The sequence below is a fragment of the Protopterus annectens genome, chromosome 10.part0 (genome assembly GCF_019279795.1).
Source record: "Protopterus annectens isolate FY-2018-M chromosome 10.part0, PAN1.0, whole genome shotgun sequence".
Lineage (NCBI taxonomy): Eukaryota > Metazoa > Chordata > Ceratodontiformes > Protopteridae > Protopterus > Protopterus annectens.
The window spans coordinates 1,840,872,476-1,840,944,564 of NC_056744.1; positions in this window are offsets into that span (position 1 = coordinate 1,840,872,476).

Sequence of the window (72,089 nt, forward strand, 5' to 3'; positions counted from 1 at the left end):
TTATGTACACTCAACTATGGGTCTGTGTCCTCCAAAGATTTCATACTCACAGGCTGCTATAACCAAATATAGCATCTAATGTATACAGCTAAAATACAGGTGAGAAACCCATTAGTTTACCTGTGTAGCTGTTCATACAATATGTTTATGATTTCACAAAGGGAGGGCCCATCACTGTAATTTAATCACTCTGCAGCTGTATTTGACAGAAAATGTAATGCATAGTTTGGTGGATGTAGTAACTTAGGACACTGTCTGAAGAGCCATGGCTGCCAGTTATCATTAGCTTAGCAGTAGCTGCAAATTTTAGCAGAATGGACATGTGGATTGAGTTGAACCCCCTTTTTCCCTTTCACATTCTACAATACGTTTGTAAATATCCTTCTGACATTTACACATGAAATGCATACATATACTATTTTTGTTTATTTGTGATGCGCAGTGCTGTATCGTTGAATCACAGCCTAAGATGAATACACAGTTACGTTGTTTTCACATAGTCTAATTGTTTATTTAGTTCTGTCTTGAGTAGTTAAATGGTATCACTGATTTCATCATTGATTATATAAAAATGATTTATTGCAACTCAGTTCAAGTGTCACAAAGGAGTAACAAAGATTTATAAGTTGGAATGTATAAGGTATTATTGTCCATAATCTTAACCCACTGACCCATTCTCAATAAGGTACTGTTGTCCATAATCTTGTCCCATTGACCCATTCTCAGTAAGGTACTATTATCCATAATCTTAACCCATGGACCCATTCTCAGTAAGGTACTATTGTCCATAATCTTAACCATTGATCCATTCTCAATAAGGTACTGTTGTCCATAATCTTGACCCATTAACCCATTCTCAGTAAGGTACTATTGTCCATAATCTTGACCCTTTGATTCATTCTAAATAAGGTACTGTTGTCCATAATCTTGACCCATTTACCCATTCTTAGTAAAGTACTATTGTCCATAATCTTGACCCTTTGACCCATTATCAGTAATGTACTAGTGTCCATAATCTTAACCATTGACCCATTCTCAATAAGGTACTATTGTCCATAATCTTAACCCATTGACCCATTCTCAGTAAGGTACTATTGTCCATAATCTTGACCCTTTGACCCATTCTGAATAAGGTACTATTGTCCATAATCTTGACCCTTTGACCCATTTTGAATAAGGTACTATTTCTATAATCTTAACCCACTGACCCATTCTCAATAAGGTTCTATTGCCATAATCTTAACCCATTAACCCATTGTCAGTCATACAAAGTGTAAGGAAGGAACTCCTGAATGTCCCTGTGTAGAAGTGCGAGAGAAGCTGGTTCTCTGCAGCCACCAAGCTGGAGCTCTGCATTCCCAAGTATCTGCAGTAGCCATGACTATTCACTTTAGTCTGCTTGGGGAGGAAAATGGTATCCCCGTCTATCTAATCACATATTCATGGAATGCTTGTCATACTCTATACTGTTTCACTGTAGTACTACTGTATCTAGGTCTAGTGCTGCACCATGGAGCTAAGAATAGCTACAACTCTGCACTATAGTGCTATAAATGTGCACATGTTATGTACCACATTATGCATTGCATGTCTGGTGGTCATCTTGATGTGCCAGGATTCCACCAGCATGTCAGGAATGATATTTTAGCATGCAATCTTAATCAGGGTTATTACAAAGTAAGACAAAGATAGCTATGCACATGTAAGAATTGGGCAATGTGTAGGCCACTTAATGTCACTGAGTGACAGGAAAGGAAACAGTGCGTACTTGTTTAATAAGGAGAGTACGGGATCACACTTCATCAAAGAGTAAGACAGTTATCGGCCAGGCCATAATGTTCCAAGTGCATAGTGCTGATGATGTTGTGACATTTCAAAACAAAGAAGTTTACAATTGCACATCATCAGATGTTAATAACATGATGGCTGTGTGACCTTCACCATCACCTTCCCCTAATATCTTTCTTCACTTAGGGATAGAAAATTGGGTTAAAACGGGATAATAATAGCTAGGCTTGTAAGGGCTCTTGAGCTGTTAGCCTAGTGATCTCCTATGAACCTCTGCACCAGCAGACCTCTTGATTCGGTTGAATGACAACAGTGGTAAGAAGAAGCTGCAAGAAAAAACAAACAGAAACACCACTTAATACTTTTGATAAGCAGCACATATAAGTCTTTCAGTAAGCATATGATACTGAATCAAAAATAGTACACAATGTCTTTGGAAGAATTTGTAACTATTGTATCCATTGTGCTGAAATGAAATTGTAAAACTGTTGCAAGTCCAAAGGTAAAGTATTTGCAACAATATATCACAATAGGCACTCAGTAGAAATCAAAGCTAAGAAACCACTACATAAAGTGACGGAATTAGCAGCATCTTTCAAAGTATGTAAACACCTGACTGTATTTTATGAGCAAAACTGAAGGAATCTGCTCTTAAACATGCCCCAACATGTATAAGTATTATTTATTTATTTATTTGCAGTTGGTTTACCAGGATAGTCCACTGGGCCAAAAGAACCCGTTTTCAATGGAGTCCTGGGGAGAAAAGCTCCAAAAACAATTAGCAAGGTTTCAATAAGGTATTTTGTTTCAATTATACAATTCCTATGGACTTGGAAATATAGTAGACTAGTGTACAAACATATACAAATATTACAATCTTGTATCACTGAAAACAATTTACAATATAGAAACTGAGAGGCTTTTACAACTTAGGGTGGGTTACACTGGAGATATCTTTCATACATTCAGGATGAGTAGCTTAATACAATCAAGAGAAAGGTATATGAGCTGACATAGAACCTTTCAATATAGAAACAGAGAACCTTTTCCAGCAGAGGGTATATTTACACTAAGGTACCTTTAAGTATTCAGAAAAAGTTAATACAAGCAAGAACAAGATCTATGAGTTTAGGAGAGTAAGTAGAAATTATCATTATGAATAGGGGAGGAGAAGTGAAAATTCTCAGTATGAGGAGATTATGTTGGGTGGGAGCAGGAGCATTCCCACTGGGAAATTAGGTGTGAGTGATGGGATTTTTTGAATGAGAAGTGATTTGTGATGGTACGAATGGATGGGGATAAGGAGTTCCAGAGACGAGCAAGACTGTAGGATAAGAGATTTTTTTCCAGGGGGACGAATTGGTTTATACAGTTCAATTAAGTTTTGGTTGTTAGATCTTAGAATTCTATCAGGGAGGTGCATTTTGAAGGTAGAGGAAAGGGATGGGCAGAGGAAGGGATAAAAGATGAGTTTGTGTGCAAGAGTCAGTTGGACGTAGTTGAGGTGATTGGGTAGTTCTAACCATTTTAGTTTGTGGAGAGCTGAACAGTGGTGTGAGGAGGACTTATGGGAGGTAGCAAACTTGCCAATTTTGTTATAGCAAGAGGAGAGTTGTGTTTTGAGAGAAGATTGTAAGTTAGTTAGAAGTGGGGCTCCATAGAGGAGGGATGGGATGAGAAATGTGGTAGATAGGGTGAGTTTGGTGGAGGGTGTAAGATAATGATTCTGTCTGTAGAGCATGCTGAGTTTTTGGTGGGGTTTTTTTATATTTAGTTAAAGATGGGAATTGAATTTATGCTGACTATCAATTTGGATCCCAAGTAATTTGGTCTCCGATACCAGTTCTAAGGGTGTATTGTTGTGACTAGTAATAGTGAAATTACTTGGATTGAAAAAGGTAGCTTTAGAAGGGGTGAATACCATTACTTTGGTTTTGGAGGCATTGAGTACAAGGTGATTTGTTTTTATCATTGTTTTGTGGTTGAGAATGCATCTTGAGTAAGGTTTAGCAGTGTGGGGATGGAGGTAGCAGAACAGATAATAGTTGAATCATCTGCGTATTGGATAATTTTAGTTGAAGGGATAGAGTTGTGGAAATCGTTTATGAATATATTGAAAAGCAGGGGACCCAGTATAGATCCTTGGGGAACACCGGTTGGGGTGTTGATGAAAGGGGAGGTGGCTTTTTTCCATCTCACTGCCTGATATCTATTGGATAATTAGCTAGTGAACCAGTTCAGAGATGAGGGTGACAAGTTAAGCTTGGAGAGTTTAGTTAGTAGTAAATTGTGGGAGATAGTATCAAAGGCTTTAGAGAGGTCTAGTAGGAGGGTAGAGTCAATGTGTCCTGTGTCCCGGGCTTTGTTCACAGCTTCCAGGAAGGAGAGTAGGGTGGTCATAGTACTGTGTCTTGGTCTGAAACCATGTTGTGTTGGAGTTAATAGGTTATTGTCTAAGAGGTATTGTATGAGTTGTAGGTGAATACACTTTTCTAAAAGTTTAGAGATAGGAGATAGAATAGCGATGGGACGGAAATTAGTAATATTGTTATTGATGCCTCCTTTGTGCAATGGAACAACAAAAGCCTTTTTCCAGATTTGGGGCACCGAGCTTTCTTGAATGGAACGGTTGATTAAAATGCTGATGGGGTAGGCAATGGCTTCAGCAGCTATACTGAGAAAGTAGGAAGGAATGCTATCAGGGGTATTAGAGCATGGTTTTAGTTTTTGCAGTAGTTTTTTTATGGTGGATGTGGGTATAGGTTTTAGTGAGAATGGTGGGGGGAGGGGGGAGAATTTGAGAATGTTGATGATGGAGTGGAGATAGGGGGATGAGCAGTGGTGAGGGGTGAAAAGTTGGTAGGGGTGGATTGGGGTGTAGTGGGGGGTATGGTGGGGTTTGAAGATGAAAAGGATGAGGTTAGTTTGGAGATAGAATCAATGAAGAAGGTGTTGAATTGAGTGGCCAAGTCTATGTCAGGAGTGTTAGGGTCTGGGCTCGGGTTATCTGGTTTGTTGGGATTGAGGAGGGTAGACATGCATTTCCAATATTTTTGAGGGTTTGTTTTGTTGTTGTTTTGGATTATGGCGAAGTAATTTTGTCTATCGGAGATGATAAGTTTTTTTACTTTGTTTCTTTGTGTTTTGTATTCGTTATGGGCTACGGGAGTCCTATGTTTGTGATATGATGACCATGCCTTATCTCTAAGGTGCATAGTTACTAGTGTGTTTTTTGTTAGCCAAGGGGCAGTTTTGTTTTTTATTCATTTTGTTTTTATGGGGGCTTATTGCTCTAAGAGGTTTAGAAAAGTTGAGTTAAAATGGGTGACAGCCTGTTCTAGGGGTAGAGTTTTTAGGGTGTACCAGTTGATTGCTTTTAGAGAGTTGGAAAAGATAGTGGGGTTAAAGTTTTTTGGCAGCGAGTAGTAATAAAATTGTGAGTAAGCTGTAGGGGTGAAGTTAGTTGGTGTGTGAATGTGGGCAAGTGGTCACTAAGGGAATCAGGCAGGCTGCCACTATGTGAGAAGTAATGAGGGTGGGAGACTAATATCCAGTCTAGGATACTATCACTGGTGAGGTTTTTTGAGGGCTGAGTTATGGAGTTGATCAGTTGAGAAAAGTTGTAAAGATTAATGTTAAGTGGATTTGTGGGAGACTGTATTGCAGACCAATTAATATTCATGTCACCCATAAGTATAGTTTCATTGCTAATGTTATTGGAAAGCCAGGAGATGATATCTTCTAGTGTAGAAATATTGTTGCCAAAGGGGATGTAGAGGGAAGCTATGCATATGTGTTTGTGTTTATTTACTTGAAGCAGAGCCAGAAGTAGTTCTGCATTATTGAATTGGGGAGTTGGTTTGTTGTAAGGGGTAACTGTTAAGGAGGATAGGTATAGAAGGGCTACTCCACCTCCTTTTTTGTTTGTTCTATCTTTTCTGATTATAGAGTAGTTGGGTGGAATTATTTCTGAATCTTTTATATGAAGTTTTAACCAAGTTTCAGAGATGGACAAAATGTCTGGTTTGTTATATGTAAGCCAGGCATGCAGATTAGGGATTTTGTTAACTATACTTTGGGCATTTAAGGAGGTGAGTAGTATGGATTTATCCACTGGTGGGGATGAGGATGGGCCTGGGTTGGGGTGTATGTCTCCTAATAATAGAATAGAAGTCAGATATAGCATTAGGTTGGGGAGGTACTTTGTTTGCTTAGAGACAGGGTTGAGTTTAGCTAGATTTAAGGTAGTTGTTGTAGGGTTCGGATAGTTGTGAGGAGTAATAAGTTTATAAGAAAAGAAACGATGGTGTTTTATGGGGTATAAGCATGGAGAGATTGGGAAGTGTGAATGTAAAACAGGTAGGTTAAGATGGTTAGTAGTATGAAAGGATGGAGTGTGGTTATAGTTAGTTGGCAGGGTCAGGTAGTAGATATAGGATATGTTGAGGAACAGTACTAGATGAGTACAGAAGGATATGGCTTTTGTGAGCATAGTGGGATAGGATATTGAGGGAAGGTATGCTGTGGGTGGCTAGGTTACTAGGTATGTGAGTTATAAATTTTGGGAGGAGACAGAGAGGGGAGGTATGGAAGAGTATTGGTGAAAAGAGGGGAGGAGTAAGAAGTGGGTGTGGAAGGGAGGACATTAATAGTTGATTGGGGTGGGGTGATGGGTGTGGCTAAAGGGTATAAATGTAGAGGTGCTGGGGTGGGTGGGAATTGGGGACAGGGTAGAGGAGCAGAGTGAGCCCACAGGGCGAACAGAGTGGGTAGACCCAAGGGAAGGCTAAGGGTGAAGAAGAACCAATCTGTGGAGCACTAGTAGCTGAAGGTAAGTCTGTTAGTAGGCAGTAAAACTACTACACATAACTGTGAACAGCAGATACTTAATATCTACAGAGAAGCACAAATGACAAAAGGAAACAAGACAAGCATACTTGTTCTATTTTAAGTTGCATTTATTTTTTTTTTTATGTTGAGCTATGTTAAGGTGGTTAGTAGTAGTAGAGAGACAACAGTGCGAATGATTTCTATTAAATTTAAAGATAATAATTTCTATTAAAGATATGGTATTAAACTTACCATGCAATTCAGAGTAATAGTATACACAGGATAGTGACATCTAGGGTAGTACTGACTGATGAAATGAGTGCGAGAATTGACAATGCAAAGTGGTCACTTCATCCAGAAAAATAAAACAAATATGCTACAGAAATGTGTTTGAGTGAAATTGTCCTGCTATGTAATGTGTCTTTTCAGAATTATACAAGTGTTTCTGTTAACAGTCACCTTTAGGAAAGTTCATGGCATGGACACCACAGTGTATGTTAAGATTCATTGTCACCACAGACCACTAACAGGTTTTATGTTTGCATAATATTGCTTTGCCAGCAGTGTAGATCAGTATGTCCTCATACAGTCGAAGGGCATGACCTGTATTACTGGAATAAATGAGAATGAGTTCTGGGGTTTGAGGTGTAGCTGAGTAAATCCTCATACAGTTGAAGGGCATGACCTGTATTATTGAAATAAATTAGAATGAGTTCTGGGGTTTGAGGTGTAGCTCAGTAAGTCCTCATACAGTCGAAGGGCATGACCTGTATTACTGGAATAAATGAGAATGCGTTCTGGGATTTGAAGTGTAGCTCAGTAAATCCTCATACAGTCGAACGGTATGACCTGTATTATTGAAATAAATTAGAATGAGTTCTGGGGTTTGAGTTTACACTGTTAATGCTAACATGGGATTTTATAAGGATTTTTACTGTGTCAAACATTTCAGAAGCAAAAAAGTGAAATCTGTGCTACCAATAATTGTTTGTTAAATACAGTGTAATATCAGTGTTTTGGCCTAGAAATTCAGCTAGTATTTGTGCACGGGAGAGCCACAGTGGACAGTATTAGACAGGAAAAGTAGCAATGATACATATTTACATATATATATATACACACACACACACACACACACACACACACACACACACACACACGCGCGCACACACACACACACACACACACACACACACACACACACACACACACGCACACACACACACACACACACACACACACACACACACACACACACACACACGCGCACGCACACACACACACACACACACACACACACACACACACACACACACACACACAGTCACACACAAACTTAACACATGCAAAACAGTGACCAACTTGCAGGAAGGCCTGCTGAGGAGAGCACTATTATCATGCAACGCTAAGCATGGCATCATTAAAATCTTCTTAGTGAGGAATTTGTTTTGAAATGTGATGAGTCCAGAACCAGAGCTAGGTTATCTAACACCCTGTGCAGTTCGCTTATTTAGTTCCCCTTCATTAATAAGTTGAGAACCAGAAAAAAGTCCTGTCAAAGTTGAAGAGAAAAACGTACTCTGAAGCTATGAAACTATAGCATACTGCTTGTTACAAATATAACAAGTGAATTATTACAGCTAAGTTCCAGACAGAAAGCACTTAAGAGTTTCATCCACAACAGTACATATAATATTGGCATTCATTTTCAATACAAGTGATGTACTACCATACACCTGGCATTTACTGATTATTTCCCACCCTTGACATCAGCTGATTGTTTCCCCTAAGACTTTGTGCCTAGCACAGCCATTCACTCTGCCCTACCTATACCTCTGGATGATTGAAAAATTACTTGTGTAAGATGCATTTGCATCATATAATTGATAAAAAATACCAATTTCCAATCTTCAATTTTAAATAAGTAGTCTACAAATACTTTGATTTTATTTATTCATTTATTACTTAGCAGAATGCAGTATGATATGTGGTGAGCTTTGTGAAGGCTGCCAGCCCAGCTAGCTGGAATTTTGTAAATAACTCTATGTCATTTGTAAATAGTAATATGATTTGTATGCTTGCCTTACACATGTAAGAAAACTATGTGCTGAGCTTCAAGAATGTAACCACAGTGCATCCTGCTGGAAAAGAGCAGAAATGTGTATAAACTATATGCCTATGCAAATGTATGTTTTGATAGTAATTTGGAACATACAGGGTTAACTTGCAAAGCACTAAGAAAATAAGTTGATAAAGAATTTTATGATGAGTTATAAAGTCAGTTTATCTCAGTTAAGAGACAGGATGCTAGTGCTAGGGGGTTCTTTCTATTGTCTTGAGACAGAGATAATTACTGGGTTTCACATGTAACATGTTTTTTTATTGCTTTGTGACTTCCTAGCAGCTGTACATCTGAGAGATAAGTATTTTTCACAGATTCACGTTAAATTTTAAGTTATTGTTAGCCTGGAAACTAAGGACATAGGTGACAAGAATGATGTAATCTGAGATGACCCAGCAGAAATGTTTGATAGTAACTTAAGAACTAGCTCTCAGAGAAAGTCAGTGCATTTTGTATCTTGTCTTGGGCCAGGAAACATTCACCCAGCATGTCTGCCTGTGTGTTGCTCTGTAAGTAAGACTTAGATCATAGTATCTCTCTTAGAGATAGATAGGAATTTAGTAAGATTACTTTAGATGTTTTCTGTATTTATGTGAGACTGTCCTGTAATGTTGTTTTAAAATATTTCCTGTGATTCTGAACTATGTTGTCACTGTGTTGAGTTATTGAGTATTGTCTTGTTCTTGTATTATTTATCATTAAATATATTTAAACCTTTTAATTATGGCTGGTTTGTATAGAGATGTTTCAGCTCTTAGAGTACTTGCATATGTATTCAGTGACACTGCATAGGCCACTCTAACAGCCTTGCTGTTGATTAAACTTACCATTTTGATAATAGTACATTACACAGTACAACTGGTCACCCTTTGGTAAGGCCTTTGTAGTAGCTGATAAGTAAGGGTAGTTGGTGGCAGTGATTACTGCCTTATAGTCTGGGCAGAAGGGGGCATAGCTAGTAAACCTGTGCCAGCCTTCCCCAGGACTGTCTGTGTGTTTGTATATAATAAAATCAAAATGTGTCAGCAAGAAGAATTTCAAGTTTGAATTTAATCCAAGCCAGTAATACAATCCAAGCCAGTAGTAAGCGCTTTCATCTCTCATGCTAGAGACTTCTTCAGACTAATGACTTTACCATAAAAAACACAAACTTTAAATACTTCATTAATCATCACTTTAGAACATCAATTAGCATTTAAAAACACACAGACATAAAATATAAAACTATGCTTATAAAAACTTTTCTAGTGGTTCATCCCCTTCCTTTTCAAATACATTTTGAATTCTTCCCTATTATTCAACCCTGGAGGGAAACAGGCATTTAGTCTGACCTGCCAACAATATTCCAACCAACCTAATTCTTCTTCAACATTTACTATCTTAACATTAGGGTGCATTGTGTCCAGAACTATACATTTGAAATTAATTTTACATTTGTTATCAGCATAATGTTTGCTCATAGCATTTTTTGTGTCTCCATTAATAATAGCATAATTATGCTCATAAATACTTTTGTATAGTTCTCTTTTTGTTCTCCCCACATAAAATGATCTGCATTCTAAACACATTAATAAATAAATAACATTTTTTGATTTACATGTAAGCCTCCCTGGGACCTGAACTACTGTTTTCCCTACCAATATTTCACCACTCTCAGTAAATAAATATTGGCAGTAATTACAGTTATAACACTTAACCATACCTCTTCTTACCTCAACTTCTTTACCCTTATTAAGTTTACTTTGAAAAAAGTCTTTAACATTTTTGGCCCTTTTTTGTACAGACCTTGGTTCATTTTCCTATTTTCTCTGCAATTTCTCTATTTCCCTTAAGAATTCCCCAGTTTCTTCTGACTATATTTCTTATAGTATTGGAATCAGTGCTGTTTTGTATAGCTAGAGCTGTTGTATAGTTTTTATGCGTCTTATCACTTACATGGCCCTTTTCTACATTATTTCTTTTTCTCAATTCATCAGAGAACACCCTTTCTACTTCTTCTTGTGGAGATTCTGTAATGTTCATTCTTTTACAAAAATTAGAAGCTTCAAGCTCAAACACTTCATCTTCTTTAGTTAGGTTACTAATGCTTTTTAGTTTTCCCTTAACTATATTTGTCTTAGTTCTTTTAGGATGTAAACTAGAATAATGCAGATGCATATTATTCTGAAAATCTTTCTTAAAAATCTTACAAATAAGTTTATTTTCTTTTTTATATATTGTCAAATCTAAAAAATTAAATTTATCTGCATTATAGTTATGTGTAAATTTTATATAAGAACAAACATTATTAATATAGTTCAAAAAATCAATTAATTCATTAACAGTACCATCCCATATTAAAAGGACATCATCAATAAACCTTAACAACTAGAGTGTTTGTATATAAATCAAATCTCAAAGTGTATGCGTGTGTGTGTGTGTGTGTGTGTGTGTGTGTGTGTGTGTGTGTGTGTGTGTGTGTGTGTGTGTGTGTTTGTGTGTAAGCTACTTGGGCAGGGATACAAAGCACTGGTTGGACAGAGAGGGTGCTGGAGGTTTTGGCTTGACCACTCGGCTGAGATATTAAACCTATAGCTGTGTCAGTGGGGACTCTTATTGGGGATCTGGAGAGAGAGAGGGAGAAAACAGCCCCAGACTGACTGTGATCTCTGTGTGCTCTTAAGGGAAATTGTACTTTACTGTGTATGTACTTGTCATCCTCCCAATGTGCATGTCCCTCACTGGTGTTAATGGTGAGGATTGAGGCTCCTTGATTACTGGGCCAGTGCAGGGTGTCACATATTAATTGCTTGGTGGTGGTGGGATAGCCATACCACATATTAATTGTTTGATAGTGGTGAGATAACCCCATCACATATTGATGTGGACATTGAATTGTAGCTTGTGTGCAGTAGCTACTGAAGGTATTTTTGTATTCTAAATCAGCCACTCAGTGAACATTCAGAGTTCATATCACAATTGTTTTATTTTTTTGTTAGCTTAGTTAGTCAGGGATAACAGACAAGCATGTCAGCAAAGGAGTATGGCAAGTTGGCAAGGAGCCAGTTGTCTGAGATGTACCAGGCTAAAGGACTGGTGCATGCCAACCTGACTAAAGGACTGGTGCATACCAACCTGACTAAAGGACTGGTGCATGCCAACCTAACTAAAGGACTGGTGCATGCCAACCTGACTAAAGGACTGGTGCATACCAACCTGACTAAAGGACTGGTGCATACCAACCCGACTAAAGGACTGGTGCATACCAACCTGACTAAAGGACTGGTGCATGCCAACCTGACTAAAGGACTGGTGCATCCCACCCTGACTAAAGGACTGGTGCATACCAACCTGACTAAAGGACTGGTGCATACCAACCTGACTAAAGGACTGGTGCATCCCACCCTGACTAAAGCAGGCATGATTGCAGCTTTGGCACAGCTGCATTACAGAATAGCAACCAGGAGGACAATCAGACTGGCCATCGGGATGTACAACTCTCAGAAAATGGACAGCTCAGCCTTTCCACAGAGGACTTAAAAATCCATCTGGAGTCAAAGAGACTTGAGTTGGAGACCAAGCATTTGGAAATGGAAGCAGCTGAGAGACTGAGACATTTGGAGGCTGAGGAGAATGAGAGGCAGATAGCAACATGAAAAAGAGATGCTGACTCTTCGCCAGAGTCATGGAGGTAATGGGGAATGGAGTAACTGAACCCCAGAAGCAACAAGGATCAGTAAATTTCTTCCACAATTTACAGAGGGAGATAATTCTGATATGTTTGAGTAGGTATGTAAACAGTATAATGTTTACCAAGGGCTCTGGTACGGTTCCTGACCCCCTCACTCCATGGTAAAGCTGTAACTTTCGAACTGTCTGATGATGACTTTTTAAATTATAATGTTGTAAAGAACCGTTTGTTAGAATTTTTTAAGTTACTTGAAGCTTATAGGAAAAGGTTTTGTGAACATAGAAGAAAGTGTGTGTGAATATGTTGCTGAACTGATCACTTATTTTCATAGCTGGGTGAGTGGATGTTAGGTCACCACTTTTGAAGGGCTGGCAGACCTTTTGGTGAGGGAACAAGCCCTTAGCACTTTGCCTGAGGACATGAGAATCTGGTTAACTGATAGACAATGCTTTACTGTAGATGAGTTGGGGAAGACAGGAGACCTATACCTAGCAAGCAGGGCATCACTGCACAGGAAAGGGACACCCAGTGCTGCTCATGGGTCTAAGGGAACCCATGGTGGGCAGCCCAGACTGCCCCAACAGAATCTGCCAGTAGCAGGAGAAGCCACTAGTCCATGTACACCTCCAGGACCAAGGGTTAAATGTTTTAAATGGAACCAGTCGGGCCATGTAGCATATAGATGTCCACAGAAGCAAGGTGCGGAACAAAAGGTGGGGAGAGCCAGTAAGTGGGAATGACAAAAATGTCAATGGTAGGTTGTCTCAAGATAACAAGGGTACCAAACTATCACCCTGCAGATGTCCTGATAGGGAATGATTTTGATTATATAGTATTGTGTATTCATGCATTTACACACAGTCTGGCTTGGAGACAAGCATGTGGGTCTGGTAGCCTGGGGGAGACTCAGACAGACCACACACTTGCAGCCAGGACTGGTGAGGTGGTTACTTCAGGGAGGAAGCTACCTTGTAGCAGTGATAATGAAGGTGAGCCACAGCTGCTTGTGGGTACAGATGTTCCCTTGGAGAGAGTGACTGCAAAGGGCAGAGGTGAGTAGTAGTACCCAGGCTGACAGTAAGGCACCACTGTCAGAGGATACCAGACTTCCTGTGGAAGGGGAAATGGGAAGGGTTACTAAGAGAGAGTTGAGACAGGCTCAGCTGTCAGACCCTGCATTCCATGGCCTGAGGGAGGTAGCTAGTGAGGCACCTGATTTTCAAGGGAAGGAGGAATCTGTATACTGGGACAAAGGGTTACTGTATAGAGAGTAGTCCCCTGGGGGAGGGCTAGAGGGTGAGAGAATTCAGCAACTGGTAGTGCCTAGAGCCTACTGTCTGGCACTTCTGGCCATAGCCCATGATATTCCATTTGCAGGTCATATGGGCATAAAACATACAAAGTGATGCATTATGCAGAACTTTTATTGGCCTGGGATATCCAGAGATGTAACAGGGTACTGCAGGACCTATGAGCAGTGACAATAGGTAAGCAAGACAGGAGACAAAGTGAAAGCTCCTTTGATGCTTTTGCCTGTGATTGAGGAGCCATTTCAGAGCATAGCTATGGATATTGTGGGGCCTCTGAGTACCCCAAGTTCCACAGGAAAAAGGTATATCCTGGTGATAGTAGATTATGCTACAAGATACCCTGAGGCAATGGCTTTGTCCTCCATTGAGGCAGAAAAGGTGGCAAATGCTTTGTTAGAAATTTTTAACAGGGTAGGTTTCCCAAAATAAATTCTGACTGACAGAAGTGCCAATTTCAGATCAGACCTGCTGGCTTGTCTGTGGAAGTGCTGTGGGGTGAAGCACTTAAAGACCACCCCCTACCACCCCCAGACTAATGGTCTTGTTGAGAGTTTAAACTCTACACTCAAAACCATGCTATATGTATTTGCAGACCAGTTTAAGAGGGAGTGGGACAAATATTTGCCCCATCTGTTTGCTTACAGAGAGGTTCTCCAGAATCTTCAGGCTTTTTGCCCTTTGTGTTGCTATATGGGCATAGGGTGAGGGAACCTTTAGATTTAATTTGAGATGAGTGGGAGGGTGCGTGTGAGTCCCACAAGGAGTCTGTTGTGGCACATGCCCTAAACCTCAGGACAAGACTCAGGAAACTCATGGACTTGGCCCAGAAGATCCTGGCAGAAGCCCAATAGAGGAAAATGGTCTGATATCACAGGAATGCTTAAGCTAGACAGTATGCTGTAGGGCAGCAGGTAATGGTTCTCATTCCTGTCAGACACAACAAGCTGCAGCCAGCTTGGGATGTACCCTACAAGGTGGTAAGGAATGTCAGTGATGTTAACTACATGGTAGAACTGCTAGACAGGAGATAGGGGCACAAATTGTACCATGTTAACATGATGAAACCTTACCATTATAGGGAGGCCCTTGTGACGAGTATTTGCAGTGGATTGCAGGATGAGTCTGAAAGAGATCTGGTGACTGATATCTTCAGTGAGGCCCGGACTGACACCTCAGTGGAAGAGGTAGCAGTGTCCCAGCAGCAATCCCCTACCCAGGTTTGAGAAATCCAAGCAGTGTTACAGGAGTTTGGGGACATGTTCACTGGAAACCAGGGTGCACCCACTTGGTACAACACCATGTGGATACAGGACCTCAAAGACCTATTAAGCAGGCCCCTTATAGCATGCATGAGAGAGTCAAACAGACTCTGAGGGAGGAGATACTGGAAATGTTGGAACTATGGGTAATTCAGGAGTCCAGCAGTCCCTGGGCCTCACCAGTGGTGCTGGTACCAAAGAAGGATGGTAGCACCAGGTTCTGTGTGGACTACAGGAAATTAAATAGTCACACAGAGTCAAATGCTTACCCCATGCCTAGGACAGGTGTGGCCCTAGAGCAGCTGGATGGGGCTAAGTATCTTACAACCATTGATCTTACCAAGGGTTACTGGCAGGTGCCCTTGACTCCCAGTGCTAGAGAGAGGTCAGCCTTTGTGACTCCTTTTGGCTTGTATGAGTTCACAAAGATGTCCTTTGTGATGAAAAATGCCCCAGTGACTTTCCAGAGGCTGGTAGAGCATATTCTAGCAGGAGCAGGAGATTTTACACTTGCTTACTTAGATGATATTGACATCTACAGCTATTCCTGGCAAAAGCACTATCAGCATGTCAGGAAGGTGCTGGGCAAACTACAGAGGGCAGGGTTGACTATTAAGCTCAGCAAATGCCAGGTGGGTATGGCAGAGGTCTCCTACCTGGGACATAGAGTGGGAGAGTGGTAAGATCAGGTCAGAACTGGCCAAAGTGGAAGCCATTCAGGCATGGCCTGCACCTGTCACCAAAAAGCAGGTGAGGGCATTTTTAGAGACAGCAGGGCATTACAGAAAGTGTTTCCCCAATTATAGTACTATAGCTGCTCCCCTCATAGACCTGACAAGGAAACACAGGCCAGATAAGATAGCATGGACCCCAGCATGTGAGCAGGCATTCCAGAAGCTTAACGGAGCTTTGAGAAGACCCCTGTGTTAGCCAGTCCAGATTACAGCAAATAATTTATTGTGCAGGTGGATGCTTCAAACCATGGGGTGGGGGCACTACTTAGCCAGATTTCTTCAGAGGGAGAAGAGCACCCAGTGGTTTATCTCAGTCATAGGCTCCAACCCAGGGAGGAATGCTATGCAGCTTTGGAAAATGAATGTCTAGCCAAAGTGTGGGCACTGCAGAAACTTCAGCCTTATCTGTATGGAAGACAATTCACTTTAATTACAGACTACAATCCCCTAACATGGTTACATTGAGCCAGCCAGCAAATTGCCAAGTTACTAAGGTGGAGCCTAGGGTTGCAAGCATATGATATGACAGTGCAGCACTTCAATGGGGTTAGCAATGCCACTGCAGAGTTCCTGTTCCTATCCTGCAATGTTGTTTTAAAATATTTCCTGTGATTCTGAACTATGTTGTCACTGTGTTGAGTTAATTAGTATTGTCTTTTTTTATTATTATTTATCATTAAATAAATTTAAACATTTTAATTGTGGCTGGTTGGTTTAGAGATATTTAAGCACTTAGAGTACTTGCATATGTATTCAGTGATACTGTATAGGCCACTCTAATAGCCTTGCTGTTGGTCACACTTACCATTTGGATACTAGTACATTACACAGTAGAACTGGTCACCCTTTGGAAAGGGCCTTATAGTAGCTGATAAGTAAGGGTGGTTGGTGGCAGTGATTACTACCTTTTAGTCTGGGCAGAAGGGGGCACAGCTAGTAACCTGTGCCAGCCTTCCCTAGGAGTGGCTGTATGTTTGTACATAAATCAAATCTCAAAGTGTGGTGTGTGTGTGTGTGTGTGTGTGTGTGTGTGTGTGTGTGTGTGTGTGTGTGTGTGTGTGTGTGTGTGTGTGTGTGTGTATGTGTGTATATATGTGTGTGTGTGTGTGTGTGTGTGTGTGTGTGTGTGTGTGTGTGTGTGTGTGTGTGTGTGTGTGTGTGTGTGTGCTACTTGGGCAGGGACATGAAGCAGAAAGGGTGCTGGAGGTTTTGGCTTGACCACTTGGCTAAGATCTTAACCCTATAGCTATGCCAGTGGGGAGTTTATTGGAGATCTGGAGAGAGAGGGAGAAACCATCCTCAGAATGATTGTGATCTCTGTGTGCTCTTAAGGGAAATTGTACTTTACTGTGTGTGTGTACTTGTCATCCTCCCAATGTGTGCATCACTCAATAGTGTTAGTGGTGATGACTGATGCTCATTGATTAATGGACCAGTGCAGGGGTATCACAAGCTTGGGGAAAGAACACTGCAGAAGTGTGAAAAGCACTTCTGTAAGGACTGCCCAGACTGATGGATTTTGTACAGAAACAGAAGGTAGTAGAACTAACCTGCACTTCCTATTCCTACGGACTACACAGACTGCTGGGTTTTGTACAGAACCAGAAGATAGTAGAACTAACCTGTGCTTCCTTTTCCTAAGGTCTACCCAGACTTCTGGGTTTTGCACAGAACCAGAAGGTAGTAGAACTAACCCATGCTTCCTATTCCTAAGGACTACCCAAACTGCTGGGATTTGTACAGAACCAGAAGGTGGTAGAACTAACTCATGCTTCCTATTCCTAGGCAGTGTTATTTAACCAGATTGGCAATGTAAAAAGTAAATGTTAATTTATACTAAAATGGAAAGCAGGTGCTTACTTAATGACTTGAAAAGGAATGGAAAAACAGCTGAGGGGGTCTGTGCTCCTCCATAAGCAGTGGGTCTTAGTGACCGTTGCTGAGTGTTTAAAAGGTGCACCTTACAGTACAGAGTTCAGTCATGACATCTGCTTACTATGTGTGTGAAGTATGGATTTGTCCCACAGCTTGGCAGCAGTGTACTCCATCTATATGCCACCTTATTTTTCTTAAGGAAGGAAATTCATGTTGATGGTGCTCTCTAAACTGCTGTTGTAGACAGATTATATATTTGCAGTATCTGGCTAGCTACATACAACACTTGGTACAGTTCGGAGAAAGATGATCAATGTTACCAAGCATGGAAACATTATGTCATACCAGGGCACCAAAAATGCATGTAGCACATGCAGTGTGACTTACTTGCACAACTAATTATGTCGGCAGAAATTTAAAGGGGCAACAGTGGCAGGCTTAATTCTTAATTTCCTAGACACAGTATGACTCTACTAAGTTTAATGTTGTTGGCTGCCAAAAAGCAATTTATATGAAAAGGAAATCAAGAACAAAAACAACTGCAACATAATTAGTGAATATTATAAAGCAGATAAAAGAGGTGGAGGTGGGATCTTTAGAAAAGGGAAGCAGTAGACTGCATAGAAATATATGGAATTTGTGAGAACAATCCATACAAACTAATATTTAGGAGTGATATTTCAGGGAAGGCAGGACTTGAGCAATCTGTGTAATGATAAATTAAATATTGTTAAGACAAAAACCTTACTGCACAATATATAGAAATTAAAATAAATATATATTTTTTAATTTGAATATGTACTCATGTCACTATGCTATGTGTGGTGTTACTAAATATGTTTTAAAAAAGAAAGTCATAATATCTTACCTGAAGAAAAATGGACATTGTTAATAATCAGGGATATTATCCCAAATCAGGATCATGATTTTAAGTACTAACTCCTCTGGCTAAAAAAGCTAGGGAATATGGGGGTGTTATGTAGCACACATTTTCTGAGGAGAATGAAGTGTACAACATTAGGGAGCGTTGTTATTTGTTTACTGTAATTCATCTGCTTTTTGAAAACAAACAGCAAATGTAAAACGAAAATCATGGCTAGCCAGCTGGTGAGAGTGTGAAGGTGGGCAGCTGTTCCATAATACACCACCAGTGAAAAAAGGTTTGTTTTAAAGACTTAACTGTTAGCTCTATGTTTTTCCATAAGTTATGTATGTGCTCCGTACCTAAGGAAAACTGGTAGAACATACTGGAAATCTGTAACTGCATCATTTCACAACAAAAGCACATAGGTACAAAATCTGTTTCAGGATAGATAACAAAGTACGTGGATGTTAAAATGTCTGGAAAAACAGTGGAGACATGAGAGACTAGCATTCACTAAATACTTCATTACTACTAATTTGTTCAAAGCACAAATGCAATGATTTGGCTACACAAGTAAAACATTTGTAAATAAACAGGAGCACTAAAGTATTTTAAGAGATAAAAGTTCTGTTTGTTGACCTGAAATAATCCACCTCCCATTATTTCCCAGTTATTACTTTATTTTTATAATGCTGTATTCATTCTGAAGGTATTAACATTATTAAACTAATTTCAGAATGTTCCAGACATAAATACTGGAAACTGGCACAGTGAAAAGTATTTAACGTAAGGAGAAGTTAGTTATGTTGAAGTCTTGCTTGAAACACTAGGGTACTTTAACTTTCTATTTTAATAGCTGCAGTTCGTGTTCTGTATATTGTTAGTTTTTTTTTTTTTTGCATTAACACAATTAACTCAAAACAGTTATTAAGTGTTCCAAAGGGGAATGAAAATCTGAATGTAATGAGATGTTTAAGTTATGAAGTACTCCTGTATGGAATGTCTGGTCATATAACTTTTATATTTTTAGTTATGTTTCATTGTTCTACATTTTTTGTCAGCACCATGAACAACATTAAAACTCTATAGGAGGTTTTCAAGTGTAAAGAGATGTTAAAGAACTCTTTCCTGAAGTGTTAGGGTATATTAATTTTCTATTTTTACAGTTCAGTACTATATAGTTCTAGAAATTGTCTTTCCTATTAAATGTCAGATCAGCACCCTTATAAATAATGGTCATAATTCACCAGGTATGCATAGGATTTATTTTGTTTCTTAGCTGGTTAACCTTGTACTTGTTAAGAAACAGTTTGGAACAATAAGCTGGTTAACCTTGTACTCATTAAAAAACAGTTTGGAACAATAAGCTGGTTAACCTTGTACTCGTTAAGAAACAGTTTGGAACAATAAGCTGGCTAACCTTGTACTTGATGAAAACACCAAAAGGAACAAAAACATCAATTCTTCAAAACACACCATGAAATAAGTAGTCAGATAGTGGAGCAAAGAGAAGCAGCTTTAATCCATATGTCCTGTCCTGGTACCTCGGCAATTCGCCTTCAATGGAACAAACTTACAGACTTACACATTCTCTTTTTATATATTCATCAATTAAGATAATTAATCAATCAACTCATCAAATGTTTTAACCCTATCAACACTGTGACAAAATACAGCATATATAACATTTAAATTCTATCTTTTTTATCAAAATTAGTAAATACTAACTACAAATTTTAATATTACATAACTTAATTAAAATGATTCACGTCATTATAAATTACCAAAAAAACTTTTGAACATATAACATTACTACTAATGTGCACACATGGAAATGTAAATACACCCAACTTTCAATGATTCAACATTGTTACACTAATTTACCCACTATCTAAGTTCATCCCAGCCGGAAATGCTGTATGATACCCTATAATCATCCTCTGCTCTAACTTATTCAGTGCAGTTTTAAAATTTCCTATACAGAAATGAGGTCTGGCAAGCACACTAAATACAAACCCTCACAATTACCATTATGTATATTACCTTGTACTTGTTAAGAAACAGTTTGGAACAATAGGCTGGTTAACCTTGTACTTGTTAAAAAACAGTTTGGAACAATAAGCTGGTTAACCTTGTACTCGTTAAGAAACAGTTTGGAACAATAAGCTGGTTAACCTTGTACTCGTTAAGAAACAGTTTGGAACAATAAGCTGGTTAACCTTGTACTCGTTAAGAAACAGTTTGGAACAATAAGCTGGTTAACCTTGTACTCGTTAAGAAACAGTTTGGAACAATAAGCTGGTTAACCTTGTACTCGTTAAGAAACAGTTTGGAACAATAAGCTGGTTAACTTTGTACTTGTTAAGAAACAGTTTGGAACAATAAGCTGGCTAACCTTGTACTTGTTAAGAAACAGTTTGGAACAATAAGCTGGTTAACCTTGTACTCATTAAGAAACAGTTTGGAACAATAAACTGGTTAACCTTGTACTCGTTAAGAAACAGTTTGGAACAATAAGCTGGCTAACCATGTACTCGTTAAGAAACAGTTTGGAACAATAAGCTGGTTAACCTTGTACTCGTTAAGAAACAGTTTGGAAAAATAAGCTGGTAAACCTTGTACTTGTTAAGAAACAGTTTGGAACAATAAGCTGGTTAACCTTGTACTCGTTAAGAAACAGTTTGGAACAATAAGCTGGTTAATCTTGTACTCGTTAAGAAACAGTTTGCAACAATAAGCTGGCTAACCTTGTACTTGTTAAGAAATAGTTTGGAACAATAAGCTGGCTAACCTTGTACTCGTTAAGAAACAGTTTGGAACAATAAGCTGGTTAACCTTGTACTCATTAAGAAACAGTTTGGAACAATAAGCTGGTTAACCTTGTACTCGTTAAGAAACAGTTTGGAACAATAAGCTGGTTAACCTTGTACTCATTAAGAAACAGTTTGGAACAATAAGCTGGTTAACCTTGTACTCGTTAAGAAACAGTTTGGAACAATAAGCTGGTTAACCTTGTACTCGTTAAGAAACAGTTTGGAAGAATAAGCTGGTTAACCTTGTACTTGTTAAGAAACAGTTTGGAACAATAAGCTGGTTAACCTTGTACTTGTTAAGAAACAGTTTGGAACAATATGCTGGCTAACCTTGTACTTGTTAAGAAACAGTTTGGAACAATAAGCTGGTTAACCTTGTACTCGTTAAGAAACAGTTTGGAACAATAAGCTGGTTAACCTTGTACTCGTTAAGAAACAGTTTGGAACAATAAGCTGGTTAACCTTGTACTCGTTAAGAAACAGTTTGGAACAATACGCTGGCTAACCTTGTACTTGTTAAGAAACAGTTTGGAACAATAAGCTGGTTAACCTTGTACTCATTAAGAAACAGTTTGGAACAATAAGCTGGTTAACCTTGTACTTGTTAAGAAACAATTTGGAACAATAAGCTGGTTAACCTTGTACTTGTTAAACAGTTTGGAACAATAAGCTGGTTAACCTTGTACTTGTTAAACCATTTGGAACAATAAGCTGGTTAACCTTGTACTTGTTAAACAGTTTGGAACAATAAGCTGGCTAACCTTGTACTCATTAAGAAACAGTTTGGAACAATAAGCTGGCTAACCTTGTACTTGTTAAACAGTTTGGAACAATAAGCTGGCTGTCCTTGTACTCGTTAAGAAACAGTTTGGAACAATAATACAAGTATTGGTGCTTCTAATGGAAATGTAAGCAAAGCATAGGTAGCAGTGAAGATTTGGGCAGCATTGCAGTTGTTGTAATGGCGTGTTAGGGAGATGTCTTTAAACCTCTTAGAGCAAGAAATCTGGACAAAACCAGAAATAATGGGGAGGGCAAAAGCCTAAAAATGGGGACAATTTTAAAATATTGCTCTTACAAGCTTAGAAAGTTGGGGTTTGCATTAGCATGAATTTACTGAAGGGTACGAAGTGCAAAACTCATGTGTCTGTCATTGTTTTCTGACTTTGAACATCAATGATTTGCCAGAAAGACAGTATTTTATGAGGAAAAGACTGAAAATATGAGGGGAAATCTGGACACATGAGGGTTTGGTTAGGGAAAGCTGCAGCTCAGTGCTAGCAGTAAAACCTGAACCCCTGTGACTAGCACTTGTTCTAGAACCTGCTGGAAAGCACTAGGAAGTCTGAAACTGATACAAGCACTCAACTCTCCTTATCAATAAGGAGAAATTAATCGTAGGCACTAAACAGCCTATAACTGCAAAGTACCTTGCAAAGGTAAGGGAAAACAGCTCTTATACTTTACAAATAAAGCACCTAAACAGGCATGTCCAAGGGTCAGCTTCTGGTAATTTCTCTTGTCCTCCTGATGAATCTCAGCACACTGGGGCAATGCAGCAACTGCCTCATGTACACAGACAACCCTCTCCTCCCACCAACCAACACTACAATCTGTGAGAGATGCACTTACATAGCCAAAATGGAAGCAAAGATCTCTCCAGCCAAGATTGTGCTAGACAGTCAAGAGGAGAAAGTTAATACCCACACTACACCTCAAGCAAACACATAGCCCTTCCAAACCCACACCATCAACACCCACACACAGCAACACTAAACGCACATATGTGGAGGCCCTTAACATTAACCTGTCCAAGCAACAAGGACCTCTTAAGCTTAAATGCAAACAAATACCAGTCACAACCAAAGTGACACATAGCTCACAACACCAGTGTGCCACCCAACAACAGCCCCTAAGGCAAGACAACGTACCCAACACTTTTGTCATAGGTGACTCTATAGTCAAGCACACTGATGCCCCACTCACCAGGCTGAGCAAGGAGAAAATTACAGTCAGCTGCCTGTCTCGTACCAGGAGCTGCCACATAACGCATGCACTCAGGTCACTCCACAACAAGTACAAATACGACTCTGTAATTGTCCGTGTTGGAGTGAATGACTTGAGACATACCTCCCTGGACTACATGAAAAGACACATGGAAAACCTCTCAGATAATGTGGCCCAGGCAGGTATGACCCTAGCCCTGAGTAGCATCCTGCCTTCCCCCAGAATGATACCACATTATAAGGACAAAATGATTGACTTCAACAACTGGCTAAGCTTCTGGTGTCATTCAAAGGGGATCCAGTATCTGTCTGCCTGGGATGACATGATGAACAAACCGCAATGCTTTGCCAGAGATGGTCTGCACCTGACACCCCTGGGATTCCGGTTACTGGCTAAAGCTCTTGCCACCCCTATAGTGCCTTTTTTAGGCAAGGTTCAAAGGACAAAATCACCACCGTAACAGATACAAGCATGCAAAATATGAAGGTAATGCTACTCAATGCTAGAAGTCTAAATCTCAAAATGCACTCTATCGAGGCACTCCTAAAAATGAAGAGCATCAATATCTGTGCAGTAACTGAGACCTGGTTCAAGATTCCAGAGAGCACCCCTGCAATACCAGGCTACAACTCTTACCACACTTTTCAGCCACCAAACCAAGACCAAAACACTAAAGGTGGAGGAGTGCCCATATTCACCAAGGATATTCACACCTCCAAGCTAGTTGTCCAACACAATGCATCTGAAAATTTTCAGGTGCAACTAACACTAGGTAAGACTGCAATCCAAATTGCAGCTTGCTACAATTCCCCCACCATGCCCCAAGATTCTCACTACACCTTTCTAAACATACTGGAAAATATTAAGATACAACCAAACACCCTAATACTGGGTGATTTCAACTACTCTGCCATTAACTGGGAAAACTACTCAGGTACCAACACCTTTTCCCAATGGTTCTTGGAATTCATAAATTCCATCACCCTGGATCAACTAATCCATTGTCCCACCAGGGGCTCCAATATCCTAGACCTGGTCATTACCAACATAGGAGATAGATGCTCCGCACCAGTGGTCACCCCCTCATTGGTCAGGTCTGACCATAAGCAAATCACCCTTGTCATCCACATCCCACCCTCACCCCTCAGTAAGGAAACCTCCATAAAAAACTTCTCCAAAGCTAACTTCATGTTAATTAAGTCAGAAGTGACAAACTTTATGGCACCCATGCAGACGGGAGCTGAAAGTTTGACTGCTGAATCCTACACTAAGGGACTGTATGAGCACATCCACTCGTACATGAATCGTGCCATCCCAAATAGAACCAAGGCGCTCTCCTCCAAAAAAGGAAGCCAATCTGGTGGTCCCCTGCCATAAACAAACTATACAACAGAAGGAAGAAACTGCTGCAGAAAACTGGAAAATCCTAGGATGCAAAAAACTCTCTTATCAGCCTCAGTAAGAAGCTGAGATCCCTCATAAAATCCTCCAAAGCTAGTTACGAAAATAAAATTGCCAAAGATTCCAAAGACAACCACAAGGCATTCTATAGTTATGTCAAGAATCTAAATGACAATGCTGAGATTTTGTCTGAGCTACAACAGAATGGCATTAAATATACTGATCCCAAGGATATTGCCAAGTTCCTGACAGATCAATTTATTGCCAACTTCACCCCCCTCTCACCCCCTAAAGGGCCCATCTCAATACCAAAAGATTGCCAAATTCTAGTAATCATGGCCACACAGGTAGAAACCGCACTTTCCAAAGCTAAGAATACAGCATCCATGGGACCAGATGACATCCCAGGCTGTGTACTACATGAACTACAAAATGAACTCGCACCTCATATAAGTGTCATGTTTATTCATAGCCTCACCTCAGGCTTAGTGCCCCCTGAGTGGTGCACAGCTGCAGTTATCCCACTCCACAAGGGGGGGTCCACCTTGGATCCCGGGAACTACTGTCCCATCAGTCTGATGAGCCTGACCTGCAAGGGCATGGAATGCATTATCATGGAACTTATAAATAAAGACAGTGGCAACCTTCAAATGCTGGACCCCACCCAGTTTGGGTTCGTGAAGGGCCGATCTTGTCTCCTGAACCTGATTGACTTCTTCGAATCAAGTCTCCAGAGCTGTCGACGAGGGTAAGGTGGTCCACACAGCTTATCTGGACCTTGCCAAGGCCTTCAACACCATCCCTACTCATGAATCATAGATAAACATACTAAGTTGGGCATAAATCCCTATGTCACTCGATGGGCTGCTAACTGGCTTACTGACAGAACCCAGACTGTAAAAGTAGCCAACTCCATATCCAGTTCCAGACAAGTAACAAGTGAAGTACCTCAGGGTTCAGTCCTGGGACCACTCTTGTTTGGCATCTACTTCTCTGAATTACAGGCCAACACTAAGGGACTCTGGCTAAAACAGTTCGCAGATGACTGCAAACTGGGAGCCATTATTAAATCCCCAAATGATGTGGATAGTCTACAAAAGGGCCTTACAGAAACAGATGCTTGGTGCCAGAGCCATGGGCTTAAGCTTAATGCCAAAAAATGAATAATTATCCCCATTGGGAAAAACCATGCACTCATGAATTACCACATAGGTGGCACTACACTAAACACTGAAAATGTGGTGAGAGACTTAGGGACACAGTTGGACAGTTGTCTCACCTTCGATAACTACATCGCCACGACAGTCAGAAAATCCTTCTATGTGGCACACCTCATCACTAAGGGCTTTTCATCCAGAAAAAAGGAGGTAATTGTTCCACTGTATTCATCCCTCATTAGAACCATTATAGAGTACCATGCCCAGTTTGGTATGTACCTCACAGGACATCTGCAACAGCTAGAAAGGCTGCAGAAATACCTCACTAAAAGAATCACAGGCCTAAAGCAGATGCCTATGCTGACCATCTAAAAAAACTCCAGCTATACTCTGTGGCATATCGTCTACTCAGAGGTGATCTCTGCTTAACATACAAGGCCATGTCAAACCCTGAGCTGTTGGACATGCTCCATTTAAAGAAATCCCAATCCCTCAGAGCTACACGCTCCAGGGATCTAAACCGTGTCATCACAATAAACAAAACATGCTGGAGGGACAGGTTCCTGACCCAGAGACTCCCCATATTCTGGAATAGACTGCCCGTACATGTCAAGGTGAGCAGCTCTTTGGCCCTCTTCAAAACGAACCTTGATGATTGAATGGGAGATAGGAAATTCACCCCAGGGATCACGTCAGTTGCCCTACTAGACAAGGATCCATGGAAGTAAATACTGTGGCGGGAAGAAATAGCCATGGAATTGTTATGGCTAGGCTTGTATAGGCCCTAGGGCTGATAGCCTATAGCACCGTAATTACACTCCTATATTCGTAAAAAGAGACATCAATTAAAAGACCACTATGGGCAAATGAAAAAAAAAAACGTGTATTTTTTATCTTGTCATGAATTTCTGCACCTCCCAAAACTGCTTACAGGACAATGGCATGTTACCTTAATAAATGTGAAGCACCCCCCCCCCCCCCCCCCTGCTAATGTGTGTAGTGTTCAGCAATTAAATCTGCCGTTACTGACTGGCAAATGACGGCGGATGAAGAAAACATTTGTTTCTGCCCGCTGTCCATGCCAGTAGTTGTCCCCACCTTCCTCAAATAAATTAGCTGCTACAGTAACAGGTTTTATATCAGCATGCATTTCCTGAAGGATGCCATCCCTGAGACTCTAATGCATTATTTGGTGTCTTAAGTTCTTAATGATTTGTCCAAAAACCACATATTTTATGATTAACAAACAAAAAATAATAAACAGTAATCAGGACATTCTGTGAAAATCTAGACAGTTGAGAAACATGAGAGGTAAGTGTACAGGGTCATGACGCTTCACATTACCTTTCTAAGGGCATCCCCTAAGTGGTTTACAGCTTAGAAAGTCTGCAAAGCCCTTAGAATGTTAACTAGTAGTGCAATGACCAAATACATCTCCATATATGACAAAGAATTATGATCGGATCTCAGACTGTAGCATATTATTATGTTTTCTTGACATGGATGCCACGATTCATCTCTCCAGCTTCGCTCTGCAGGTGAATTTCTTGGCATCCAGGTCTCCAACACATCGCAAGCAGGTTATTTGTGATCAGCGACCTGCTCATAATCCTCTATGTTGTTATTATTATTGCCCCTCCCCAAAAAAACTTACAGTGGGTGAAGATAACAGTGTAAAACAGAAAAGTATAATGTTACCCTCAAAGCTGAAAACAGTTAACATCAAACAAAGTGCGTAACCGAACTGAATTGCCCTAACCAAGTAACAAATAGGTAAAGTATGACCGCGAAAACCTTAAATATGCATTTTTTTAACTTCTGTTAAGTTGTTCCAACTTTATTTTGCATTTAACAATCCTTAGTAGTGCTAGAGTTCATTGACCTCTTTCATAATAGGAAACAATTAGAAAGTGGACAGAGTAATGCACATACAGTTAACAACAATGACACTGCACTTTCTGCGGGGAAGTAAAGTTCAGTGAAAAACCAAAACCAAACTTCTGATGCACAGAAAACTGGAAATGAAGCAGAGCAGTGTCTGTATTCCTGAGGGAATTAAATCAATCCTGGCAAGGTGAAAAAAGACCATATTTAAAATAGCGAGGCTGGGAAGGTATGTATAGTATCTTATCAGCCTGTAGGGGTAACATTTGCCCAAACTGAGTGCATAGTTTTTTTTTATATACAGAATAATTTACATGAATGTGCTTCGTGAAGGTTAAACTATGCAAAAATAATTAAAAGCAAAAAATGTTCCACATCTTTGACACTTTCTCAATCAATTGAGAGTTAATTGAAATGTTCATTATTATTCATTCTGACAGGTACTTTCGCCTAGGTGGTAATCACCACCCTAAAGCAAGGATTTCTGTTAAAATGTAATGTTCTCAGTCTGTCTTCCACTTGGACATTTTTAGTTGTGCATATACCTACCGGTCTCATTGCTTTTCTGCTCCCACTTCTAAGAACTGAAGATTACCATTCCTGTACTGGCTGGAAGTGAACATTTGCAGTGCCACTTTTGACAAAGTCAGCTGAGTCAGGAAACCCCTTTTGGCTTGCTATCCCCATAGCAGGCATGTAAGTTAGCAAGAAAATGTAATTTTGTAGTAACAGTGTCAGCCTAGTGCCAGCATGGAATCTGACATTTAATGCATAAGCTCTTACCAACTACTGCCTCATTAACATCACATATGCATTAATTTTCAGCTGCTGGTCCACAGACTCATGACGCACAGCACTTCAGTTTCCATGATTTCACTCAGAGCAAATTGTAGGCATGTATAACAATATGCTAATTATGCACATTACATTTAGAATGGTAAAAATGCAGGAATCGTTAGGAACAAATAGTATTGCCTGCCACACAGGCACTACAGCATTGTCTTACAAGTGTGGCAGTGCAGGTTCAGGCAGTGATAAGACAGACCTTGTATAGTACTAGTCATGAACTAGAATTGCAGCTTTAGTGCAGCTAATATCATATAAACTAAATCAAGGTGACTTCTTATTCTATCGCTGCATAACTTCACTGCCAATATTCTTTTTATATAGAGCAACCATGTAAAATAATATTACAGTGCTCCCATTTAAGTGCTTATTTTTCATTGTTAAGTGTATTGTGCCATGAGATGAGTTTTCTTTTGTAAATTATACTTTTAATTGAAAGACGGGATACAACAGTGGTGTTCTACTGGGAACGTTACAATTACTACATAGGTAAGCAAAAACTGAAAACATAAGTGAAGTAAATCAGTAATCCATTTCAGATGTCATATAATTTGATAAATTAAAGTTAAAAAGTTTCAGAACGAAATAGATTTAGTTTTGTATATGTAACCAATATCCAAAGACAAACATGGTTCTTGTCATTAGGGTTACCACCTGTCCCAACTTTGCGAGGGACAGTCCCTCTTTGGGCAGTTGTGTCCTGACAAAAAATATTAAAAATGGCAAATGTCCTGAGATTGTAGGATATAATTATTTCCTATATTTTATGTAATAGTTGCATAAAACAGTTATTCTGTGTCTAAAATACCTAAAATGTTATAAGAAACAAAATAAGCAACTAAAATGCTACAAGAGTAAGCTTTTATTTAGGCAAAAAAAGTTACGTTGTATCCTTTGTACTGACCGTGGGTATGTGTCGGCCTGTAAAATCTGATGTTTGTACTGAAAATGTCCCACTTTGGCCGTTTGAAAAGGTGGCAACCCTACTTGTCATAGCTCTCAACCAATCAGGGGCAAATCTCAACAAAATCAGGGACAAATCCTGAAATAATCAGGAACACTTTTAAAATATTAGCACTATTAACTTGAGACATTGACAGAATAAGAGAATGTGGATTAATATACATTTTCTGAACTAGAAGTCGTCTATAACTCTAATTGCCATCATTATTTAAGTGCAAGTCACCATATGTTCTCCAACAATCACCAGTTTTAAGAGGGACGGACTAAGTAAAAATCAGGGACATATACTGAAAAAATTCCCAGTGTGAGAGATTTCCGAGTAAGGAATTTTCTGTTCGTTTGTACGTTATGCCACTCAATGACTTTTGCAGAGTGTCAGATTTTTGGGTCAGGTATTTATGTTGTTCGTTGCGCATTTTACGGTTCTTTAGTAAATCGTTGAGGATTGACATCACTAAATGGCATGAATTTCAGTTTCACACGTTATTATTATTCGGAAAATACATGTCAATTTTAACAACTTTCAGTGCCCCCCCCCCCCCCTTTTCTTGGATTGTGCAAAATTGTTGCTCTCCTAGAGGGAGAGGTGACTTTCTAACAAACTGGCCACAGCTATGGTACGTGTCAGTCACTGGTTTCTTTACCACAGCTGGCCGGGGACGTATTTTGGCCAGTGTGATTTCCTACGGTGCTGCGTCCTCTAGGACAACTCCGTGTCTCCTAACGGAACTTGAACTGGAATGGTACGTGGTGCGTTTCTTTCGTCCAGGTGCGTCACCGAGCTCGGAAAGTTGGTTTGCTTGCTCTTGGGATGCGCTGGTAGGACGCTTCAAACTCAGGGAGCAGTCACTTATTGAAACCTGAGTGTCTGTATGTGGTGGTGGCACATGGATTAAAGGGGGTGCTTTGGAGCACTTGGAAACATCAGATGGTAACTCCGCTTTGGAGGAGAAATGGTACATGCTAACGGGTCTGGTTGTGGCATGAGGGGGCAGAAGCAGCATCTCTTCACTTCGTACCAGACGATTCCTGAGACTTTTAGTGCTGAAAGACGTCCTCAAAACAGAGTTTAATACCGGTGCCATTTCCGGAGGGGGGTCCATGCTCCCAAGAGAACAAGCGGACCCGAAGGCGCTATCCTTCTCGGTGCTCGCTCCCGTCCGCCAGGATTTGATCCATTCTTCGTTGTCAGGAGCAATTAAGGGAGACTGAGCCACGGTACCCATAAAACACGAGGATTTCACAGTGCTGTCCTTAGCCTTGCACGTTTCCATGAGTCCATTTTGCAGCTTTTCTGCCGTCAGAGCCGCATCGTGAAGTGTGTAGTTAATTAGGTAGTTTACTGGCCTTGCAGGCTTTCCACATTTCCCACAGCTGCGCCTTAGCTCATGCAGCTCCATAATCCCCTTGGCGCACTCCCCGCACACACTGTGACCGCAGCTCAGAGTCACAGGTAACGCCAACAGGTTCCCACACCAGAGACAGGTTAAACGACCCAAGAGCTCGGTGAATGCAGACTTAAAACGCTCCATCCTCCGTTTGAATGAGTTTCTGCTTTATACAGTTACTGAGAAAGGCAGAAGTGTTGCTTCCTTCTTTTGAAGTGAAACTTCTTTAGGGGGGTAGTGACAGTTCAGATGAAAAGGAAGTGAGCGCAGGAAACATACCCTGCAAACATGAGCCACAAAGCATCATAGAAAACTATGAGGTTTATATCACATCCATTATCAACCGTTGAAAAGACAGATGCTAGAAAACCAGATATAGTGGTCCATGAAAAGAAGACAAAGTAGCCTTGATCATTGAAATTGCCACACCCAGTGACTACAGTGTCTTAAGTAGAGAGAGAGAGACACAAAGTTATAAAACACAAGGATTTGCAGGCAGAATGAGGCCAATGTGGTACAAAGATACCCATAGAGTTCCAGTAGTAGTAGGATGGACAGATCTTATAAAAAAGAATTTACAGTTGTATTTAGATATGTTACCGAAATATGTAACTCCATGCCACGGTGGTACGGTGGTAGCGTTGTTACTTCACAGCAAGAAGTTCTTCCGTTCATTTCTCGGCTTGGCTTGAGAGTGCCCTCTGTGTGGAGTCTGCATGTCCTCCCCGTGGTTGGGTCGCATTCGAAAGACATGCGTGCGTAAATGGGTATGCCTTCGTTGAAGGTTGAGCATCAAGCTGACACCTCAGCATTTCGTAAAAAAAATCTACTGCCAATCATTAGTGGACTGGAGATCTGCTGTGGTGACCCCTTACCGGGAAAAAGCCGAAAGACAAACAACAACAACCGAAATATATAACTCCATACGAATGACAGAATGAGTCATTACTGGGCACATTGCAGGTGCTGCAAAGAGAACTTCTGGGTGATATCTAAGATTGAAGCAATACTAATTTCATGAACTTTAATCATACTTTGACTTAGGAATGGGGTCTATTCCTTACTTTTTTGGCTGTTCCAGCTGTTGCATGTGTCTAGTGAGGTGCATGCCAAATGGGCATTATACTCAAGGATTGGCCTAATGAGGGAATAATAGAGAGAGATGATAACATTTTTCTTCCTGGATGCAAAATGCTTCATAATGAAATGCCACATAGAAGGATTTTCTGACCACAGTGGCAATGTGATGGTCGAAGGAGAAGTTGCTGTCAACCTGTGACCCCGGATCTCTTATAATGCCTTCATTAGGCTCCCATTGATGTGGCAATTAGTGGGAACTGAGTTTTTCCCAAAGGGGTTGATGACACATTTTTTGGCATTAAGCTTAAGGCCATGGTTTTGACACCAGTCATTGGTCTCAGTGAGGCCTTTCTGTAGGATGTCTGCATCACTTGGGGAGTTAATAATGGCTCCCAACTTGCAGTCATCTGTGAACTTGATCAGACAGAGTCCCTCTGTGTTGGCCTGGACTTCTGAGAAGTAAATGCCAAACGGGAAAGGACCCAGGACTGATCCCTGTGGGACTCCACCTGTGACTGGTCGGCAGTCTGACTTGGAGTCCACTACTTTCACACTGTGGATTCTATCTGTGAGCCAATTTGAAACCCACCTAGTGATACAGGGGTTGATGCCTAGCTTGGTGAGTTTATCTATAATTCCTGAGTGGGGAATGGTATCAAAGGCCTTGGCCAGATTGAGGTAGGCTCTATGAACTGCCTTGCTCTCATCCAAAGCTCTGGTGACTGACTCAAAGAAGTCGACCAGGTTGAGTAGGCATGATCTACCTTTCAAAAAGCCAAATTGTGTGGAATCTGGAGTTTGCATATTCCTTATATCCATGTTAATTAGGTCCCTGATAATGCATTCCATAGCCTTACATATCAGACTTGTCAGGCTAATGGGGCAATAATTCCCAGAGTCTGTAGTCACTCCCCCTTTAGGGAGAGGGATGACTGTAGCAGTGCGCCATTCAGTAGGGACAAAGCCTAAGGTGAGGCTGTGATTGAACAGGGTACACAGATGTGGTACCAGTTCACTTTGTAGTTCATGTAGAACACATCCAAGGATATTGTCGGGTCCCATGGAAGCTGTATTCTTGGCCTTGGACAATGCAGCTTTAACCTTTGCTGCAGTAATGCTGGGTACCTGCTAGAGGAAATTTCGCCAGCACATCAGGGAGCTTTTACATCCACCTAACCTACCACCAACTTAAGCAGATGGGACCTCTGTTTGACGTCACACTCAGTAGCGCAACACCCCTACCCCCACTGCTGAACTGTACTGTCTGCAATCCATCTACTTAGTGTGGGAATAGAACCTGTAGTATTCTGTACCAAAGGCAAGTGTGCTACCTTTCCTGATTTTTGCTAGAGTGGATTGTACATGGCCTCTAGGCTGATAGCTTCTCTCAATACCCAACATTTAATCCTGAATAATTTGTGCCTCTGTGAGGCATCAAAATATCTTTTGCCTTAATGGGATAATCCCAGCATTTAAAATTTGGGTCCAAGCTGCAGCTAGCTACAGTAATGACCACTTTACCGCGTCACTCAAATTCCCACCCACAGTGTCACTTTGCTTTTAAACATCTTGTATATGTTCAGTTGCAATACTGATTTGGCTCCCAGTGTCAACTATGCTTTATTTTTATGTTCCTGTCAGGTTGCTATTGCACTTACAGCTTTGCTGCATCTTTCCACACATCGTCTTTCCAGAGTTAATAATTTTTAAGATGGCCAATTTGTGAAGTATATTTTCTTTTGTTGAGTGGGTATCTTTTTGATTATTTTCATATTTATGTGCCCGTATATTATCACTGTATCACTGTGCATGCAGTTTCACAAATACACTCTGAATGGTCCCGTTCTGTTGTTTGGATTAAATTCAGTCTCTTCCATCCCTCATAATCTGCCCTTACCTTTGCTGTTCTGCCCCACAACCCTTGTCCACCACCATTACTTTAGACTTTGTCCAGACTTTTTGCTCTAAGATGCTCAGAGGAGCTGTTGATAAACAGGAGGAGCTCTGCCTGATACCTGCCTTATGATGCTTGCATGCACAATCATTACACCTATCAATATGTTTAGAAATGAATCACATCAAGATTATGCCTTGAATAGGCTTTAATGTTTCAATAGTAAGTGCTTACCAACTGCACATGCTGCTAAAAGTTTACTTTTTAGAACGATCGTTCATTGTGGCTCATTTCTATAGTAACCAGAGTGAACGCGCATTCTAAAACGCAAACTGAATGCACATGTCTTATTTCTTCTCATTGTCATACCGCAGTCTCTTAGTGCAAGAACTCTAGACAAGGACCGACAACATGAGGGGGGAGCAATAGCCCAGAAAATAGGAACGTATTTTAAATATGGCTCTTATAAACTTAGAAAGTTGCTAGAATAACATAGTTTGTTTTAACATGCATTTTCTGAAGGATTTTGAAGTCTGAAAAGTACAAGGGACTGTGGATTGAACATTGTGGTAACCTTTTTTTATAAGAGGTGCAGCACCACGGTTCTTTTGCCTTGCATCCACCAACTGCCAGCATTACTTTATGGTTTGTCCAAACTTTTTGCTCAAAGGCATGTTAGCAGGAGGAACTCTGTGAGATACCTGCCATAACATGCCTTCCTGGGAATAAAGCATGATCATTACACTTTCTATATTTGCTGCAGAAATGATCCGCAATCAACTAATGCCTGTAATAGGAACACCTATTAAGTGCTTGTCAACTGCTCCTACTGGTAAAAAGTTTGTTTTTTAGAACAAACATTCATTGTGGATAGTTTCCGTACTAACCACAATGACAGGGTTCTAAAACAGCAAACTTTTATTGGCTGGATCAGTTGGAAAACAACAGTGAAGCAGCTACCCCTTTTTTGCTGTTGTCTTTGTTACATTCTTTTGTTCATGGTGGCAGATTTAGGCATGGGTGTGATGCCCCTTTTTAAAGATGTTAGACTTCTTGATAAAAGAAAAAAAAAATATGCTGCAATGTAACTGTATTAAAATCAGAAGATGTACAAAACGGTAGATTCTGCTGGGTTAAATTACCAACATTTTTCATTTTTGCTAGTGAAAAAAAAAAAGCAAGGGAGATGCAGCTGGATGTTGCAGTTAGGCGACCTGTACAACGATCCTGAGCTGCTCATCTGAATGCATCTCCAATGTAGTTGCGTGAGATATTTCATAGAAGTTAGCCTGTTACAAGTTCACTCAAATTATAAGTACATTGGTGTACGACAAGGGAATTCTGGCTAAGAGGTTATACTATGTTTTGGTGTCCTATGGTTTAACAGGTAACATTTTTATAACTGACAGAGGGACCTTGGTGAAGTGTGGCAGTGTAGTCTGACAAAGTGGTCACCGTCTGAATTTTTTTTTTCATTACTGTGCTAAATTTAAAAATTCACTCCAATGATTTCTGTCATTATTGAATTCCTTATAAGGCACCACATGCAGAATTAACTACACTCCAACAAACATATGATCTGATTGTTGGATTTGGTTCAGGCAGCATGTTGTTGTTGTTTGCCTTTCGTCTTTTCCCGGTTAGGGGTCGCCACAGCGGAACTCCGGTCCGCTAATGATTGTCAGTAGGTTTTTATGGTGCCGAGTTGCCAGCTCGATGCCCAACCTTCAACGAAGGCATGCCCATTCACGCATGTCTTTCGGAACGCCACTTGACCATGGGGAGGACATGCAGACTCCACACAGAAGGCACTCCCTGCACTCCAGCCGAGAATCAAATGGGAGAACCTCTTGCTGTGAGGCAACAACACTACCACTGCAGCATATCTTTTACTTTTCTGTGTGACTTAGACAAATGTTCATCTTTGTATGCGAGAGTTTCAGTACTATTGGTAACACTAATGAAACCCTGCAAGCATACCTGTACTATGCATTTGTCAAAGGGGTGGGGTGGCAGATTGCAAACTGTCACCTGGAGCTTTTCTGACACCCTAGCTGTTAAAGATTTGTGCCAGTAATTCATGGTGAATTCCAAATGTTAAGAGATTTTCCAACACATGAACTCTCACAGTCTTGGAGTAACTAGAAAAAGAAAAGCACTTCTCAGGAATACTTGCTTAGGGTACTTCTAAAATGTAATACTTTCTTGAGGGGTGGGGTGGGATCTTGTAATTCAATGTATTGTTTTCTAAGGAACTTCTGCTGAGTGTAATGTGGGTTTACTAGAACTTTTTTCCCAAAATTATTTCTGAAGTCTTTTGCTGGCTGTTAAGCTGGATGTTTTACTTTAATTAGCTGCAGCATCAGGTGTACATGTGAAGGTTCAAATTATTTGAGCTTACGCTGTCCCAATATACCCAGTGTCCCTTCAATTGAAAATAACTTTAATTTTGTCGTTTTCATTTTATATCTGTCTTCACTGATGGAAGCCCGGTGTACCACAAGTTAATTTCTGAACAAAACCAATACATAGTAGGGCTGTACCACATCCATTCTATTCTCTGAAATTGAACACTATATGTGTCTGTGTGTGTGTGTGTGTGTGTGTGTATATGTATATATATATATATATATATATATATATATATATATATATATATATATATATATATATATATATATATATATATATATATATATATATATATATATATACATATATATATATATATATATATATATATATATATATATATATATACATATATATATATATGGGTCTACTTTGTTTTGGTGAATCTCATTTCACTGAAATTCATTTTGCCCGACCACTTCGCTGAAAACTCAGATGACTGAAAACTCATTTCACTGGACTGCAGTTAGTATATGTGGCACTGTGTAGAGTACTGTAAGGGAAGTAAAATGTATATGCCCTTTTCCCCACTGTAGTGCAATCCTGGAGTTAGTATATATATATATATATATATATATATATATATATATATATATATATATGTATGTATATATATATATATATATATATATATATATATATATATATATATGTATATATATATATATATATATATATATATATATATATATATATATAGTTGGGAGTGTGTGGTGGCACAGCCCCCCACATTAGGGGGTGCAGTCCCACACTTAGTTTGAGTAGATATTGTCTTCTGGAGAGAGTTAGTAATTGGCGTTGCAGTTATGCATGTCCATTGTTTAAAATGTATTGTTTTGAAGTTTTTGGTAAAATACAATATAAAACAAACAAGGCGGGCGAGCTATGCCCCCACACCCACCATTGTGAGGGGCTGTGCCCCCCACACCCCCTAACTATTTATACTAATTACAGGATCACACTACAATGGGGAAAATGGCATATACCTTTTACTTGCCTTACAGTACTCTACACAGTGCCATATATACTAACTGCAGTCCAGTGAAATGAGTTTTCAGTCATTTATGTTTTCAGCGAAGTAGTCGGGGTGAAATGAATTTCAGTGAAATGAGATTCAATGAAACAAAGTAGACCCATATATATATATATATATATATATATATATATATATATATATATATATATATATATATCGCTACAGAATCCTGAAAGCCCAAAATCCTGAGGCCAAAATCCTGAAAACTCAAAATCCTGAAAACTCAAAATCCTGAAAACATACAGGATGCCAATACTTAACTATATTCTAGCACAAGTACATACAGAAACATACTACCCTTCAACTATACGCAGGTGGGCAAGCCACCCTGCACCCCCCATGTGGGGGGCTGCACCTCCCCACACCCCCTGCTACTTAAATATAACAACTCTGAGATTGCACTTCAGTACACTAAGTGCACTCTTGGAGATGATATATTTAAGTAGCAGGGGAAATGGGGGCACAGCTCCCACATGGGGCTGCAGTGGCTTGCTTATACTTGGAGAAGAGTAATATGGTTTGTGTTTTATTTGTTTCTGTATGTACTTGTGCTGGAATATAGTAAGCGCTAGTATCCTGTGTGTTTTTAGGACTTTGAGTTTTTGGGATTTTGAGTTTCGGCCATATGAAAGTTGAAGTTTTGAGATTTCGATTATCTGAAGTGAACATGTATATAAATATCTATCTATATATATATATATATATATATATATATATATATTTTTTTTTTTTTTTTTTTTTTTTTGGGAGAGACATACATTGTATCTGTCTGTCACTCTCTCTGTCTAACTGTCCACCAGTTACTACATTAATATCACTCACCCCAAAGGCTATTTGATGGTGTGTGTTTGATTAATGGGGGTGGTAAATGTACCTCATAACCTGCAGATAATGAAAATCCAAGCACACACCCCCCCCTCAAATGTCCTTGATTTTAACTCCAACTTTAGCTTAGTCCTGCTTAATCCCTCGTAAAACTGGTGACCCTTGGAGAAAAGGTCACAAGGTACATTTAATAATAATTAATGACAATAATTAGAATTACAGGCTTCGTTTACTTTGAGCAAAATATATGTTAACTCATATTGTCTTATTGTGCCAATGCTCCGAGCTAATAGCACTACCATTTTAAATGTCTGTGATTGAGAGCTATGGTATAAAGGCCCTCGGACATCCAGCTAAAAATGGGGGTCTCTAAATAGCATACAATTTGAATAATCACTAGCACATAATTCTCCCACTCCCAGAAGGAATGAGGAAAACGTTAACACTGTCAAGTAGACAACGTAATAATGTCATGAAATTGTTAGTGACCTTTTTCTACATTCCATGCAGATGAGGTTATTACATGTAAATGTGTGCGTGCGTGCAAGGAGGAGGCCTAAAGGAAGTAGCAGCATGGAGAAGGACAGAAGAGTTAAAGACAGTTTGCAGGTGAAAAATAAGAATTTGTAGAAACTGTGGTTCAATATGGAGTATCAGAATGCAGAGTTTAGCTGTCTCAGTGGAGAATGAAATAAAAGGATCTGTTGGAGTGGTGCAGATAACAGAAATTGAATCAGGAGGGCTTACAAATGATGATGCCCTTACATTCACCACTGCAGTATTCATTACCTATGGGATTCCCTGATGTGAAGCTCATTGCTTGGCCAGTCTACCAAAGCCTACCATTGCTTTAACATATGCTGAACATCACCTATACACTTCTCATGTTGCGTAGGGCATAAAGGTGATGTTCATGCATACCATCCTCAGAACTTCTTTGCCACCAATCTGAGTACTGTTTTTAACCAGTCTGTTTGCCTCTATCCATTTTTTGCAGTTTTTTTCCTGTTTACTGGAATTCCAGTGATTTCTCCTGTTTGCTGAAGGCCTCACAATTGCAGCTAAGTATCCAGTTGGGGTTTTTGTTCTTTATTTCATTTTTTGTGCTGTTTGGGGGTTAAAGTCATCCAGTAATGGTAAATGCCAATGTTGGATTCAGAACCTCCATGATAAATGCCTTTTTTGCCTAGGTGCTCCTCACGACCATATGTCTTGTTCTATTTGTCATGTGTTTGTACCAAAACCCCTTCATAGTAGGCTTACTTCCCTTTCATTGTATCTTGAGGACCATCACCTTAAGCTGCTTGCTAAAGATACTGTTGATGGAACTTCCTGCTCCAAGGGTCAGCCATCAGGGAAGAAAAAGTGAAAAAGGTAAGACCGGAGTCTTCTGCTGTCCATCCTCTGCCAGGAGTTTGTCCTGAGGTTATAACAAATCCAGAGACTTGCCTGGTTGTATTGTCAGATTGCACTGCAGCAGGTTGGAGACCAGCAATGATCTGGTGGGCAGCACGTCCGATGAGGCTTTGCAGGCATCTGTTTTGGATGTTCAGGGTGAACCATGGTTAATTGTTTCTGAGGGGTCTAGGGGGGTTTCACAGTGTCTTCTTAGGGAAGAAGTTACTACTATGGTTGTGGATTGTTATCCTAAGTCAAGGCCCTTTTAGTTTTCAAGGACAAACATCCTCTTAAAAAAGAAACAGAAAACCAGTTATGTTTCTTCTGCTCCTAGGGATCCACAAAGTGAGTGGCTGGCCTTTACTCAGGGGTTATTTAATGCTTTACTGTCATTAAGGCCTCCTCAAGGGGTTTTGGTCCTTGCTTCTCCTTGGTCTTCTTCACCTAAAAGCCCAGTGAATTAAATTCTTCTTCTGAGGAGGTGGATTCTGATGATGACTCCCTTACTTATTCTACCCAGATTCCTTCTCCTTTAGACTACAGGTCTGAGGAGGACGACTCTCCTTTAGACTACGGGTCATAGAAGGACGACTCTCCTTTAGACTACGGGTCTGAGAAGGACGACTCTCCTTTAGACTACGGGTCTGAGGAGGATGACTCTCATACTCTAGGTAATCCTTCTGAGGACATTTCCTTTGGGAACACAATCTCTAGGAAGATGGAATATTTTAAGTGGGATTGAGCCCAGGTTTTTGATATCCATAAGAGGTACTATGAGTTACTGCAGATGGAATCTTCTAAACCTGCGACTATTCCTCCTGTCTTGGCTGCTTTACTAGATGTGTTTTCTAATGTCTGTAAAGTGTTTCTTTGCCCCCTGCTCCCAAGAAGTCTGATAGGTTTTATAGGGTGCCTGACAACTGTTCCTTTTTGTTCAAATGTCCTGCTGCTGACCCCTCTGTGGTGTCTGTAGCCTCTGATAAGCCATCTCATTTGCTGCCTTCATCCAAGTTACTGCCTTCTGACATGGACAACAGAACCATGGGCAGGCTGGGTAAGAAGGTTTATACTTCTGCTACCCTAGCTTTTAGGGCAATTAATTACCAGACCCATATATCTAGGTATGTGTTGGCTCTTCTTTCTCAGGCTTGTCAGCTTTTTTCTGATCTTCCAGACTCTGAGAGTAAATCTTCTGTTCTTTCTTTGCTAAGGACTTCCTCTCAAGTAGTTCATCATTCCATCAGATGTAGTTATGATGCATCGGATGCCTGCTCTAGGGCTGTTGCTTTTGGTTCAATACTGTGGAAGTATGTTTGACTTAGGCTTCATCCCTTTCCCAGTGATATTAAGGCTATGTTGCTGGATATGCTCCTCTACATACTAGACTTTTGTTTGAGGAAGCATCTGATGGTTTGTTTAAGTCTCTTCAGAACAAGGGGAAGGCCTTACAGGAACTTAAACATGCCTTTGTTTCTCCTGTGCCTAAATTTCAGAGAAACTACCATTCCCAGACAGCCTTTGTTCATAGACAATCTCGCCCTCTTGCTAAAGGTAAAAATTGTGGTAAACAGGCTCCTCCTGCTAAGCCCACTCAGACTGAAGGCATTCTAAAGCCTTCCTTTCCTGACAGACCAGGTGCTGTCTGACTACCTACCTGTTCCCAACCACATTCCTCTTTCTCTCCACCTTTCCCTTCCTTATTCAAGAACGTTTGTTTCTAGTGCCCAGAAGAGAAGGCACTTGGAGACCAATTCTAGACCTCTCTCATCTAAACACTTTTCTGAAGGTGCCTTCCTTTTGGATGTTGTCCATTTAGACCCCTTTTCCTCTCTTGCTACCTCAGGCCTTTCTGCTCTCTGTGGATCTCAAGGATGCTTATCCCCATATTACTATCCATCTGCTTTTCAGGAGTTTTTTGTGTTTCTCTGTTGCTTCCTGGCATTTTCAGTTCTATGCCTTGCCTTTGGCCTTTCTACTGCCCCAAGAGTGTTCATCAAATGCCTTGCTCCTGTGATTGCTTTTTGAAGGCTTCAAGGGATTCCAATATTTCCTTACTTAGATGACCTGCTGATTCAGGCATCCTCTCCAGAGGTCCTTTTGCAAAATCTTCATTTTACCATTTCTCTTCTTCAAAGTCTGCGGTTCACGATAAACTTCAAAAACTCTTCCATGACTCTTTTTCAGGATCATGTTTTTCTGGGTTGCAGGATTCAGTTGGTGCCAATGCTGGCATCCCTGCCTCCTCCAAAGGCCTTAACTCTCATTTCTTACTTTCAGACTATTCTTCTCTGGCCTCCATTACAACCAGGGAGTTTCTGAGAGCTCTGAGGTTTATGGCTTCCACCATTCTGACGCTTCCTCTGTCTAAACTTCACATGAAGAAGTTCCAGTGGTTTCTGAAGTCGGTGTGGCTTCAACATGCACACCCTCCACACTTTACAGTTCCTCTTCTCCGTTGCCTCAAGATGGAACTTCTGTGGTGGATTCAGCAGCAGTTGTCTCTGAATCCAGGGCTCCCTTTTCATCCTCCTCTTCCCTGTCAGGATCTGTTCAGAAAAGCTTCAGATGTGGAATGGGGAGCAATGTTTGGTTCCCTGAAGGTTCAGGGAGTGTGGTCGCCTCATCAGCAGAAAGAGCACATCATCATCAAAGAGATTAGAAATCTTACGCTGGCTCTTCAGGCCTTTCATCTGCTTTTGTCTCAGGGGACTCTCAAGGAATTCATGGGTAATAGCAAAGTTATGTGGTATATCAACAAACAGGGGGAACAAGCTCTTACCTTCTTTGCTGGCTGTCACTTCTGGTATGGGATCTGGCTGTCAAGTATCAAGTTACTCTTCAGTCAGTTTCTTTTCCTTCAGATCGGAACATTGTGGCATACACTCTGAGCAGGTCCTTCATTCAATCCCATGAACGTATGCTTCACAGGGATGTGTTTCTGAACATTGTTCACCAGTGGAGTACTCCTCAAGTAGATATTTTGCCTCCCCTCTGAACAGACAACTTCCTCTGTTTTGTGCCAGAGTACCAGGTACTCTGGTATGGAGTGTGGATGCCGTCTCATTTTCTTGGAAGGGGATGTTTCTTTATTCATTCCCTCCCTTCCTCTCATTCCGAGAGTCCTGTTCAAGATTCAACAGGATGCTCTCAAAATCTTGTTGGTGACTCCCTTTTGGCCACAACAGCACTGGTTCCCTCTATTCTGCATCTAGGCAAGGCCAGTCATCACATGTTATGTCACAGGGTGGATCTACTTACACAAGACAAGGGATCTCTCATCCATCCCCAGCTGCCCATGCTTCTGCTGACACTGTGGGTGATAGGATTTAGATCTCTCATAGACACATTTTTTTCTGAGGATGTGCTGCAGGAGGCCAGGAAACCCTACTTATCTACATGGAAGAGGTTTTCTATTTGTTGTCTCTCTCGTAACCTGGACCCACTTTCTGTGGTTGTTCCTTTGGTTCTTTCTTATTTGTGTGGGTTGCTCAATGCTGGTTTGGCCTGTTCTTCTATTAAGGCCCACTTATCAGTTCTTTCTGCTTGTCTGCCTTTAATTCCCCATTAGCTTCTAGATTTAATGCAAAGCAATTTCCAAAACGTGTCCTTAATATTAAATCTCACAGGAAGCCCGTTCCTCTTCCCTGGGATCTTAGTTTTGTCATGGAGAAATTGACTCAGGCCCCTTTAGAGTCTGCTGTTTCAGCCTCCTTCAATATTGTTCTTGGAAGACAGTTTTTTTTGTTAGCCCTTACTTCTGCCAGACAGGTGTCCGCATTGCAAGCTCTTATAGCTTGTCCATCTTTTCTGATTTTTCAAGAGGATAGGGTGTTCTTGTATACTAAACCTTCTTTTATGCCCAAGGTGGCTAATGAGTTGTCACTTAATCAGTCTATTAATTTGCCTACTTTTTTCACTTCTCCACAATCTGACAATGAGAGGGTGCTACATACCTTAGATGTACATAGACAGCTCAGATTTTATTTGGACAAGACTAAAGCTATCAGGAAAGAGGTATGATTCTGCTGCCATTGCTTTTAACATTACCAACTCTTAACAAATAACTTTTATACTGGTAAAGGGACAATCCTAGCATTTAAAATTCAGGTCCAAACTGTAGCTGACCAAAGTAATGCCCACTTTACTGTGTCATTCACATTCCCACCCACTGTGTCAATTTTCTTGTAAATATCCTGTATATGTTTAGTTCTAGTCCCATTTTGCCTCCCAGTGTCAACTATACTTTAGTTTTACGTTCCAATCACTTTTTGTTTGGGCTTTATACATACAACATTTGCTGCATTTTTGCTCACAATTTTTCTCGACAGGCAATAACTTTACAGCAAGTCAGTTTGTGTATTTTGCCTTTTAGAATGTGTTCTTTTGGGAGCAGAGCCTAGATGGCCAACTGAGAGCAGTGAATTTTGAGAACTCCATAAACTAGTATAATAATATAGGAACATTTTATTATTTTCAAGTTTAAAACATCAGAAATCTATAGATAAACTACTAAACTACATAAATTTCAATTTTGGTGGAGATGTACAAAGATTTTCCTGTCAAGTAACTTGGAGATATATTGAGTCACTGAATATGAACAACACAAGGAATTCTCATCCAGATGCTGCTTTGAAAAAAGAACTGCAATTGATGACATCTACCTTACAGGAACTATCTTTGAAGATGAATGGCTTTAAAAATGACTTGGAAAACCTCAAATTAAATTCTCAAAAACAGACTGATACTATTAAGGAGCTATTACAAAAATAACAAATATAGAGACTTCTCTAAATGACATTGAAGGCAGACTCAAAGAGGAAGAATTCCAAAAAGAATATCTGCTTGAACAGAATGCATAAGGATCTTTGGTCTCTATGAAAACACTCAAGGAGAAGACATTATTTCATTCTTAACCTGGATTCTTGAATTTTTAGACTTGAAAGAGGGACTTTCATTTGGAATTAAAAGGGTGCATAGAGCACTGAGGAAACTTACTTCTAACTCAACAAATACTCCACCTAGATCCATAGTTATAACATTTCTTTCATTTCTGGACAGGGCAAAACTATTAAAATCTGCTTGGAGAAAATCACCCTTAAAATACAATCAAAGCCTGTTACGGTTTGACAATGATTATTCTTCCAGAATACTAAAACAAAGGAAACCATTCTGGCCAGTAATAAAACTGTTGAAACAAAACAACATTAAAGCACAGCTGGCCTTTCCAGCCAAGATAAAAATACATTTTGCCAATGAGATGAGAACCTTTAATGACTTAGACAAAGCTACTAAATTCATCAAAAACAACAACATAGTGTCTATCCCAGAAAAAATGAAATGGATGGTCCCTACTCTTAAAAGAATAAAAGAAACAAATCCTTGGACTGATGTTAGAAAAAAGAAACAAAAAACAGATTTCAAAATAGCTGTCTCAAAAAATAACTCTTACAACTACATCTCTCAAAGTATCAACTGATATGGTACATCACTTGTTATCTGTTTCTATTTAAAAAAAAGAGGGTTTCTTAAACAACTGAGAAACAGTAATGATTTATTCAGAGTATTCAAAGAGTCCAATAATTCTTCACAAACAAAGGTAGGTCAAGATGGGTTACTATTTACACCATATATAAGCCAAACAAAGCAACATATAATACAAACATAGAAGTTTCTATTTCCATACTTGAACTCAGTGAATACTTATCTTGTTCATTTTTCATTGACTTTACTTATAATAATTTAAGTAATTAATTAACTAATTCAACAAGGTACCATTCATCAGAGTTCAGACTCAAATCTAACAAATTAACAATATATAATAGCAGTAACAGTAGAGTGTTTTGGAAAAAAATGCTATCATGGAGACTAATGCCTTCTTCAGTTAAAGTATGATTTAGAAATGTCATGTATATCCTGGTTAAATAATAGTATCAAGCTCTTAGTACAAATGTCATCATTATTCTGTCTAAATATAGTTAATATCAATTATGGCAAGTATCATAGCTTCAAGTGCTGTTTGATCAATCCTGATATGGTGTGCATGGATGCAGCCGTATCTGGCAGCTAGTACAAATGTCATTATTATTCTGTCTAAACATAATTAATGTCAATTATGGCAAGTATCATAGCTTTGAGTACTGTTTGATTAAGCCTGACATGGTGTGTGTGGATGCAGCTGTGTCTGGCATCTGTTGTATGTTGCTGTTTTCATCTACGGGAAGTTGTGGGTTGTTGCTTGTGATCAAGGTTTACTGATGTTTGTGTATTAGGAAGAGACATTTGGTGTTTTAGCCTGGATCCAGGGGAAGGGGGTAGATAAAACTGTGATTTGGGATATTCTAGCAGAGAATAGTTTGTATATACATCTGCTGAGTGAGAGGTGGGAAGGCTGGAAGAATGTGTTATCTCTTGTTGTGGCAGCTTGTTGGGAGGTTTTTTTATCTGTTTTCCCTCCGTTCTTTTCCTGGTTGCTTATTCACTGAAAGGGAGGGAATTTAGGCTTGAAGTTGCAGTGCAGTGAAGCTTTGCTTCAGGTGCATCGCAAGCATCTGATATGCAGTACATAGACACACTAACAGAAGCAGATGCTCCCAGGTTGCTATGGTAATGGAGACAGAGTGACGATAATGCTTAACAGCTCCGAGGAGCCTCTGGGATGATTCTTGGCAATGAAGTTTTAGGTTTTAAAAAAATATATATAATAAAGGGGCTGTTTTAAACCACATGTATACATATTAATGGTCTCCCAACACTTCGTTTAGCTCATTAATAATAATAAATGCAATTTTATATTTAAAATGTATTTTGGACCAAACACATTAAGGACTTACATAAGAGTGGAAGTCTGAGTTATTGTGAAAGACTAAGAGCACTTGGTCTTGTGCAGTACCCTTTGCAGTGGTCTGGGAGGTGAGCTTGCTTGGATGTGTTGGGCATATGGAGATAGCTGATTCTAGGGGTGTTTGGGTTGCCAGGAAGTGCTAGAGAGTCATCAGATTTCCTTTGTGGAAATATCTGTGTAAATGAAGGTGTGTTGAGTGGTTTACTTGCAGAGTGGCCACCGCATGGAACAGGCTGGTAAAATGGAACATGACAAATATTGGTTTGGATATTTTAAGAACAGATTGGAAACATACCACATGAACTAGTAAATGGTATTCTGGCAAAATTGGATGGGCATTGTTGCCCGTGCTTGAAGTACTGATATGTGTGCATATAAGGATAGAAATATACTTATAACAAATACAAAACTAGAAGGGTCTCATAATTTAAAGTCTGTGGACTGTATAAACATGCTTGGAAGGAGATAATAATAAGAATAAGTATTACAGCTTGTGGTCTCTCAAATGGCTAAGCAACAGCCAAAAAAAAAAACACACACACAATAGTTATGTAATGTATGATTTCAGTAAATCTAGACATAAAATATATAATCATCATATAAGATAAAGCAGTCTGCTGAATTTAGATATTAAAGACAGGATTTAATAACATGGGCTTGTGTATAATAACACTACTGTCTTAACCTGTCATAAATGACATACACTACACTGAACATCAAGGGTTTTCTTATCTAAGTAAATATGCATAATAAGTCATGTAATTACTTACTTGAATTATAGTTTTTGTAACCCATCTTGACCATATATATAATACTCAAGCGGTTACTAAGGTAACTAATGTTTTATACCTGACATCAAACTAACAAAGTTGTTCAAGAGAAACAATAGGAGCCTGAACTTGAAATGCCACAGAATGCAACAATCATATTCTGAACAAATACTATTAAATTGACAATAGACAGTTTAATAACATGGGCTTGTGTATAACAACACTACTGTTTTAACTTGTCATAAATGACATACACTATATTGAACATCAAGGGGAAGCATGGTGATTTTCTCATATAAGTAAATGTGCATAACAAGTCATATAATTACTTTAACTTGAATTGTGATTCTGTAACCCATCTTGACCATACATAATACTTAAGCTGTTACCAAGGTAACTAATGTTTTATACATGACATCAAACTGACAAAGTTATTTAAGGGAAACAATAGAAGCCTGAACTAGGAATGTCAGAGAATGTAACAATCACATTCTGAACTAATAGTATTAAATTTACAGTAATCAATCAGTTTAACCTTTGCTGATTATACAAAATAGAATGTTGCCATTTAAATCTAAAACTTTCTGTATACGCCATAAAATGGCAATTTCTGAATATGGAATGGAAACTTGTAATCATTAATCACAATAAGTGAATTTGTTGTTTTTAACCTATAATTTCACTCATTTTATAATAAGACATGACAGATATGAAAATCCTTGTGTGTAGTAAATGGGGGAAGAGGGATGCACTGATAATTAAAATGCACTAACTTTCATCAATGTTCACATAAAACAAACGTGATGCTTTAAGTAAGTTAGCAACAAACAAAGTGATTACTTAAATGCTGGCAAACAATGAAATATAACTGAAGAATTCTGTACTGCCTTCTGTTGGTTACTTCTTCTTGTTTACATGTGCATGCAATCACACCACAGTATATTAACTCTTAATATAACCAACTACTTTTAAATACTGGATTGTACTAAGTACAATAAATACAAGGAGGTAAACTGCTTCAGTAAACTGCTTTAGTTAGTATGACATTTCTGTTACATTTGCCTTTTGGTTCTACTAACATGCAGCACATATACTGTCAGCTCTCTATAGGAAATTTCCCAAGTCTGTTTATGCATAGTTACATTTATACCAGAAGGTCTTGTATTTTTCCTCAAAGTCTGATGTAATACAGTTCTTTCTTTGTATAACAATTTTTCTTTGTTCTTCTAATTTATGATTTGTCCTTGATTTAAGTTCAGTGGTCCAAGGAAACTCATTTATCTGAAATGTGGTGTTCCAACTTTTATCTTGCTTGATGTTGCACCCCTTTACTTTGTTGAAGTCCTTCCAGCTGCCATCTGCGCAGTTATTTTTACAGACTTTGTTTCTCAATAACATACTCCTTTACATGGATGCCAAACTTTAACTATGCTATGCCAGCACACTTACTACTTCATATTTTTCAGCATTTTACACTATTTCTAAATTAACCCTTTATATTTCATGTAATTCTTGCAGCTTTTATTCAAGCTAATAATCATGCTAGCAGTAGTTTGAAAAGACAGTATACACTAAATAGAACAGAGTATTCTTTCAATAACAACTGATACATCCAGTAAAATACATTGTATTATAGGTTCATAGGTTCAATGGTTCATAGGTAGGTACTACGCTATTGGCCCTGGGGCCTACACAAGCCCAGCCTAAAAGGTACCCTGGTTTTTGCCACTCAAGAAAATTATTTTCCTGTGCCACTGTCGAGCAGAGCCACAGAGGTGATCCTCGGGGTGAATTTCCTATTGCCCATCCCATCATTAAGATTTTTCTTGAAGAGTGATAATGAGGAGCTTTGTTTGATATAGATAGGTAGCTTATTCCAGAGTATGGGAAGTCTCTGGGACAGGAATCTATCCCTCCAATATGTTCTGTTTATTGTGGTGACAAGGTTTAGGTTCCTAGAGCATGTAGCTCAGAGGGATTGGGATTTCTTTAAGTGGAGCATGTCCAACAGCTCTGGTTTGACATAGCTTTGTATGTTAGGCAGAGATCACCTCTGAGTAGGCGATGTGGGACGGAGTAAAGCTGGAGTTTTTTGAGATGGTCTGCATAGGGCATTTGTTTGAGGCAGAAATCTTCTTTGTGAGGTATTTCTGCAGCCTTTCCAGTTCTTGTAGATGTCTTGTGAGGTACATACCAAAAGGGGTATTGTACTCTATAATGGGTCTAATGAGTGATGAGTAGAGGGGAACAATGACCTCTTTTTTTCTGGATGAGAAACCTTTTGTGATGAGGTGTGCCACATAGAAGGATTTCCTGACTACTGTGGCGATATGATTATCAAAGGAGAGACTACTGTCCACCTGTGTCCCAAGGTCTCTTATCACACTTTCAGTGTTAATTATACTACCGCCTATGTTGTAGTTCATGGGTAGAGAGTTTTTACCAAAGGGGATGACAATGCACTTTTTGGCATTGAGCTTGAGGCCATGGCTTTGACCCAGGCATCTGTCTCAGTGAGGCCCTTTTGTAGGATGTCCACATCATTAGGAGTTTCGATTATGGCTCCTAGTTTGCAGTCATCTGCGAACTTCATTAGCCAAAGACCTTCTGTGTTAGCCTGTACTTCAGAGAAGTAGATACCAAACAGGAGAGGACCCAGGACTGAACCCTGTGGTACTCCACTTGTCACTGGTCTGAAGTCGGATTTGGAGTCTGCTACTTTCACAGTGTGGGTTTTGTCAGTAAGCCAGTTGGCAACCCATCTTGTGACATAGGGATTTATACCTAGTTTAGTGAGTTTATCTATAATTCCAGAGTGGGGAATGGTGTCGAAAGCCTTGGCAAGATCTAGATAGGCTGTGTGAGCCACCTTACCCTTGTCTACAGCTTTGGTGACTGCTTCAAAGAAGTCTATCATGTTTAGGAGACATGATCTGCCTTTTACAAACCCAAACTGGGAGGGGTCCAGAGTTTGGAGATTACCAATGTCTTTGTTTATAAGTTCCATGATGATACGTTCCATGGCCTTGCAGACCAGGCTCGTCAGGCGAATGGGGCGGTAGTTCCCGGGATCCATGGTGGCTCCCCCTTGTGGAGCGGGATAACCATTGCTGTGTGCCATTCAGCAGGTGGAAAGCCTGAGGTGAGGCTATGATTGAACATGGTACTTAGGTGGGGTGCCAGTTCGTTCTGTAGTTCATGTAGAATGCAGCCTGGGATGTTGTCTGGTCCCATGGATGCTGTGTTCTTGGCTTTGGAAAATGTGTTTTTTACCTGTGCAGCCGTGATTACAGGAACTTTGCATTCTTCCGGTATAGAGATAGGCTCTTTAGAGGGTGGGGGGGTAAAATTAGCACTGAACCTATCTGCCAGGATGTTGGCAATATCAGTTGGGTCTGTATATTTAGTGCCATTGTGCTGTAACTCAGAGCAGATCTGAGTGTTGCCATTGACATTCTTGACATAGCTGTAGAATGCTTTGTGGTTGTCTTTAGAATCAGTGGCGATTTTGTTTTCATAGCTAGCTTTGGAGGATTTTATCAGGGATTGCAGCTTCTTACTGAGGCTGTCCAGGGAGCTCCTCCACTCATGGGATTTTACTCTCTTTTGCAACAGTTTCTTCCTTCTGTTGTGCAGTTTGTTTATGGCAGGGTACCACCAGACTGGTTTCCATTTTTTGGAAGATAGCGTCTTGGATCTGTTTGGGATAGCACGATCCATGCACTCATGTAAGTGCTTATAAAGTGCAATTGTGTAGGATTTAGTAGTTGTAACTGTATTGTCCATCTGCATGGGTGTCATGAAGTTCACCACTTCTTTCTTAAGAAGCATGAAGTTGGCTTTGGAGAAATTTTTTACCATGGTTTCCTTAATGGGGGTGGGGGCGGGATGTGGATATCAAGGGTGATTAGCTTATGGTCAGATCGGACCAATGAGGAGTTGACTTCAGGTGTGGAACACCGGTCACTCATGTTGGCAATGACTAGGTCTAGGATATTGTTGCCCCTTGTGGGGGTGTAAATAAGTTGATCCAGGGCATTGGAGTTTATGAATTCCAGAAAGCGTTGAGCTAAGGAGTTGGTACATGAGTAGTTTTCCCAGTTAATGGTGTAGTAGTTGAAGTCACCCATTATTAGGGTGTTTGGTTGAACCCTAATATTTTCCAGTACATCAAGAAAAGAGGAGTGGGAATCCTCTGGCATGGTGGGGGATCTGTAGCAAGTTACAATTTGGATTGCAGTTTTGCCCAGAGGTAGTTGCACTTGGATAACGTCGGATGCATTATGCTGAGCAACTAGCCTGGAGGTGTGGATATCCCTAATGAATATGGACACATGTCCACCTTTGATGTTTCAGTCCAGGTTACATGGCCGAAAAGTGTGGTATGAGTTATAGCCTGGTAATACAGGGGTGATCTCTGGAGCCTTGAACCAGGTCTCAGTCACTGCACAGATATTGATGTTCTCCATTTTAAGGAGTGCCTCGAGTGAGTGCATTTTGAGATTTAGACTTCTAGCATTGAGTAGCATTACCCTCAGTTTTTGCCTGCCTGTTCCTGTTATGCTGGTGAATTTATTATTTGAACCTTACCTAAAAAAGGCACTATAGGGGCAGCAAGAGCCTTAGCCAGTATCCAAAATCTCAGGGGCGACAGGTGCAGGCCATCTGTGGCAAAGCATTGTGGTCTGTCGACTATGTCATCCCAAGCAGACAGATACTGGATCCCTTAGAATAACACCAGAAGCTTAGCCAATTGTTGAAGTCAATCATTTTGTCCTTGTACTGCAGTATCATTCTGGGCGATGGCAGAATGCTACGGGCTAGGGTCATACCTGCCTGGGCTACAAGATCAGGGAGCTCTTCCATGTCTCTTTTCATGTAGTCCAGGGAGGTACATCTCAGGTCATTCACACCAACAAGGACAATGACAGAGTCATATTTGTACTTGTTGTGGAGTGACCTGAGTGTGTGGGTTATGTGGCAGATCCTGGCACCCAACAGGCAGCTGACAGTAACCTTCTCCTTGTTTAACCTGGTGAATGAGACATCAGTGTGCCTGACTATAGAGTCACCTATGATTAGTGTGTTGGGTACGTTGTTTTGCCTTATTGGCTGTTGTTGAGTGGCACACTGAGTCTGTGGGCTATGTGTCATTTGGGTTGTGTTGGGGATGGAGGTTGCTTGCGTTTCTGCTTTGGAGGTCTCTGTTGTTTAGACAGATTATTACTGAGAGCCTCCGTGAATGTTTTTGTGTTACTATGTGTGGATTTTGTTGATGTAGACTTAGTGAGACTATGTGATGAGTGTGGTGTGGTGCAAATGTTTACCTTCTCCTCATGACTGTCAAGTTCATTCTTGGTTGGAGAGAGCTTTAACTCCACTTTGGCTAGATAACTGCATCTCTCACAGGTTCTGGTATTGGGTGGTAGGAGAAGAGGGTTGTCTGTGTACATGAGGCAATTTCTACATTGCCTCAAGATGCCCAGATTCATCAGATAGACAGGAGGGAACACTGGGAGCTGACCCTTGGACATGCCTGAATAAAAAAAAAACTATTTTCCCCTAGATAAGTGAGGAAAGTGAGTACAGGAGCTGTTTTCATGTAGGTAATGAGGAAGACTGAGTGCTGTAGTAATTTGTAGCTTATTTAGTGCTTACAAATTCTGAACAAGTGCTGAGCATGAATAAGCAAATTTAAGTGCTTAAACTAAGAATCTGTATCTGCACTAGATGAGTTACAGGACAGAAACAAGTGCAAATGCAGGCTTTCAAATCAGAAAGTTGAGAGAGATGGAAGAGATTGCCCAAACAGCTAATAACTACAATTTCTGGGACGGAACCACTCCTTATGTGGTAGACAGGTTACCTAGTGCTTACCACTCCCACTGATAAGCCAGAAGGCTTCCTTCCAACACAGAAAGGCTTGGGGGGGGGGCTCAGAAGCTTACAAATAGTCCTGGATACAGCAAATCTGTATCCGGAACGCTAGTTACAGGAAAGGTGGGAAACAGGCTTACAGTTTTTTTTTTACAGAAAAGTAGCAAAAACAGTCGTAAAAACAATTCACATGCAGTGCAAGCTAGCACACGAGTATGTAGCAATATTAGACCAAACACAGTTTAAAAAATGCAATTAAATTAAAAAATACTAAAAGCAAGTGCAGAAAGAGTTTATTAGGTAGAATGTGATAAAAATATGGGACTGGGGGAGTGTCCCAGATCAAATCTACAGTGGGAGCAACTGCAAAAGCCACCAAATTTAAACTACAAACCAAAAATAGGGAGGGAGGGTGAGACAAAACAGTTTCAACAGAGATCTAAGCAAAATCTAACAGTAAAAACTCTAAAACCAAAAATATACTCAGCTCTGTATATTTGCAGATCAGTCTCTCAGAACAGGGAGACAACAGTTTCAACAGAGAGCTAAGCAACAATTAACAAACTCTGTAACCAAAAAAAATATACCCAGCTCTGTATATTTGCAGATAGTCTGGAAGGCAGTCTCTCAGAACACATGTTCCAGCAATTAAATACAGGCTGTTACTAACAGGTCAAATTTTATGCAAGTGACCCTTGAGTTAGATAACACACAGGCTGTAAAAAACAGTTATACCAACTGAAGACAAGGCAGAAAATAGGGGTGGGTGGGTGGGGAAACAGTTTCAACGGAGATCTAAGCAACAACTAACAGTACAAACACTAAAACCAAAACAAAATACTCTGATCTGTATATTTGCAGATCAGTCTCTCAGAACAGGGAGACAACAGTTTCAACAGAGGTCTAAGCAACAATTAACAAACTCTATAACCAAAAAAAATATACCCAGCTCTGTATATTTGCAGATAGTCTGAAAGGCAGTCTCTCAGAACACAGGCTCCAGCAATTAAATGCAGGCTGTTAGTAACAGGTCAAATTTTATGCAAGTGATCCTTGAGTTAGATAACACACAAGCTGTAAAAAACAGTTATACCAACTGAAGACATGGCAGAAAATAGGGGGTGGGGAAACAGTTTCAACAGAGATCTAAGCAACAACTAACAGTACAAACTTTAAAACCAAAAAAATATACTCAGCTCTGTATATTTGCAGATCAGTCTCTCAGAACAGGGAGACAATAGCTTCAACAGAGATCTAAGCAACAATTAACAAACTCTATAGCCAAAAAAATATATGCTCAGCTCTATATATTTGCAGTAGTCTGGAAGGCAGTCTCTCAGAACACAGGTTCCAGCAATTAAATGCTCTCTTTGTGGAACTGCCAAAAAAAGGGAATAAAATGTATAAGATTGTATTTTTACTTCTTCACTTCTCTCCCTGGTCTGTGCCTGGAACAAATTCAATTGCTTTCTTAATAAATTAATAAAGATGAACAGTGGCCATGAAACTTGTTTATGCTGCATGATTTGTTTTGTTCAGCTTTAGACTGTATTGATTAGGCAGTAAACTCTCCGATCTTGTAATCCAGGCAGGTATGACCCTAGCCCTGACTGGCATCCTATCTTTGCCTAGAATGATACCGCAATACAAAGACAAAATGATTGACTTCAACAATTGGCTAAACTTCTGGTGTCATTCAAAGGGGATCCAGTATTTGTCTGCCTGGGACAACATGGTTGACAGACCATGATGCTTTGCCAGAGATGGCCTGCACCTGTCACCCTTGGGATTCCAGATACTGGCTAAGCCTCTTGCCACCCCTATAGTGCCTTTTTAGGCAGAGCTCAAAAACAAAATCACCAATGTATCTGATACAGGCAAGCAAAAATTGAGGGTAATGCTACTCAACACTAGAAGTCTAAACTTCAAAATGCACTCACTCGAGGCACTCCTTAAAATGGAAAATATGCTCCAGAGAACACCCCTGTATTACCAGGATATAACTCATACTATACATTTCAGCCATCAAGTCTTGGTGAGTACCTTTGCGAGGTGGACCCTGTTTTTCACAAAATCTCACCAAGGCGACACTGATATATAGACTGTATTTATATAGCATATATCATGGACAGAAGTAAATCAGAAATAAAAAAAGATAGCTGGGTGCACAAGACACAGGATAAAAAAGTGCCCAATCATGATAGGCACACTGGTACAAGGACTGGAAAAAATGACAGTGTAGAATTCTCAAAATACAGAAACATTCCTACAATGGGGCCAGGCCAGGCTCAGGGGGGAGGATGGCCCTCCTGTTGTAGAAGGAAGTAGCAGTCCACAAAAATGACAAAAATTGATTGGCTAAAGAAGAGCCATAAAGATGACAGAGTGGACTATTGAGGATAAGAAATAAATTATGTATTGTTAGTATTACGCAAAAAGTCCAGAATTTCCAGGCACAAGATATGCAAAATGATTAAGAAAGAAATTAGAGGAATGAAAAATACTTCCACAGGAAAAAACTATTACAAGCTTCAAATAAAAATTTGCTTTTATTAATACAATAGATTTTCGAAAAACAGTATATAGATCAAGTAACTTTGATCTCTTTGGAAAAAGAAGCCTCTGAGGAAGTGAGAAAATATACACAACAAAACCTAGAGATATTTGAAAAATCTAAAAAAGAAATATGGACATGGGAAAGAAAGAGAGATTTGATATGTTGCAATATTTATGCAAAGGAGAAAGCCAATTTAATTAATATGGAGAAGGCAGTCTCAAAGATATTTGAAGAAAAATACAGGCAAAGGCATTCAGATATGGAAAATTTCACAACATAAGACTAAAAGCACAAAGATTCAATGTAGAAAAGACGATTAGTATAGCAGAAGTGAAAGAAATAGAAGTTAAAGTTATGGAATGCCTGCGAAGTGAAGGATTTAATGTAGAAGGTCTAAAACAGATTACATTACAGCAGGATGGAGTGAGTCCTCAGAATAAGGAAAAGCAGGAAGATCAGGAGACGTGAAGAAGAAATATGGACTCAGGAAAGGAAAAGAGATTTAATATGGTGTAATATTTATGCAAAGGAGAAAGCAAAACTAACCAATACAAAAAGAGCAGCAGCAAAGATATATGAAGAAAATATAGGCAAAGGAATCCGGATATGGAAAACTTTACAATAAAAAAAAAGAAGAAGACTAAGAGGAAAAGTAGAAAAAGAAATGAGTGATGGAGAAGTCAAAGAAATAGAAATTGAAGTAATAGAACAGCTGCAAAGAGAAGGATTCAGTGTAGAAAATCAAATGCAGAAAGCACAACAGGATAGAGCAATGGATATCCAAATTAAGGGGAAAACCAGTGGAACAGGAAGTAACTGGTCAGGTGCCATATCAAGATATTTTGGAGCCTTCCACATGTGTGTGTGGGTCTTTTGGCTTTTCCCGGTTAGGGGTCACCACAGTGGAACTCCAGTCCGCTAATGATTGGTAGTTGATTTTTACGTACCGAGTTACCAGCTCTGATGCACAACCTTCAACGAAGGTACGCCCATTCATGCATGTCTCCATGCAGAAGACGCTCTAGCTGAGAATAGAACCAGTATAAACATTCACTTGAAGCTAGACAGCAAGGGAAGGAACAGAAAACTGTGGAAACTCTGATGCAGTCAATGTTGAGGAGTGATAGGCCAGTGAGTTCCCATATGACAGAGCAACGGATGACACAGGATGAAATTGAAGAGAATGTGCCACAGGAAGATGCTATAAAACTTTCTATAGAATTCCCACAGGAAATGAAAAACAAGGGATGTGCCCTCAGTATGGAAGAAAAGGAGTTAAGAGAAGAGTTTCTTGATTTAATAGACAAAGATAGATATATTAAAATCAATGAGGAAAAATAGACTGCAGAAGGTTAATAAACCCCCAAAAGTCAGAAGCTTGATAAAACAAATGAACACAGCAAATAGAACTGTCCATAGAGATCCATGTGATATAACAGAAGTAAACAGGATATATTACTGTGCAGTTAAATTAATAACAGATAAAATTCTACCACAGGAACACGGGGTAGTGAGGGAAAGGGGGGTGAAAGCAAATACCATCATGGAAATATCGAATAGAGAAAATTATAAAACAGTTAAGGCAAGAAGTATCATTGTTAGAAGATTATAGAAGAGGGAACATATCAACAAAAATATTAAGAAAGATAGATGTGATAAAAGCAATGCGCATTGTTAGAACAGACCAGGATCTATTATGCACTATTGGAGATAAACTAAAAATTTCAAAACAGGCAGAATGACTTAGAAGATACGAAGACAAATATAAGGGAAAAGCACAAAATAAACAATTTACTGATGACCCAAAAAAGTTTTATAGAGAATTAGGAAATAAGGTAAAAGGAATTGATAGACCACCAAAAAAAGAGGATGTATATACATTTTGGAGAAGTATCTATGAAGATCCTGTGGAACATAACAAAGATGCTAAATGGATAGAAGAAGTAAAAGAAAGAATAAGAAGTTTAAAGGTACAAAATATGAAATGGGATGAAGTAACAGCCAGAGAGATTGAAACAAAGTTAAGAAAAGCCTCTAACTGGAAAACCCCAGGCCCAGGTACAGTATCTAACTTTTGGCTTAAAGTATTAACTTCTTTGCACAAGGATTTAGCCATGAGTAAGAACTATTTATATCCTCACCCCGAACATACACCGCACTGGTTAACAATAGGAAAAACAATGCTCTTACTTAAGAGTGAACCTGCAAGCTACCTTAAAAATTATAGACTAATAACTTGTCTTCTGACGACGTACAAAATATACATGGGAATTGACGCCGACAGAGTTTATAGACATTTAGAAGAAAACTCAATTATGGCAGTAGAACAAAAGGGCAATAAAAGAAAGTCATATGGAACACAGGACAATTTGTTGTTAAACAAAGTTATAGTGGAAAATTGTAAGAAGGGGAAGAACCTAAGTATGGCATGGATTGACTACAAAAAAAGCATTTGATAGTATCCCACATTCATGGATAAAAGAGTGCTTAAAAATGTATAAGATACACCCTACGCTGATTGACTACATTACAGTAACCATAAAACAGTGGCAGACCACTTTGCAATTAAGCCATGATAAAGGACAGGTTATTATCCCAGGGATAAAAATTCAAAGGGGGACATTCCAGGGTGACTCTCTGTCACCCTTGCTATTCTGCCTTGCCATTAACCCATTAAGCTGTTTACTTAAAAGCATAGACCATGGCTATAATTTGACTTTTAGAAAACAACAAAGTCTAATGACTTCTCATCTTCTTTTTGTCGATGATTTAAAATTGTATAGCTCATCAGATGAGGAACTGAAAGCACAGCTGCAGGTTGTCAAAACTTTTTCAGATGATATTAGAATGTCATTTGGTCTTGACAAATGTGCAAAAGCAACCTTTAAAAGAAAAAAATTGCAGCACCAGGAAAACATCAGTTTGGGACAAGAATGTGATATAAAAGAACTTGAGCAAGAGGGGGTGTATAAATACTTGGGAATTGATGAAGGATCAGCAATAAAACATGAACAAATGTGAATAAAGCTTAGTAAGGAGTACTTTAGAAGACTTAAATTAATCATGAAAACAGCATTGACACCTAGGAACAAGATCCAAGCTATAAATCAGTTTGCTCTTCCTGTCCTAACTTATAGTTTTGGAGTGGTTGTCTGGCCCAAAAAGTGTTGAATAGATTGGATATTAAAACAAGAAGGATGCTTCATGCTCACCATATGATTTATAAAAATCAGTGTATACCAAGATTATATATTCCCCATTCTGAAGGAGGGACAGGCCTCCTTGAAATTGATTACATGTATAAATCTGCAATTGTGGGACTCCACACATATCTACTGACCGCACAAGATCCAAATGTGGTGAAAGTTTTGAAACATGAGGAGAATAAATCTAAGATGACATCTCTGCTTAATTTAGCAGAAGCATATCGACGTCAAGCAGGAATGGAAATCAAACCAGAAGTAGATAAAAACCAGGCAGCAACTGAATGTGCTAAAAAACAAAGGAAAGAATATAAGGTGAAGGACCAGATGAGAAGGCAAGAAATGTGGAAAAAACATAAATATAGTTGCAAATATAGAAAACTTCTGGAAGAGCCTCATGTTGATCAAGAACAAATGCAGGAATGGTTAAGAAGAGGTGAATTTACATCAAGAAATGAAAGGTTAATATTGGAAACCCAAGATAGTGGGCTACGTACATGCTGGTTTACTAAGTCCATTGAACATGTGGGAGAAACAGACATATGTAAGTTTTGTGGAACTGAATTGGAAACAGTCACACACCTTATTGCTGGTTGCAACTCTCTAATGGCAGAGGGACTGTATACTGAAAGGCATAACAATGTGGCGAGATTGTTACACTGGAGATTGTGCAAACATTATGGTATCAAAGTGGCTGAAAAACACTGGAAACATGAGCCACAGAGAATCATAGAAAATGATGAAGTTTACATCGCATGGGATCACCCAATACTAACAGTCCAAAAGATAGATGCTAGAAAAATGGATATAGTGGTCCAAGAAAAGAAAACAAAAGTAGCATTGATCATTGAAATCACCACACCTAGTGACTACAGTGGCTTGCGTACAGAGAGACACAAAGTCACAAAATACCTTGATCTAAAAGGCAGAAACAAGAGCCATGAGGAAAAAAGATACCCAGGCAGTTCCTAATTGTAGTAGGAGCAACTGGTCTTATAAAAAAGAATTTGCAATCATATTTAGATATGTTACCAATTCATGTAACACCATACAAATTGCAGGAGTCATTACTGGGCACATTGCGGGTGCTGCAAAGAGCACTTTTGGCTAACATCAAAGAGTGAAACAATACTAATTTCATGAACTTTAATCGTACTTTGACTTAGGAATGGGGTCCATTCCCATCATGGTATTAAAAACCCAAAAGACTTGGAGAAATTAAAAACTCCATACCATTCACACATCAAACCAGGACTGGAACACCAAGGGAGGAGATGTGTCCATATTCATTAAGGACAACCACACCTCCAGGCTAGTTGCCCAATATAATTCATCTGAAATTATACAAGTGCAACTAACTCTGTGCAAAACAAAAATCCATATTGTAGCTTGCTACCGATCCCCCACCATGCCCCAGGATTCCCTCTCCTCTTTTCTTGATATACTAGAGAATATCAGGGTCCAAGCAATCACCCTAATATTAGGAGATTTCAACTACCCCACCATTAACTGGGAAAACTACTCTTGTACTAACTCCTTTCCTCAACGCTTCCTAGAATTCGTAAACTCCAATGCCTTGGATCAACTTGTCCACACCCCTACCAGGGGCAAAAATATCCTAGACCTAGTAATTACCAACATGAGTGACAGGTGCTCCACACCTGAAGTCAACTCCTCATTGGTCAGATCTGACCATAAACTAATCACCCTAGATATCCACATCCTGCCCCTACCCCACCCCACTAAGGAAACCACAGTAAAAAACTTTTCCAAAGCCAACTTTGTGCAACTTAAGGCAGAACTGGCCAATTTCGCAACACCCATGCAGATGGACAATACAGTTACCAATCTCTAATCCTATATAAATGCACTCTATAAGCACCTACACAGGTGTATGGATCGTGCCATCCCTAATAGAACTAAGATGCAGTCTTCTAAAAAAAGGAAACCAATCTGGTGGTCTCCTGCTATTAACAAGCTCTACAACAGAAGGAAGAAACTGTTGCAAAAGATAATAAAATCCCAAGAGTGGAGGAGCTCCCTGGTCAGCCTCAGCAAGAAGCTGAGATCTCTCATTAAATCCTCCAAAGTGAACTATGAAAATAAGATTGCCACTGACTCTAAGGACAACCACAAGGCATTCTACAACTATGTCAAGAATCTCAATGGCAGCACCCAGATCTGCTCTGAGCTACAGCACAATGGCACAAAATTCACAGAACCAACTGATATCGCCAGCATCCTGGCTGATAGGTTCAGTGCCAACTTTACCCCCCCCCCCACCTCCTAAAGGGCCCATATCCATACCGGCAGAATGCATTTTCCCTGCAAGCACAACTGAACAGGTGAAAACTGCGCTATCAAAAGCTAAGAACACAGCATCCATGGGACCAGACAATATCCTTGGCTGCATTCTACATGAACTCTAGAACAAACTAGCCCCCCACCTATGCACCGTATTCAATCATAGCCTCTCGACAGGCATTTTACCCACTGAATGGCATACAACAGTTGTACCACTCAACAAAGGGGGTGCCACCACAGACCCCAGGAACTATCGCCCTATTAGCCTGATGAGCCTGATCTGCAAGGCCATGGAGTGTATTATCATGGAATTCATAAACAAAGATATTGGTAACCTCCAAACTCTGGACCCCCGCTCAGTTCATATTTGTGAAGGGCAGATCATGTCTCCTGAACCTGATCAATGTCTTTGAAACAGTCACCAAAGCCGTGGACAAGGATAAGGCAGTCCACACAGCCTATCTTGACCTCGCCAAGACTTTTGACACCATCTCCCATTCTGGCATCATAAATAAACTCACCAAGCTGGGTATAAATCCATACATCACAAAATGGGTCACCAACTGGCTCACAAAGAGAACCCCACACTGTAACAATTACGGACACAAAATCTGACTCCAAACCTGTGACAAGTGGTGTACCACAGGGTTCAGTCTTGGGTCCCCTCCTGTTTGGGATCTACTTCTCTTAAGTACAGGCCAACACAGTGGGTATCTGGCTGACAAAGTTCACAAATGACTGCAAATAGGGTGCCATAGTCGAGTTCCCAAATTACGTTGACACCCTGCAAAAGGGCCTCACTGAGACTGATGCCTGGTGTCAAAACCATGGCCTCAAGCTCAACCCCAAAAAATGCATTATCATCCCATTTGGTAAAAACCCTGTACCCATGGACTACCACATAGGCGGCAACCCAATTAATGCTGAAGGTGTGATAAGAGACCTCGAGACTCTAGTGGACAGTAGCCTCTGCTTTAATAATCACTTTGCCACAGTAGTCAGGAAATCCTTCTACATAGCACACCTCATCATGAAAAGGTTCTCATCCAGGAAAAAAGAAGTCATTGTTCCCCTCTACTTGGATCTCATCAGACCCATTATAGAGTACAACACCCCATTTGTAATGTACCTTACAAGGTATCTGCAGCAGGTATAAAGGCCACAAAAATAGTTCTTAAAGAGGATTATGGGACAAAAATGGTTACCCTATGTTGACCGCCTCAAAAAACTCCAGCTGTACTACGTAGCATATTGTCTACTCCGAGGTGATCTCTGCGTGACATACAAAGCTATGTCAAACCATGAGCTGCCGGACATGGTACACCTAAAGAAATCCCAATCTCTCAGAGCCACATGATCTAGAGACCTAAACTTCATCATCACAATTAACAGAGCATGCTGGAGGGATAGATTCCTGTCCCAGATTCTTCCCATACTTTGGAACAAACTACCTATCTATGTCAAGCAAAGTTTGTCAAAGCATTCTTCAAGAAAAATCTTGATGAGTGGATGGGTAATAGGAAATTCACTCCGGGAATCACACTGGTGGCTCTGCTAGACAGGGGCCCAGGTAAATAGCATCCATGGGTGGTGAAAGATAGGGAACTGTGTTGGCTAGGCTTACATAAGCCCTAGGGCCTATAGCCTAGTACCTACCTATGAACCTATAATGATGTTTTTTTTTTCATTTAACTTAATTATTTTTTTTAAGAACTGCAGTTTGAGGGAGTGGTTGTACAGAGATTTGAAACACCTTAGTTTCCCTAAAAGCTATAGTTAGTAGATTGTTTTTTTTTCTTTATGTCACATATTTGCACACACATACATAGGCATATATAGATATCTATAAATATGTTGATATATAGATTTACATGTGTGTGTGTGTGTGTGTGTGTGTGTGTGTGTGTGTGTGTGTGTGTGTGTGTGTGTGTGTGTGTGTGTGTGTAAATACTTGGTTTCTACATCCTAGAGTATTCATAGGGTAAATAAAGGGCTCAATTGGACTCAAGGACTCAACTCTAAAAACTTGCATCTGGGAACCACTCAAGCTACTCAGCCATGATGAAATTAAATACTTCAATACTACTTTCCTAGACATCCTGAACATACATGCTCTATCCAGAACTATTAGAGGTAAATCCAATTATGCTCCTTGGCTTAAGAATACATTTTATTGACACTAACTACCAACAGAGATGGGAAATGCTGTTTCTACTTTTTATGTAGATACGTGGGAAATACGAGTAATTTATTCAACAATAAACAATCTCATTAAATAACTAGTACAATCTCTCCATTAACTACAATCCCAATATTCAACTTCTGATTGCATAACTCAAAGATTAATGATAATTAAAGCCTTATTATTATCCTACATAATAATTAACTAATTTAAACCTGAACAGCAGGAAGCTATTTAACACCTTTACTTCATGAGATCTTCTAAGGCAGGAAACCATTTGCTTCCTGAGAGTTTTTCTCCAAAATGTCTGAATGAAAACATACTTCTTTAGTTTTATAATATCTGATAAATGGTGTAGGTTACAAAAATGTACAATATGATACCCCTTTGGCAGACAATGGGCTATGCACTGGTGTTAGTATCATAGATGTATCAGTAGATATGATTTTATATTGCAGATTTATGAATGAAAACTGTATTTGTTTGCCATAAATACTAGTGTTATAGTCAAACAAAAGGTTATAAATCTGTAGGTGTGCAAGGCAAAACAATATTTCAGTGAAGGTATTGTTAACCTGTTCATGAGCTTTCCAAAGGTGGATAGCTTACTGTTGTTTGTGATATTGTCCAGTCTATACAAATTATACATAGAATACATTTGCTATATTTCAAACAATTTGTGTTGGATGGCAAATATCAGTGAAAAACAATATGTGCCTTAATGGTATGTATAAGATGGCACCATATGTTCAATGGTTGGTAACACAACTTTTATGAAACTAATGCAGTTATGAAAATATAGGTAGTAGTCGCAGCTGCTTTACCAAAAGGTCATTTATATCTCACAATGTCTTCACATTACCCACTGCTTGAATACACCACCCTAACCTTACAGCATCTTACATTATTTTTGCATTACTAATGTAAACTTGAAAATGCCCTATTTTTCATAACATTTCGTAAATACTCCTTAATACCTATGGTTCTGCACAGCCCATGCTGTTCAGTTTGCTTTTACGCTAAGCAGATCATGTCAGGTTGCAGATATCACCTTGCTGCCTTAAGGTTATCTATATAATTTTACTAGGACTTCAGAAATTAGACTTTGAAAACAAGGATGTGTATACTCATTTCAGTAGTATAAAGAAGCATCCTGTAAAGATAAGTATATACTTACAGGTCACATGGGAACTCTGCTTTCCTGATGACTATACTCTTGCAGGAAGCAATGAGTTAAGCATGGATGTGTTTATCTTTTTTTATTATAGCTACTCTGGAAATTTTGCTTATTAGAGGGGATAACATCTTAAGAAAATGGAATGTTAATGGGCTGAAGGGTATAGCCTCAAAGGTTATGACTAGGCAGGGACAATCCCAGTGTTTGAAATTCGGGTCGCATTTAATCTGACCAGAGTAACGCCCATTTTAATGATGTCATTTAAATTCACACCCACAGTATCATTTTACTTTCAATATCCTGTGATTCTACAGTTCCAATTTTGTTTTAGGTCCCAGTGTGCACTCATCTTTGACTTTCCGTTCCTCTCAGATCCCTTTACAATCACGAGTTTACTAGTTTCTACCCTGTCAGTTTCTGCATAAAAAATACTCATTTACAGACTCCAAAAACTAAAGTTCTCACTGTTTGTTCCAGTAACTGGGTCCACTTTTTTCTGTTATTTAATGTAGGTTATTATGGGCAGATGTATAGCTAAAAGGCTGTAAACATTTAATTTGTATCACTACAAATCAGCCAGTAGCTGTGCCGGCAATGCACAAAGTAAGACTAGTTTACTGCTCCCAAAGCTGTATTGCAGTAAAATTGCTTGCCGATGAAACTGGAGCAGCAAGGACTTGGGAGGGTCTGAAGCATAGTTATGAACACATTAATAGTTCTAATTTATTTGTTTGCATACCGCACATTTACCTCTCAACTTATCAGCTCAAGAGTTGCAGACAGAGAAAATTAAGATTCAAAATCGGGCACTTTTTTTTTTTACATTACTGCAATCTGCTTTACAAAGCTAGCAGATAACTAGTTTTGCATCTATATGCATTTTCAGAATAATTTGAAGTATAAAAATGAAAGTGATTTACTATTAAAACTAAAAAAAAAAATTAGGAGTGGGCAAAGTCAATGATATAATGAAGAAAACCCATTCAATTTCAGAATATACGGAAACAGTGTGACAGAAGCGTCTACAATAAGCTGCAATAATAAAGTGCTCACTGTATCTTTTAACTGTGCTTCTCCTGCATTACACGGGGTTTCTGTGTATTTTATTACAATTATTGGTGAATTTGTAAGTTAAAATATCTTTAAATGTTCATATGGTGCCATTTCAGTGCAGCAATCGGCTTTGCACACAGCAGGTTGCATTTTTCTTCTTGTTTACCGTTTCCATAACAACGCCTGCCGGTAAAACGGCAACAAGGAATCGCAAGTATATTTTGACTTATTAAAATTACTCTGGAGCATTACTAAGAGCAAGCTAATGGTTCCGCCTATTTTTTTTTTTTTAATGGCATTTGACCTAACAACTAATAGGTCTATCAGCAGGGAAATACAAGAAGACTGCAATACATGACACATGCATAATGAAAAGGCAGGGAAATGTTGTTGTTGTTACTTTTATTAAAACAATCATTGGACACTTTCAAATCCTTTCATATTTCACTCTGACATGTGTAATGAAATGTACAATGTCATCTTAGCACTATTTGTTTTAATAAAATGTTCTCCTGCTTTTGCATTATACATGCCTTTTTTAATGTAATGCATTTTTATTACAAGTGCAAATGTATCTATAATTATTAAGGTTCATGACATCTATTGATACTATTTTGCCATCATTTTACATGTTGCAGCATATTCCTTTACCAAAGCAATATTGGTAGAAGAATGTATTTGTATGATAACACTTGTGGCAGAGTACTTAATGCATTTTCAGATTGCCACTTGCTTCAATCTACTGGGAAGTAACTGTTGCTTGTTTGGCATACCTCAACCTCTTAGTACAAGAAATCTGAACAGAGCCTAAAATAATGGGTGGACAAAGCCCCCAAAATAGGGACAGATTTTAAATATTTATTTTATAAATTTAGAAAGTTGCTAAAATAACAGAATTTGTATAAGCATGCATTTCCTGAATGATATGAAGATGAAACTGAAATATATGTCATTATTTAGTTACTTCAATCCTCAGTGATCAGACAGAAAGCCACACATTTTGTGAGGAATAGACCAACAATGGCAGTAAAAAATTTGGACAGTCTGTGAAAATCTGGACAGTTAAGAGGTATGTTGTTTGGTAATGTATTGTGTTGGCATGGGCTAGGAATAAGATGCAGTGAATGTATAATTGTGTTTACCCCTAAAGTAGCCACCTTTTCTAATATACACACTGGGTCAGTTTTTTAATGGAAACAAGAGAGTTGTCAAAACAAAGCATATATGCAACCAGTGCAGATCACACTATTTCATATTTTTTCCAAATAAAAGCTCATTCTTGCAGAGTTTGAGTTGTTTCTGTTTTTACATTTAATATTTCAGATGCAGATTGTTTTATACAACAATTTTAGGAAACTTTGAAAATACATTTGTTGTAAATTATCAAGCCGTTGGCTATTTTATGAGTCCCCCTCCAGGATGCAGTTACCTAAATAAGGACTCTTTGTAGTAAAACAGGAACAGGTGTTAACCATCATTTTAAGCTTGTGGTAAATTCAGTTATTTTCATCATGTGTCAGAAATACGAAGCAAGATGAATTTCAGTGTGTTCTTATTAATACGTAAGTTTTAGTTATGAAATGATACTTCTATAACTACTATAATTCACAAGAAATATCATGCAATGCAATCTGCAGTAGAACAAGTTATGTAAAGTAGTGTGTAATACAATTCTGTCTACTAACAGTGAATATGGTGTTTCTCTTCTTGTCTGCTACTTTGTATATTAGTATAGTTTCAATTGATGTCACTGAAATGCTTGTGCATATGTGAGCAAAGTACAGTAGAGGTCACTGGGGAAATCCTTCATTTGGGGTCAGTCAAGTGATTGTGCAAACGTGGACATACTACTGAAAGCATCTTGGGGAAATGATTCATTTGATGTCAGAGAAGTGCTTGGATATACATGGAAACTACTGTGGTAATCATTGGTGGAGATGTTTCATTTGTTGTCACTGAAGTACTTGTGCAGACATTGACAAATTACTGAATGGATTATATGGGGAAATGTTTCATTTTCGTGACAGTGAAGTGCTTGTGTAGGGACACTGGCAGAAATGTTTTGTTTGATGTCACTGCAGTGCTGGTATACACATGGATAAACTACAGTAGTGGTAATAGAGAAAATCTTTCATTTGGTGTCAGTGAAGTGCATGGACATACATAGACAAGCTAATGAAGAGGTCATTAGGGGAAATGTTTTACTTGGTGACAGTGGAAGTCCTCGGGCATGAATGGCCAAAATACCAAAGGGACTGTTGGGAGAAATGTTTCATTCCATGTGAATGAAGTGATTGGGCAAACACGGGCAAACTACTGCTGGGGTCACTGGGGAAATGTTTCATTACTTATGGAAACATGGACATATTACTGAAGGGATCGTTTGGTGAAATGCATTTGACATCAGTAAAGTGCTTAGGCATACATGGACAAACTACTGCTATGGTTGTGTGGGGAAATCTTACACTTAGTGTCAGTAAAAGTGCTTGTGCAGGGATCACTAGGAGAAATGTTTCATTTGGTGTCAGTGAGGTGCTTGTAAAGGCATGGACAAACTACAGAAGGGGTCAACAGGAAAAATAATCATCTTGGTGTCAGTGAAGTGCTGTGCAGACAGGGACAAACTAATGAAGGGGTCACTGGGGAAATGTTTCATTTAGTCGCAGTGAAGTGCTTGGGCATACATGCACAAGCTATCGAAGGGACTATTGTGGGAAATGTTGCATTTTGCTATTACTGAAGTGCTTATACAGACAAGGGCAAACTAATGAAGGGGTCACTGAGGAAATGTTTCATTTAGTGTTAGTGAAATGCTTGTGATGACAAACAAAGTACTGAAGGGATTGCTGGGGGAATTGTTTCCTTTTGATACATTAAAGTGCAGCAAGTGCTTTTGGGCATACATGGATAAACTACTGAAGGGATTGTTCGGGAAAATGTTGCATTTAGTGTCAGTGAAGTGCTTGTTCGTACATGGACAAACCACTGCTAGAGTCATTTGGGGAAATGTCACTCTTGGTGTCAGTAAAAATGCTTGTTCAGGGATCACTGGGAGAAATGTTTCATTTAGTATCACTGATAAGTATGTGTGTCTGTGTGTGATATATGTATGTGTCTGTGTGAGTGATATCTGCAATAGGTCTACTTTTTTTATCAAAATAGCATTATTTCGAACAAGAAAAGTAAGACCTTAATTTCACAAAAGTGCACTTTTGCGAATTCTGGTTCGGCGAACCGGTAATAAAAATAGAAAACAAAACTTTAAACTCCATTCTGCAGGGGGCAGGCCACCCTGCACCCCCCCCCACCCCCTGCCTCATGTACACAGACAATCCTCTCCTTCTCCCACAAAACACAAATACATGCGAGAGATGCAACTATACGGCCAAACTGGAGGCTGAGCTCTCTCAACATAGGACTGGTAAGACCAGACAGGAGGAGAAGGTAACCACACACAATACATACCCAGTCACACATGGTACCATCACAACTTCAAATCATACACATACTCACACAAAGACATACTCGGAGGCTCTGATCAAAAATTTACCAAAACAGCAGAGGCCACCAAAGCAGACACCCAAACAACTACCACCTCACGACCCAACACATGCAACACATAGACCACACAGTCAGAGTGTCAAACAGTCACAGCCCTTAAGGCCAAACAAAATGCCAGACACACTTGTCATTGGTGATTCCATAGTCAGACACACTGACGTCCGCTCACCAGACTGAGTAAGGAGAAGGTCACAGTAAGCTGCCTGTCGGGCGCTAGAATCCGCCACATAACGCAAGCACTCAGGTCTCTCAACAGCAGGTACAAGTATGACTCAGTCATTGTCCACGCTGGTGTCAACGACCTGAGACGTACCTCCTTGGACTACATGAAAAGGGACATCGAGGAGCTCTCTGATTATGTAGCCCAGGCAGGTATGACCCTGACCTTGAGCAGTATCCTGCCTTCACCTAGAATGATGCCACAATACAGTGATAAGATGATCAGCTTTAATAATTGGCTTAAATTCTGGTGTCATTCAAAGGGGATCAAATGTCTGTCTGCCTGGGATGACATGCTGGACAAGCCACGCTGCTTCGCAAGGGACGGCTTGCACCTGTCACCCCTGGGCTTCCGGATATTGGCAAAGGCTCTTGCCACCCCCATAGTGCCTTTTTTAGGCAAGGCTCAAATTCTAAACCTACCACCCTAGAACACCAAAAAGGAAAAAACTAAGGGTAATGCTGCTCAATGCCAGAAGTCTCAATCTCAAGATGCACGCACTCGAGGCCCTTCTCAATATGGAGAACATCGATGTCTGTGCTTTGACAGAAACCTGGTTCAAGGCTCCTGAGAGCACCCCAGCACTAACAGGTTTCACCTCATATCATGCGTTCCGGCCCCAAAATCTGGACAACACCAAGAAAGGAGGGGGGGTGTCCATATTCATAAAGGACACCCACACCTCAAGGTTGGTGGCAACGCACGATGCATCGGAGACCATCCAGGTGCAATTAACCATAGGCAAGACTGCTCTGCAATTTGTAGCATGTTACAGGCCACCCTCTCAAACTCAGGAACCTCACATGGCCTTCCTGAAAACATTGGAGGGGGATAAATGTATCTCCAAACACCATCATACTAGGTGACTTCAACTACCCTAATATAGACTGGGAACACTACTCAAGCCCGAACACTCTAACCCAAAGATTCCTGGAGTTCATAAACTCAAATGCCATGGAACAACTAGTCACCATCCCCACAAGAGGAGAAAACATACTTGATCTCATCATCACAAACATGGGATCAAAATGTTCAACACCGGAAGTATACCCCTCACTGGTGAGATCAGATCATAAACTAATCTCGCTGGAGGTCCTCATCCCACCCCACCTGAAACAAAAAGACCACAGTGAAAAACTTCTCAAAAGCCGATTTCACACTTCTAAAAACTAGTGTGGTCTCCTTTAAGGCCCCTGAGCCAGTGGTAAACATTACTCAAACCGCTGAATCACTTACAAATGCCTTCTACCAGCACCTACAGGACTGCATGGATCAGGCAATCCCAAACAAAACTAAGACTCTCTGTACCAAAGGCAAGCGTCCAGTCTGGTGGACCCCAGCCATAAACAAGCTCTACAACAAAAGGAGGAAGCTACTACAAGATAGAGCAAAATCCTTGAAAGGTAAGACACCTTTGATCATTATAAGTAAAAACTAAGAGCTCTCATAAAATCATCCAAGGCAAATTTTGAGAGAAAAATCACCAAGGACTCTAAAGACAATCATAAGGCCTTCTTTAGCTATGTTAGAAACCTAGGAGGAAACTCCCAGATATGCTCAGAATTAGTTCAAAATGATGTAAAATTACTGAACCTACACACATTGCTAACATACTGGCTGACAGGTTCAGTGCAAACTTCTCCCCTCCCCAAAAGGAGAGATATCTATTCCAGAGGATTGTAGCCCCCAAACATCTCCAACGCCCAGGTGAGAACTGCCCTCACTAAGGCAAAACACAGCATCCATGGGACCGGATGGTGTCCCCGGCTGTGTGCTTCATGAACTCAATGAGGAATTAAACCCACAGTTAGGGCAGCTGTTTAATCTTAGCCTCACCTCAGGATACATACCCAAGGAGTGGCGCAGCGCGACTGTGGTCCCACTTCATAAGGGCGGTGCCTCCACAGACCCTGGAAATTACCGCCCATTAGCTTGACAAGCCTTATCTGCAAAGCCATGGAGAGGATCATAATGGAACTCATAAATAAAGACATAGGAACTTGCAGACTTTGGATCCAACCCAGTTTGGCTTTGTCAAAGGCAGATCCTGCCTCTTAAACTTGGTTGACTTATTCGAGACAGTCACCAAGGCCATTGATGAGGAAAGGCAGTCCATACAGCCTACCTCGACCTGGCAAAGGCCTTGACACAATACCCCACTCAGGTATCATCGAAAAACTCATCAGCTTGAATGTAAACCCATACATCACAAGATGGGTTGCAAACTGGCTAAGTGACAGAACCCACAAGGTCAGAGTTGCTGGAGCCATGTCAGACTCAAAGCCTTTCACAAGTGGTGTCCCACAGGGCTCAGTCCTGGGTCCACTCTTGTTCGGCATCTACTTTTCTGAAGTACAAGCAAACACAGGAGGGTTATGGCTGACAAAGTTTGCAGATGACTGCAAACTGGGCGCCATAGTCGAAAACACATCTGACACAGATATCCTCCAGAAGGGCCTCACAGAAATGGATAACTGGTGCCAGAGCCATGGCCTGAAGTTAAACGCCAAAAAATGCATAGTCATACCCTTCGGGAAAAACAAGGTTATCCCTAGCTACCATATAGGTGGCAATCCACTGAGCACAGAAAAAGTCATCAGGGATCTGGGGACCCAAGTTGACAGTAGCCTTTCGTTTGACACTCATGTTGCTAAAGTAGTTAGGAAAACCTTCTATATCGCCCACCTGATCATGAAGGGATTCACATCTAGATCAAGGGAGGTCATCGTCCCCTGTACTCATCACTCATTAGACCTATGATTGAGTACAATGCCCGTTCGAATGTAT